The sequence below is a fragment of the Chlorocebus sabaeus genome, chromosome 26 (assembly GCF_047675955.1).
Source record: "Chlorocebus sabaeus isolate Y175 chromosome 26, mChlSab1.0.hap1, whole genome shotgun sequence".
Classification (NCBI taxonomy): domain Eukaryota; kingdom Metazoa; phylum Chordata; class Mammalia; order Primates; family Cercopithecidae; genus Chlorocebus; species Chlorocebus sabaeus.
The window spans coordinates 6,712,016-6,773,137 of record NC_132929.1 but is presented as its reverse complement, the minus strand read 5'-3'; the positions used below and the strand labels follow the sequence as shown (position 1 = coordinate 6,773,137).

The following is a 61,122-nucleotide window of genomic DNA, read 5'->3' as shown; positions in this document are numbered from 1 at the left end:
GGGCTGGGATCAGAAAAGTGTCCAGTATCCCCTCTGGCTCTGTTCTCTGGAACTTTCAGGCTGGGTCCTGGGGTCCTGCCTGGATGCCCCTTCCTCCAGGGAATGTGTGTCGCCAGCCTGTCTGCCCTTCTGCATCTCCTGGCTCTGATCTGGGTCATCCTGGCCCCCCAGGAAGGTTTCCTGTGCTGTATCTTGGAAAGGAGACGTTGCCGTCTTAGTCCTTCCCTCCCAGGCGGCCCGCCCTCCTGTGAACACTGACTCACCTCCAACGCTCTGCTGCCGATCAGACTCACACAGGGGTCCTGGAGGGTGGCGTCGTTCCTGTCACCATCTGGCCCACCAGGATACTTATGGTGCTGACTCGTTCTACGTCCCTGTAACTAGACACGCTCAAGTGCCTGTCTAGACCATATTATACAATAAGAACTTTGCTCTTTCTTCCATATACAGTCCATACTATAGATGCTACCGATAGCCACACCTAATGATCTCTGCGACCTTCCCTCTGTTATCTACACGAAAGAGTCTCTAGGATAAAGAAGGTCAGCACTGCAGCGATTTCCCACCCCTACGTACCTTAACCAAAATGCAGTTGGTGACTGGACGTGGTGGCTCATGCCTGTAATCTAGCACTTCAGAAGGCCGAGGTGGGCAGATCACGCGAGGTCAGGAGTTCCAGACCAGGATGGCCAACATGGTGAAACCTTGTCTCTACTAAAAATACAAAAATTAGCTGGGCATGGTGGCGGGTGCCTGTAGTCCCAGCTACTCCAGGAGGCTGAGACAGGAGAATCGCTTGAGCCTGGGAGGCAGAGGTTGCAGTGAGTCAAGATAGTGCCACTGCAATCCAGCCTGGGGAAAAGAGCTAGACCCTGTCTAAATGAAATAAAATAAAATAAAATGCAGTTGGTAACTTATCTCATGAAAAGAACAAACCTCTGCTCTTCCAGCACACCAGCACCTGCACAGTGTGTCCCTCCTCAAAGGCCCTCCCGGTGGGTAAGGGCTATATTTCAAGCTCCTCCGCAGACAGTCTGGCCTGCTGACTGTTCTGTGTGACTCCCAAGGCCAGGGTCTGGTTTCCATTGTTTACAATTATCCATTTATTTCTACAAAGCCTGGATTTTGAAGAATCTGAGTCTTGAGATCAGCCAAATAAATCAATGGTATTTACTTTTCAGGAAGATACTGGCTTCTATGGTTGTCAAAGGCATTTCCATGCTCTTTGTGTCTTCCAAAATAAAGCAGTGGGTCTTGGAAAAACCTATTAGAGTGTGATCTGGTTAGTGATTTTTGCATTGACTTAAATCCTGAAGGCAAGAAAATCAGACTGCCACAGCGGGATTTAGATTTCCTCCTCACACACCCTGGACCTGGGGGGTTTTCTAGGCCAACTTCGTCACCTAAACCCAGGAGGAAACTGTACCGTGGAGGCCCCAGCTGATTTACCTGCGTCCCCCCCAGCTAGTGCCTTAGCTGGGACAGGAATGTAGGTCTCCTGGCTCTTGGTTCAGGCCACTTTCGACTCCACGAGGATAAAATGAGCAGTCAGCAGGAGGAGCCTATGAGCTCGAAATTCACAGGCCCAACAAGGCCTGTGCCAAGCAGTAACTTTACGAAAGGGAAGTTATTCTGCCATCCCCAGAGAGAGAGGACATGTCTTTATTAATTAAGCACATTTGTACAGTCAGCCAAAGAATGAAGGAAAAATTAGTATTCCGTCATTTGGAAGTTTTGTAAAGGAACATCTTGTTCAGCCTATAAAACAATGCATTAATCTTCTGTCCTATATTGGAAAGGCATATGTTATTTTAAAAAAGTAAGTTAGGGTGTGAGGAATTGACAAGTTTCCAACTCCACTTGGTAACACTTTGCAGGAAATCTGGCCTGGTCCAGGAGCTCCTCTAGGCTGAATGGTATTGGCATTAAGCCTGCAATTCATGTATGCTGTCACTAAGTGGTGGTAGGGATCACAGCCACGTGGTCCAAACATACAGTCACAGAGCTTCCTTGTTCTTCTTTTTCCCCCTAAAACAACAGACAAAAGATTTTAGAGATCTTTTACCCTCCAAAGGGTTAAAAACTAGGGTTATGAATGATAATTGCATTTTTTTCCTCAGGGATAGATAATACCATATACTTCAAAAACGAAAAGGTGTTGTGCGTGGTGGCTCACGCCTGTAATCCCAACACTTTGGGAGGCCGAGGCGGGCGGATCACGAGGTCAGGAGATCAAGACTATTCTGGCTAATGGGGTGAAACCCCGTCTCTACTAAAAATACAAAAAATTAGATGGGTATGGTGGCGGGTGCCTGTAGTCCCAGTTACTTGGGAGGCTGAGGCAGGAGAATGGCATGAACCCGGAAGGCAGAGCTTTCAACGAGCCGAGATTGCACAACTGCTCTCCAGCCTGGGTGACAGAGAGAGACTCTGTCTCAACAAAAAAAAAAAAAAAAGGAAAAGGAAAATCACTGAAAAGTTTTCTTGTCACCCCCGCTCCAGACACTACTTTCTTTCCCAAGGGTGATGAACATTTTTCATTTTCCTGTGATCCTTCCAGAAAGGCTTTATGATTGTATATGAGCATTTATAGGCTCACTCTTTTTTCCTTCTTCCTTTTTTTACTCACATGGTGGCATACTACACACATCTTCTGCCCTGTGTTCTTTCATGTAGCAATTATCTTGGAGAACTTCCGGTGTTCATTTATTATGCGTTTCTTCCTTCTTTTATGGCTGCATACCATTTCAGTGTTGGGAAGTGCCCTCATGCATTGAACAGTCCCCTTTTCATGGATATCAAGATTGTCTGCAGTCATTTACTACAGAAACACAGCACCATGAACGATTCTACTCATGCCTATTTTGCACGTGTGATATACAAGTCGAAAAATTCCTAGAAGTAGAATTCTTAGGTCAAAGGGCTTGTGCATTTGTAATTCTGATAGACATCATCTGATTTTCCTATGTAGAAGTTGTACTGATTGGACCGGGCGCAGTGGCTCAAGTCTGTAATCCCAGCACTTTGGGAGGCTGAGGCGGGCAGATCACGAGGCCAGGAGATCGAGACCATCATGGCTAACGTGGTGAAACCCCGTCTCCACTAAAAATACAAAAAATTAGCTGGGCGTGGTGGCAGGCGCCTGTAGTCCCAGCTACTTGGGAAGCTGAGGCAGGAGAATGGCGTGAACCCGGGAGGCGGGGAGGTGGAGATCGAGATCGACTCACTGTACTCCAGCCTGGGGACAGAGCGAGACTCCGTCTCAAAAAAAAAAAAAAAAGAAGTTGTACTGATTTATACTCCCACGGGCAGTGTGGGAATCTGCTGGTTTCCTCTTGCTTTCTGGAATATATTGTGTTACTGAACTCCTGGGTCTCTGATTGGTGAACACAATGGCATCTCAGCGTAGTTTTACTTTGCATTTCTTTTTCTTTTTATGAGATAGAGTCTCGATCTCTTGCCCAGGTTCAAGTGCAGTGTTGCAATCTCGGCTCACTGTAACCACTGCCTTCCAGGTTCAACCGATTCTGCTGCCTCAGCCTCCTGAGTAGCTGGGATTACCGGTGCTCACCACCACGCCCGACTAATTTTTGTATTTCTAGTAGAGACGGGGTTTCACTATGTTGGCCAGGCTTGTCTTGAACCCCTGACCTCAAGTGATCCACCTGCCTTGGCCTCCCAAAGTGTTGGGATTACAGGTGTGAGCCACCCCGCCTAGCTTAATTTGCATTTCTTATTATGAATAAGGGAGGACAGCTTTTCAGATGTTTACAAGTCATTTATATTTCCTTCCCTGTGAATTGTTGCTTCTTACCCTTTACCTGTTTGTTTTGTCTTTTATGTTAAGAGATAGTGTCATCCTGCTGCCCAGGCTTAGTGCCTTGGGATGATCATAGTTCACTGCAGCCTGGAACTCCTGGGCTTAAGTGAACATCCTGTCTCAGCCTCCTGAGTAGCTGGGATTACAGGTGTGAGCCACGGTGGGGCCTGGTGATGATCTGCGATGCCTTCTTTTGATTTTTTTTTCTTACCAATTTCTTGATGCTATCTAGGTATTAGGGAAATTAACTGCTTGTGATATGAATTGCAAATAATTTTTCCCCCTTTGTTGTTGACTTTGCTTATGGTAGTGATTGCCATGCTAGAGTTTCTTTGAAGTCAAACTTAGCTGTCTTTTGTTACCACTTTTTGATTTTGTTGCATACTTAGAAAGGCCTTTCCCATTCCAAGATACTTTTTTTTCATTTAAAATTTTAAGTGCCCGGATACAAGTACAGAACGTGTAGTTTTGTTATATGGGTGTATGTGGGCCATGGTGGTTTGCTGCACCTGTCAACCTGTCGTCTAGATTTTAAGCCCCACATGCACTAGCTATTTGTCCTAATGATTCTTCAAAAATTCTCTGAATACTGGCGGTTGGCTCAAGCTCGCCAGATTTGGGCGTCCTGAGTGAGGCTGGGGGCAGGCCTTTACCTGTATTTTTAAATTTATTTAATTTATTTTACTTTTTAAAGCGATAGGGTCTTGCTCTGTCACCAAGGCTGGAGTGCAGTGGCACGACCATAACTCACGGCAGACTCGAACTCCTGGGCTCAAGCGAGCCTCCTGCTTCAGTTTCCCAAAGTACCGGGATTATAGGTGGGAGTCACTGTTCTTGGCCCTAGGCCTGTACCTTTCATCTTGTGGACTGTGGACATCAGCCATTATCACTCCTGGGTGCTGCGATGGGATTTAATTTCCAGTGACTGGCCCAGAGCCTGCTCATGGGAAGATCTCAGGGGAGGCTGTTGAAGGAACAGCATGCAACTGGCCGGCCCACACACATTCACACTGATGGGGGTGGGGGTTTGAGGAGGTGGGGGGTGTTGTGTGGATCAGCTTCAGGCACAGGTGTTTGGTTGCCTATGGGATGTGACCACATAACAGTAAGGCAAGAAGATGACTGCATTTATCTTCTGGGAATCACTTCTTCCTAATTGTTGCTCCCCACTATTGGCATTGGAGAAAGGCTGGCCCACAGGAGGCTGGATGAACTTTGTGTTAGCCAGGTAAGCAGAATGTCTACACAGGTGGAAAGTAGGCAGTGAAGGTGTGCTCATCTGAGTGGGGAGGGCATAGGTCCGGAACCTTGCTGGCCTACCCTGGCCTTTGCCCCTTTGGCCCTGTGGCTACAAAGCTGCTCTACCAGGAGCAGCCCCCACTGGCGACTCTGGCCCTGGGGGCCTGTGAATGTTTGGTGGGGGCAGGGTGTGGAGAGGCCAAGTCCACACTGTATCTAACCCTAGACCATCTCAGGATTCAGCTTCCCTCAGCCCCTTCTCCTCAGGGTCTCAGCTCTGGCCCTCAGGGCAGCAGGAGGATGCGCTCTCCTCACCCCCCAGTCCCCCTGCCCTTCTGTGCCCCCCCCAACTTCAGAACTTTCCATGCCACAGCTTCGCCTAGTCCAGCCACAGGAGAAAAGAAAACGAGGGCAAATCACCACGATTTGGGGGTGGGAGGCACCTGAGCCCTCGTTCTGCCCAGACAAGGCATCCTGTGCGTCTCCCACGGCTTATCACATCTGCCTGGGACTCAGTGAAAGAGCCAGAGGTCCGAAGGTGCCACTGGAGTCTCCAGCATGACCTTCGGGGGCCTCCAGGGGATTTCTCAAGCAGTAGGTGGCGGACACCCCTGGGGATGCAGGTGAGTGTCTGGGAGTGTGGGCTCCCCAGGGTCCCGCGGAGGTCAGGGTCCTCTCCATTTAGGACAGCAAGGAGAGAAAGGCCTGGAGTGAGGCCCTGGGACTGGGGGCTAAAGCAGCACAGAGTATCAGAAACGGGGTGCTGGGATGGTTACCGGGGACCGCCAGGGAAGACTTGGAGTCCAGCATGCGCCTAAGGGAGCTGCGGTGAGAGGCAGCAGGGGGCCTCCCCTGCCGGATGGGGCTTTCGGAAGAACCGAGGGTTCTTCGCTCTAGGGTCCCCTATTACAGCCGCGCGGCGCGGCGCGGCGGCCCGGGCAGGGTGCGGAGCCTCGCGTTCACCGGCTGTACCTGCCGGACCAGACCCCTGCAGCTCCCCAGCCAGCAGGGCCAGGGCACGCCCGGGAATCTGTGTGCTCCCTAGGACCCGGGGCGTTCGGGGCGCCGCGCCTTCCAGCGCCTGGCTTCCAGCCCCGGTCCCGGACACCGGCCCAGCGGGACCCAGGTTCCGAGTGCGCCCTCCTGCCCTGCGGATTGCCCCAGCGCCGGGGCCAGGGGGCGCAGGGCCCCGCGCACGCCCGGCACGGACGCATCTTTGTCTTCCCTCTCTTCCCGGCGCGCGATCTAGCCGGGAATCGTTTTCCGGCCCCGGTGTGCCCGGCGGGGGTGAGGCGGAAGCGGCCGGGGCGGGGGCGCGGGCCCGGCAGCCGCAGGCCGGTGCGGGATGCGCCCCGCAGCCGCGCCGCGTGCGCCCGGCAGAGGCGGCCCTGCGTGCCGTACGCTGCGTCCGGGGCGCGCCCGCCGCTATTCGGGAAGCTATTCAGCTTCCCGGGCTCATTAGCAGTCGCGGTGTGCGGCTCGGCGCGGGCTCACAAAGAGCTCGGCCTCGCGGACGGAGCCGGCGGCGGCGGGGCGGGGACGGCGGCGTACCGGGGCAGCCCAGCGCCCTGGCCAGGTAAGCTGGGGAACCTGGGCTGCCTGACTCGCCGGCGGCGGCAGCCTGGGGCCGCCCGGGGCGCCGCGAGAACCCGGACGCGTGGGGGGCGGCGCGGAGGTTGCGGCCCGAGCGCTCCCGAGCGCTGCCCTCCGGGCTCGGCGTGGCTGCGGGGCGGCCGCCGCTGGGATCTGGGGGTACAGCCCGGCGGCCCCACTCCTCTCTGACCGGCCCCTTCCCCCTCCCACGACGGGTGGGCGGGCGGGCGGGGCGGGGAACAGGCGGCGGCTCTCGCATCCCTGGCAGGGGGGCACCGCGGCAAGGGGCCACCCGGCGCGGGCAAGAGGCACGGTGTGGCGGTGCTGTCCGCTCAGGTTCTGCCGGGCTGGCCGGGCCGCTTGGCACCGGCATCAAGTCCCCGTGCCGGGCGGCAACTACTGAGTTTGGGGTCGCCTCTGGGTTCGCTGCCTTCGGAGAACCCAAGCCCAGATCTTCGCCCCCTTCCCTTTCCCTTTATAATAAGGCCCAGAGGGAAAAACTTATAAATTAAAAACCCCACACCCCGTTGCCCCTGGGCTGCAGGTGCCCGGTTGGGGGCACGGCACGGACCTGCCCCTTGGCCTGGCCCCTTCCCCATGGCAGGCACTGCCTGGCAAGGCTGCTGGCGGGAGATCTGGCTCAGATGGTGAAGGAGAACATCGAGGCTCCCGGTTCCCAAGCAGGGCTCCATGGGCCCGGCGGCGGGCCTCGGTGTGCCCAGGCGGGGAGGGGGCGAACTTCCTTTCGCCAACGCCTGCCAAGGACCCCTGTGGAGCGCAGAGCTTAGAGGAGCTTGCTGATCTTAACTTCGTATTTACTGGCAGAAGGAAGGCTTCATTTTTCAAATCTATTCAGATAGGACCTGGCAGGCACCAGACGAAAATCTGTGGTTGAGTGCAGTCAGCTCCTAAATGGGCATGTGGAGGGTGAGGCACCCCAAACTCGACATCTTGCGTCTGGCACTGTTTTTGGGCTAAACTGCCTCTGGCCTCTTCAACCTCCTGTGCCTCTTTCTGTGTGTGTTTGTTTCTGTTTTCCTTCCTCTTTGAGAAAGGACAGTGGTTTTAGAAATAATGACCGGAGAGCTTTGCAGATTGAAGTGGGACAAGTTTTCCTGAGGTGCATGTTGGCAGGTGCCAGGAGCCTGCAGGCGGCATTTTCTCAGGCCTCTGGGTCAGGGTCCCTCCAGTGAGGTGAGGCAGGGGTTTCTCCCTTCCCAGAGGTGTGGCCACTATGCCGAGGACAGGATCTCGGTTTCCGAGTCTGGGGCATCCAGGATGCCCTGCCCTCTGCACTGATTCCTGGGTAACCATGGGAGCTGCTCCCCTCTGCAGCCTGGGCTGGAGGGAGTCTCCTGAGCTTAGGATTTGCAGGACAGGAGGGCCAGGGTGACACGGACCTGGAACGCTGGGATGCCGGGCGGTGTCCAGGGCGTGAGTGGATGAAGCTGGAGCTTGCGGCTGTGTGCTGGCAGCCCTCCCTCGGTGGGCTCTAGCAGCATTGGCAGGGTGCCCTTGGAGTGGGCTCCATGGCTGGGCTGGGGGGTGATGGCACTAGCGATGGGGCACCGAGTCTTCCCTCTCATTTGTTAGAAAGTGCGGTTTGTGCTCCTCCCCACTCTCTCCTGGGCTCATGGGATTTGAGAAGCTGCAGGCTGAGTCCCGCGGGGTGTGAGTGTGTGTGAGCAGGAGAGTTGGGCAGGCGCTGGAAGGAGGTGAAACTGATGACCGTCAGCTCCTCATTCTCTTCCGCCTTGCATGTTTTCTCTGACACCCCAGACCCAAGCTGTGGCCAGCTAGTTAACCTGTTTACATAACCTTCTTAAGTAGTTCTAACCTTTTTTTTTCCCCCCAACAAAATGTTAGTTTTACAGGCATAATTGGTGGGGATGGATTGTGAAATGGAGGTGCATAAATACCTAGTTTGCCAACTGAGCTAAGAAATACTGGATAAAAATAAGAGATAATTGTAAAAGACACTGATCACACCCCTGGAAACCGAGAGGGGTGATAAGACACCTTGATTTTTGTAGACAAAACTGAGGAAGTCAGAGGAAAAACAGTTGATGGTGAGGTTGGCATCAGTCTGGGCTTTGTTTGGATCGGGCCATGGTGGCTGCGGTGAGGGCTGTTGTTGGGGAGAGTGGGGGCTGGGCCTGGCTGCAGAGGTCCCCTCCAGGCCTCAGCTCCTCTCCGGCGCTCCTTGCTGTCCTCTGCCACGCATACCTGCCCCGGTGACTCAACAGGTGTGGGCCTCAGGTGACACCATGGTCTGAAGTCTTGGAGAAACCTTTTCTGTCCAGGGGAGAAGAGGACTGGCGATCGGTGGGCATCGAGACCCTGCACACTTCACTGGGTGGCTTGACTGGCTTCGGCAGAGATCACATGCCCTGCCTTGCAGCCTGGTCCTTAGAGAAACAGAGATTGAGTGGAGAGAGTTCTGGAATGGGCAGCAGCCCTGGCTGTACCATTCACAGGCTGTGTGCCCTCCCTGCACAGTCTCAGTTCCTCACCCTTGCCAGGTGGCCGTGAGAACTGGGGACGTGGAGGCACAGGTAGGGTGTAAGGTAGCCACTAACGACCAGGCAGGTCTCCCCAGTGTAGGTGAAGTTTGAGACGGTTGCTCACCCGGAGGCAGCCTGTGTGCCCCGCGGGGGTTGGAGGTGCTCATTGTGTGCCCCGCGGGGGTTGGAGGTGCTCATTGTGTGCCCTGTGGGGGTTGGAGGTGCTCATTGTTCCCTTGGATGGTGGTTGGGTCCAGCGCCCACAGGGAGGCTTCTCTGGCTCCTTCCTTTCCCAGAGCTCCTCCCCACCCCCCTGCCGCCCACCGCCTGGGTTGGGTCCAGCTCGTGTCTCAGAGCAGCCTGCTGGTACAGGCTGAGTCAGCTGTCGTGGGCACCATCTTTTCTCGCCTCTCCTGAAGCCAATCCTCCCCTCTCTCCCTGTCCAGACACTCAAGGGAGCCCCAGGAGGTTGGTGACCTCAAGATCATGCAGCCAGGCTCTCTCTGTGGAACCCTACGTACTGGTGGGGTGCGATTGCTGTGTGCATTATGATTTCTGTGCTGGCTGTGAGGTTTCCCAGGTTAGGCTGTGGTGTACCCCTGACTCTGCAAGTTGGCCCTGGCCAGGTGTGTCACCGTTGTCCAGGCCTCCAGTATCTTTCCAATGCTTCCTCCACATCCATGTTACTTGGCTGGATTTTCTCAAGTTCCCCTGCTTGCTCCCAAGAATGGCCCCTCCAGGCTACCCTGGCTTCAGGCAGACAGGCTCAGTGCCCAGATCTGCCCTGGGTTGTCCCCACCCCATCCCCACCTGTCATCTTGGCCCATGTCCATCCTGGAGATCCCAACTGAATATGGGCTCTTTCCCTCTTATCCCTTGGTCCTCAGATTTGCCAGGCCACTCTTGACTCCAGGCCTTTGCACTTGCTGTTCCCACCCCTTTTGCATGAGCCACCCCCAGATGCCCACCTGGCTGGCTCCCTCACTTACTGCCCGCTCCCTGACATCCCTACATAAATTAGTGTTACTTTCCCTTCTCTTGTTAACTTTACTTTGTGTTTCTCCTTGGTACTCACCAGTCAGTGTGTTATTTATATTCTTGTTTGTTTATTGTCAGTCTCTTACCACTCAAATGTAAAAGACTTTGTTCACCTCTGGATCCCCAGTAGCTAGAGAAGTGCCTGGCACACAGAGCCTTAGCGCTATCCTTGGATGAGTGAGTGAATGAGACATGGGAGCATTACTGTCCTTGCAACACATGTCCTGCCCTCTGCGCCTCCTTTCCCCGAGCCCCAGAGCTGGAACCTAGCTGTGTTCACGTTTGGATCCCCCTAGAATGTAGCACAGACCCTCACTCCGTGGGCAGTCAGGAAAGAGCTGCAGAATTGTGCAGTGCAACGTCGGTTTCACATAGGCCAGAGGAGAACGTGGTTGGGAAGGTAACCAGCCCAAAGAGTGAGCTTTCTGATTCTGCACCAAGATTCGTTTTTGGATTTTCAGTTGTTTGGGTTCTCTGCACCCAGGCGGTCCCTGCTGCCAGAGTCAGCTCTGCATCTCCCTGCAGTCACCTCGGATGTGGATGCACTTTGGAAGGAGGCACCCCCACGCCCAGATTCCCTTTCGGCTCCATCTGGATCTTTCCAAACTTGTCTTATATCTAATGTCAGACTCTGTCCCAGGGCTCTCAGCCACTCTACTTTCCCTTCCAGAAGCCTCCGCCTGCCTGACTGTCTCCTGCCTGTGTCCTGGCCTGGTTGGAGGAGATGCTTTAGTTTGATGAGAAAGGGACTGGGAGGTTGGAAAAGAGGATGGGATTTGGAGTAACAAGAGCTCAGTTCCAGCCTGGCCCTGCCACTAATCCCTGGGGCCCAGGGCCTGTCACCTGGCTTGAGAGTCTTCCTCAGCATCTGTAATACACGCATGAGGCCTCTTGCCTGCGGTTGTTTTCAGGTACAAACACGATGTGATATTCAGCTGTTGCAAGATATTTTACGACAGCAAGGGCTCTGTGGTGTGGCCATGTAGCTTCGGACCTGTGCGGCTTCTCTTACTGTCCTGAGTGTTTTAAGGGTCAGGTTTGTGGGTTACTGCTACTGCGTAGTGAGAGAATGCAGAGGAGGCACGTCCTAAACTCTAAGGGCTGTTTTAATGTAAGGTGCTACGTCTGTTGCTTTGTGTTTCAAGGATCAAAATTAAGAGAAAAAAAAATGGGGTTGAACTTCCTGCATTGAGTGACTGTGAAAATATTTTCATCTCTAGTTTTCTGGAAACGGAAGCACCCCAACATTTGAAGATGGTTTTGATGGCAAAACTCCTGGAGTGAAACACACATCATCAGGTAATTCTGTGTGTTGAGTTCCATCCCTCTTTGTTTGTCATTTTAAATAATTTTCCAACAAATCCGAAAGGCGCTTCTTATCTTAACTTCGAAACGAGGAGGCTGGGGACAGGTAGCTGAGCTGTGGGTCACCTAAGAGCACTCTGCTGTGACGGGGCAGTGCTGGCCATTGAGCCTGAGCTGGAGACAGTGTGAGGCCCATGTTTTCTCCCTGTCTCCTGCTGGGGCCCATTTTGTATCAGATTTGTTTTTAACAGGGTGGGTATGACTGGACTTATGACCACTGGTGGGCACGTACAGGGCTAATTTTTAACACATGCTGAGAGACTGATGGCTGGCACCGGAGAGTCATGGAAATGCCACAGATGATGTGGGCCCTTCATAGGGATGCCCTTCACAGGGATGGGCAGAGGGTCTGGGAGCTTGCCCCCCAGGAAGATGGCTGACATGGTTGGTGGGACACTAAGGTGTTCTCCATTTTGCATTTGAAGCCAATATGGATTCTTAGCACTTCTTGTCCCTAGAATCAACTGTGCAGAGAGACACTTGGTTCTGAAATTCTCAGGCAAAGACAGTTCTGAGCAAACTCTTATCAGTAAATAGTGAGTCGGAGAACACTATTGACATTTAGAATTTTCAGTTGAGATGTATATGTACAGTCATGCATCCCATGACAATGTTTTGGTTAACGATAGCATATATGACAGAGGTCCCATAAGATTATCATGGAGCTGAAAAATTCCTATTGCCTAGTGACATTGTCGTATAGTTGTAGTGCAGTTACTTTATTTAAAAAAAATTTAATGTAGCATAAGTGTACAATATTTATGAAATCTACGCTAGTGTACAGATGGACTCACCCAGAGAAATTTCCAGTCCTGCAAGCTCCATTCGTGGTAAGTGGCCTAGATGGGGTACTGCGTTTTATCATTTTTTTTTTTTTTTTTGATACGGAGTCTTGCTCTGTCACCCAGGCTGGAGTGCAGTGGCGCGATCTCCGCTCACTGCAAGCTCCGCCTCCCGGGTTCACGCCATTCTCCTGCCTCTGTCTCCGGAGTAGCTGGGACTACAGGCGCCGCCACCACGCCCGGCTAATTTTTTGTATTTTTAGTAGAGATGGGGTTTCACCGTGTTAGCCAGGATGGTCTCGACCTTCTGACCTCATGATCCACCCACCTTGGCCTCCCGAAGTGTTGGGATTACAGGCCTGAGCCACTGTGCCCAGCCCCTGTGTTTTATCTTTTATACTCTATTTTTACTGTGCCTTTTGTATGTTTAGATACATACTTACCATTGGGTTACAGTTGCCCACAGTACTCAGCGTGATAACATGGTGCCCAGGTGTGTAGCCTATAGCCAAGGTGTGGAGTAGGTTTGTATGAAGTATGCTCTGTGATGTTTGCACAGTGATGAAATTTCCTAATGACAGATTTCTCAGAACACATCCCTGTCATTAAGCAATGCATAACTGTGGGTATGTGTGTGTGTGTGTGTGTATGTATATATGTGTGTGTATATATATAATTTTTTTTTATTTGGTTGGTTTCACATTCCTGGAATTCACTCTCCAGCAGGGTAGCTCTAAATATGAATTTCCTCTGAACTGTTGCGTTGTTAATTTAATAATAAATGTACAGTTTATGGTTTCCCACAGTTGGTTTGATTGTCACCTGTCTTGGAAAAATCCATTGTTTCAAAAACAGGAAAACCACTAATTGAGTAAACTCGTGCATTTAGGGATGATGGATTTCTCAGGTCTCTCTGGAAGCAAGTGTGTGCATTGTGCAAATAAAACACAGTTTCTGTTTCTCAGTCTTTTGGTGTAGTAAGTGAGCCATGTGCTCTAGCGTCTGTCTGTATTATCTGGAGCTGGTGGAGCTGTCCCGGGTGTGGTGCAGTGGGGCCAGGCATGTGTTAGGGACTGGAAGCTCTGGGAAGCCAGGCTCTGCCTCCACGCGTGAGCCAGCTGTGCAGCGTCGCTGCTCGGAGTTTATCTTGACTCATCCCAGGAAGGCACGTGGAGATCTGTGTCCCATTCCTCACCAGCCACTGAGTTACTGTGGATGGAGGAGATGAGATGTGTGCAACTGTTCTGCTACAGTAAAGCACTTAGTCAGTGCAGTCACCAGGGTTAGGGTGTGTGTGTGTTTTACCAACTTGCCTGCTGGGTGTCAGACACCTGGCACTACCTCCAGCCTCTAACTGATTCTGGCTAGTACGCGTGAAAGCTGTCAGCTGAGTGATGAAGGGACCGATTTTGGCCACAGGTCCCTTCTCTTCCCACCTGGCCTGACTGCTAGATTCTGAGCCCCTGAGGCAGGACTGAGTGGGTCGCATTGATGGCTGATTCTCTTGGGAATGGCATTGGGTGAAGTCGAGGTTTTCCTGATCCACAGCCCCTACTAGAAGTGCTTTTCTTTCGTGCGTGTATTGTGAAGATTCTGCCGTGAACCTTCTCTACCCTTGGAGTCCTAAGGTTCGGGTACCTGGAGAGGAGCATGTCATCGTTTTGGAGGTTGGATGTGCGGTTGTTGGGGAAGACATCTTTGTGCTATCTTGGGTTGGAAGCTTTGAGAGCAGAAGCCCCTCCAGACCAAGAACTCCTGATTGTGTCTTTCCCTTGGGCTTTCACAGATTTCAGCTTCTAAATTAATTGCATTTTATTAAGTAATGGTTTTCTTCTTGATCACAGGCGAGCCTGTGCTTAATCAGCACTGAGGACTGGTGCTAATTCAGTTGATTTGATGCACCCAGAGGCAGCCTCACCTCCAACTTGTCTTGACTTTGGGGAGCTGCCATGGGGGACCCCTGGACTGGCAGCATTCCCACCCCTCACTTTGGCAACCCTGGCCTAACTCCTTATATGTGTTGCTCCTTTTATCCATCACATAGGATGGCTTAATCTAATAGTGGAAACAAAGGGGTGCGGAACACTAATGTGGTAGGTCTCACCTTGTCCACCTTTCACTCTCAGTCCTTTGACACTCAGGGACTCTGCAGTGGTAGAACAGGGGACAGGTACCCTTCACTTTTTTTGCCCCTGGGTCCCTTTGCCTGGAGCTCTGTCCATCCATCCGCCCATCCACTCAGTAGGTGTTTTCCATGTACTGTATTCCAGCTTTCTTGTTCCCAGTGTAGAGCTTGGTGGGATCAGCAGAGAAGGCATGGCAGGGGCCGCTGGAGAGTGTGCAGTGGTGTCGGACCCCCATTCTGGCCCTGGGTCCAAGGCCCTCCTAGAGAGGCACAGTCTGGCAGATGTGAGAGCCCCACGGTAAGTTGGGGTAGATCACGGACCCCATCCTATAAAAGTGGGTGGGTTTGTCCCTTCAGAGCCCAGGCCCGAAGATCCCTCCAGGCAGAAGGGCGAGCCTGGAGTGGGGCATCCTGGGCACAGGGAGGACCAAGTTTTTGGCAGGCGGACTGTGTGGTTTGTGTAGGTCAGAGCTGGAGATGGGGGTTGGAGGGCAGTTCGTGACGATTAGGAGCTTGGTGACCCTAGAGAATCCTCGCTGTGGGTTGGGAGCGAAGCAGATGGGCCAGTAACAATGCATAGTTTACCAAGCGAACTCTAGGAGAGTGATTTCTGCAGCTGGCTTCCCTAGTGGACAGGTCAGAGCGTGGGAGAATGACATGGTCAGGGGCGTGTTCAGGGGTGCATCTAGGGGTGAGAGGAGGGTGCAGGGAGGTGCGGGTGGAGGATGTGCGGCATGGGGTGGGGAGGGACTCAGTGAGGATGCAGGAGGGTGGCGGGGGCATGTGTCTGGCCCAGGCAGCTCCTGCGTCATTGGGGGGCTCGGGAGCCCGCTCCCTACTGTGTTCTGTAGGAGGCAGCGGCTGCTGCCAAGTCCCAGCCTTACGAGTGCGGACGTTTAATTTTACCCTTTAGAGATTTATAGGATTTCTAGATTAACTTGCCCCTGTTCTTCTGCAAGAATGACAAAATCCACGACAACCCATTCATCACATTATTAATTTGCTCACCCAGCCTTAACCTGTGCAGCTCCGCCGACTTACCCTGGGCGCACAGGGAGGCCTGGGTCCCGCAGGCAGCTCCAGTGTGAAGGGGTGCGGGGTGGCAGTGCAGGTGCGGCCTCCCTGCTGCTGGACCCCTGTGGGTGGCCTCAGCCGGCTGGGCACGCAGGCTGTCCTTAAGGGCCTCCGGTGGCTTTCTGACCCTGTGTCAGGAGAGGGGACTGCAGAGGGCTTGGGAAAGGGAGCAGGAGCGGCAGCGCTGCAGTATGATGGGCTCTAGCGGCCTATGCAGCAGGGGCAGTCTGGGGAGACATTTGGTGCCTCCTGTCCATGGCCTGGATATGCCAGGGTGCCTGCAGGTTGGGCCCTCTTCCCCTTTTGGGTGGAGGGAGCTGTTCATCCTCTGGGGGCTGCTGGGCCAGAAATATCTCTTACCTGGTAATGTCAAGCGCCAGAAGTCCCTGTTTCATGGGTCAGTTGCTGTATGTTTTGGAGCTGCAGTCAGTCTGGTTTTCTCACTGGCGTGGCGCGGAGGTGGGGGGCAGTATTCCCTCCTGTGAGGCCCATGTCTGCCTCATTATCCCTGTCTGCTGGGGCTGCGCTGGACACTGGCTGGGGCTGCCTTTGTTACTCCATGCGCCGTAACTGGAAAGGCCTGCTACTTGTTAGGCTCCTTAGAAATCTGATTTGAAGGCTGGGCGTGGTGGTTCATGAGGTAATCCCAGCAGTTTGGGAGGCCGAGGAGGGAGGCTCACTTAAGCCCAGGAGTTTGAGACCAGCCTGGGTAACATAAGGAGACCCCATCTCTACAAACAATAGAAAAGTTAGCTGGATGTGGTGGCTCACGCGTGTGGTCCTAGCTACTCAGGAGGCTGAGGTGGGAGGATCGCCTAAGCCCAGGAGGTTGAGGCTGCAGTGAGCTGTGATTGCGCCACTCTACTCCAACCTGGGTGACAGTGAGAACCTGTCTCAAAAAAAAAAAAAAATCCGATTTGAAGGAGAGAGCTCGATTTGATGCGGGGGTTGGGGGTGGAGAGCACCTCTGTGAGTAGACCTTTCTATCATCTTGATGGTTTTAATGAGATATTTAATATTATGCTAGTAGTTCACGTCAACCGATGTTCCAAACCTACCTACCTACCTACCTACCTACCTTCTTTCCTTCCTTCCTTCCTTCCTTCCTTCCTTCCTTCCTTCCTTCCTTCCTTCCTTCCTTCCTTCCTTCCTCCTTTCCTTTCCTTTCCTTTCCTTTCCTTTCCTTTCCTTTCCTTTCCTTTCCTTTCCTTTTCCTTTTCCTTTTCCTTTCCTTTCCTTTCCTTTCCTTTTTCTTTTCCTTTCTTTTCTTTTCTTTCTTTTTTTCTTGATGGAGTCTTGCTCTGTCACCCAGGCTGGAGTGCAGTGGCATGATCTCGGCTCACTGCAAGCTCTGCCTCCTGGGTTCACGCCATTCTCCTGCCTCGGCCTCCCCAGCAGCTGGGACTACAGGCACCCACCACCCCCCCCACCCTGGCTAATTTTTTGTATTTTTAGTAGAGACGGGGTTTCACTATGTTAGCCAGGATGGTCTCGATCTCCTGACCTTGTGATCTGCCTGCCTTGGCCTCCCAAAGTCCTGGGATTACAGGCGTGAACCACCATGCCCAGCCTCTTTCTTTATTGTGATGTAGAGAAACCAAACTCTGGTGTATTTAATACATTGTATTTCACAGCAGGGATCACTGCCTCGCTCGCCTATCATGGTGTGGGGGCAGTGCCTGATTCTGGAGATGGCTGTCATTGTGCTGGGTGGATCAGCAGTGGCTGCCCCCGAAAAATCCGATAAAACCCACCTGTATTTGTAGAAATCCAGATAGAGTTTACTTTCCAGTGGCCACCCTTTTAAGTACAATTAGATTTAGTTTCAAGGAAGTAACTGGAGATCTAATACATTAATTTGGGACTGATTTTTGTCCCACCCATCCAGTCCCTGACAGTGGTCCCCAAACTCTCCATCATGTTCCTTATTGAAACCTTCCAGGCTGACATAGGCTTAGAGTCCGTTATGGGGTGTTCAAGGTCCAGAATTCATGTCACCTGATTGCTTGGACACAACTGGACCTCACGTCTCCAGCCCTGACACCAGAAACTAGGCCTCCATCTGCCAATGTCTCAGTGGAATCTATTTTAACAAATGACTCATCCTAAAATAATGCACTACGTAATCAACAAGAAAAGAAGAGAACACCCAGTAGGAAAACGGCAAAAGACACGTCACGTGCACACGCACACACACACACGTCCACTAAAGAGATGAAAAAGTACTCCACTCCATTAGTCATCAGGGAGATGCAAAATGAATTGTAAATGGGACACCATTCCACACCCACCAGAATGGCTAACATCAAAAGAGCAGAAAAAGCCAGGTGCGGTGGCTCATGCTTGTAATCCCAGCACTTTGGGAGCTGAGGTGGCTGGATCACCTGAGGTCAGGAGTTTGAGACCAGCCTGACCAACATGGTGAAACCCTTTCTCTACTAAAAATACAAAAAAAATTAGCTGGGCATGGTGGCAGGTGCCTGTAATCCCAGCTACTTGGGAGGCTGACGTGGGAGAATTACCTGAACCCAGGAGGCGGAGTTTGCAGTGAGCCGAGATCGCGCCACTGCACTCCAGCCTGGGCGACAGAGCGAGACTCCGTCTCAAAAAAAAAAAAAAAAAAAAAAAAAAAGGCAGAAAATAGCAGGTGTTGGTGCGGATGTGAGACAAATGGACCTCTGATTGCTGGTCAGAGGAGACATCCGTACAACTGCTTTGGGAAGCTTTTTTGTAGAATTAAGTAAAGCTAAGCTTACAAATACTCTGTGACCAGCAGTCTCAATCCAAATGAAATGGAGTAAAATGGGCATATGGGCATTAGTGGCCTTCAAATGACATCAGGTTCTAATCCCTGAAACCTGTGAATGTTACTTTATATGATAGTGGTTTTGCAGATGTGTTTAAGGATTTTGAAATGAAGAGATTGTCTTGAATTATCTGGGTGGGCCCTAAATACCATCCTCAAGGATCGTATAAGAGAGAGGCAGACAGAGATGTGGCCAAGGAGGCAGAAATTGGAGTGATGCGGCCACAGCTCAGGGCACGCCAGCAGCTAGGAGAAACTAGACAGGGCCAAGGAAAGGATTCTCCCCTAGTGCCTCTGGAGGGAATGTGGCTCTGCCAACAGCTTGATTTCAGCCCAGTGAAACTGCTTGCAGACTTCTAGCCTCCAGAACTGTGAGAGAAGAAGTGTGTTTTCAGCCACCCAGTTTTGTGGTCATTTGTCACAGCAGCCGTTGGAAACGGATACAGCCATCAAGAGACACACGAAAGTGTCCATAGCGGTGCGATGGTGACTGCCAAAGTGCAGATAAACCAGATGGCCATCTGCAGCAGAATGGATCAGTAACCCGAGTGTCTTCTCACAGGGCGCACCGTACGGCAGGCCGAGAATGAGCACTCTGCGAGTGTGTGCCGGCTGTGTGGATGGGGCTGGCCGCGTGACGTGGAGCCAAAAACCCCAGATGCTAGAGTGCATACTGCGTGATTCTGTGTCTAGGAAGGGCAACAGGCAACCGCCATGGGTGGAAGTCAGGTTGCCCTTGGGAGATGGTACTTAGAGGAGGCCCAGGGGGAGGAAAGCGCAGCTTTTGGAGGTGCTGATAATGTCCCCTTTCTCTATCTTGGTTTGCATGGGAAAGTTCCGTTTATGCTATGGAACTTTTGTGTGTATATATATTGTGTGTATGTGTGTGTGTGTGTGTGTATATATATGTATATTTCAAGAAAAGTATACAAACAGAGCAGTTCATCATCTTGGAGTTTTCAAGGTGAAATTTGAATGGAGTGAGTCATGGCTTCTTTTACTGCCAGAACAATACTATCAAAATCGAGATTATACTTAATGTGAGATAATTAGATTTTGCCATTACAACAAATGCTTCTAAATATTTAGATGCACACTACGTTTTCTAAGTGAGATCAGGGTGTGTAAACCCGCGTAGGACACTAAGATCTATATAGATTTCATTGGTGTGGATAAGTTATCTGCAGGAAATGTATTTTTATTTCTGCATATAAAAGAAGCTGTGCTTTTAAAGAAAACTAGACCCAAGTAACCCAAATGTTTAAGTATCAAACGTTATGTGGTTGCGGTTGAGTGGGAAACCAAAGAGCTTTAAGAAGAGCAGTTGGGGGGAGATGCTACACGTGGAAAACTCCTCGGGGCAGCTCCATGTCCTCACAGCCCAGAAGTCGTGGGTGGAGGTTCTGTGGCACCACCTGGCCACCTGCCTCCCCAGGCAAGGGCCCAACCCCTCAGGTCCCCAGAGGTGCCCTTTCTCCCTTGCCCACATCTCTCCCTGGCCTGCCTTCCCTGCCTCTTCCACCTCTGGACTTCTCATCTCTCTGGACTCTACTTTGCTCCTTCCCGGTTGCCCCCAGAGCTCTCATTCTGGCTGTGAGCCCACCAGGATAGGGCCACGTCGCTGAATTCAGAGGAGAGAGACTCTGTCTGACAACTGTGGACCTCGTAACCGCTCAGCTTCATGGACCACAGTGTGGATGAGTGAGCACAGCCGTGGTGTGGCTTCACCTAAGGCTTCCTGGAAGCCATTTTGCATTGCGGCCGGTTGGAGGCCTCCACATGCTCTGGGCGTCGTGTGTGCCTGGCCTTGCTCTGTACAGCTCATCTGTGCATGTGAGTTCACTTCCTCCTCAGCCTCCTACCGAGGCACTGGGAGACTTTGGGCTGGACACGCGTGCAGGCCTGGTCACGGCATTCCTGCAATTGTGCTGTCTGCGGACTGTTTCCGATTCATAGGTCTAAGGGTGTAGAAATGCAGAATAAGCCTGTAGAGACCTTCGTGGTTGCCTCTGTGTGTTGGATCGGATAATAAAGTGAGGAATGTCTTTAAAAAAAATTTGTTTAGGTAGTAATTCAGTTTTATTTTATTTTGCAAAAGTAGAGATCTGTAATATACTGGGAAAAAACCAGTCTTTCCCCCAGATGGTTTGCGACACAGTGGTGTGAAGTGTGGGATAGTGTCGGGAGAGGCGAGGAGGAGGCAGGGCAGGGGTGGAGGGTCAGAGAGCGGGAGGTGAGGGACCCCCGGGGAGAGGACCTCAGCGTTGTGTCAGTTCCTTTAGAAAGGCCCACTGCCCTGCCCCTGGCTGGGGCTGAGCCCTGGATCCCAGCACCTGGCACAGCACCTGGAACTCGGTAGCTACTCCAGGTGAGGAGTTGGAGCCCCACACAGGAGGACTGGGCTGTGGTCACGGGTGGCAGAAGCAGAGCCTTTGTTTGCACCAGACCTTGACATTGTGCCCTGTAGGTCCTCCCAACCCTCCTTCCCGGCCTCTCCCTGCCGGACCCAGGCTTCTTCGGGCTCATCAGACCTGAACAGCCTGGCAGTGTGGCTGCGTGGGAATGGGTGGCAGATGCTGTTCTCCCCAGTGCTAATCACTAATGCTGGGCACCGTGCATCAGCGTTGTGGTGACGACAGCATTGGGTGGATCTTCAGGGAATGTCCCTTGTGCCCTCTCAGGGGCTCTGAGGGTCCCACATGACAGAGACCAGCATCCACTGCCCTGGCCACTCATTCAGGTCACTTTATGGTTGGTGACACGTTGTCGTTGCTCAAACTGAAGCCTCCCTGTGGCTTTGTCATCTTCTTTCCAGCCAAGGGAGCTGTCCTGACAGACTCTCCCTGTCACCTTGGCATTTTACTACTGCGGTACATTTGGTGACATTTGTAAATGTGATTTTTTTTTTTTTTTTTGCTGTGCCCTTTGTTGCTGTGGCTGCTTCTACAAATGTGAGGATGAGCCGTCGGGGGCTGCTTCCCGGCGTTTTGAGCCCTTTAGCCTGGGCAGTGCCCCTGTGTGTCCTGTTTCCCTGTCAGGATGTCCTGTCCCATCTGCAGCCTGTTCACCCTGCAAGGACTTCTCTTGTGTGTCTCTGTCCTGGGGCTGACTGGCTGCCTGGCAGAGAGGCAGACACTCACTCATTTGTACATCCCCTCACCCAGGTCCTCCTTGTAATATGTATTGTAAATTGTATATTTACAACTTACCCTTGCCCACATACATGCGGCCCACTGCCCTGCCTCTGGCTGGGGCTGACCCCTGGATCACAGCACCTGGCACAGCACCTGGAACTGAGTAGCTACTCCAGGAAAGTGGTCAAATGGTTTCAACAGCTCCACACCTCATCCCATGTCAGAGAGACTGGAGTACCAAGCGCAGCGATACTCCGGTGGCCATTCCCAGGGATGTGCATGAAGCAAGCTGGTGTCGTGTGATGCGGTCACTGGAGGACCTCAGAGAGATTTTGTGTCTCCAGCCATACTGCAGGCACACTTGACTCTGTCCTAGTGCTTAGGTAGCACAATGGCTTCATCAGCCATCACCGTGGCCTGAGGATCTGAAAGGGTGTCCGAGGAGTGGGCCTGGTGGTACTGCCCCCACCTCCAGCCCCCCGCCCAGCTCTGGGATTTGGGGTTGTCTGAGCCGTGCCCCACCCTCCCAGATCCAGTGGGAGCCAGCCTGGCATGACGCGGCCCTGTGTCTTGGGCCAGGCTCTCTCTGTGGTCTCCTGGCTGGCATTTGCACTATGGAAAGCCCCTCTTCCTATGGGCCTGTCCTTGCCTTCAGCACAGCTGGGATTTGGGGTGGGTTTTCTGTATGTGTGTGTGGTTCAGAAGCACAGACGCATGACTTCCCTGTGTCCTGGACGCTTTCCAGCTGCATCTCCCGCATTTGTGGTTGGGGGGTGGCATTGTTTATTATACCTGGGGAAGGGTTGAGTGGTCCTGGATGCAGCCCCTTCTCATCTCCCTGTGCCGTGGCCACGCCCCTGACTGTTTTTGCTCTGGGTGATTGATGTGGGAGCTGGCCTGTGGCCAGAGAGTCTCCCTGCCCATGCTGGCCTGTGGACTGCTGCCTGGCCACCCTGCGGGGTTGGGGACGTCTCAGGAGTGAGCGTTCCAGTGTTTGCAGTGCCGAGGGCATCATGCTGGGTTCTGGCACACACACAAACCAGCGTCGGGAAGCCTGGACCCTGCCCTTGGGAGCTTTTGGTGTGTGTGTGTCTGTGTGTGTGTGTGTGTGTGTGTGTGGTGGGGGTCTGTGGTGGGGGAGGGGAAGAATAAAGGGCCAGATGGGGCTCCAGCAACATGTGGCAACAGGAGGGAAGATTCAGACCTGAGTGAAGTGGGCATCAGAGATGGGGGGTCATACAAACCCAAGGGTAAAGGGGGGTGCACTTCCATCCTCACTCCTCCAATGTGGGCTGCACCCAGTGACCTCCGTCCACAGAGCCCAGTACAGAAAGGAGAAGCAGAAACCCAACACACACTGCCTCAGCCTGGGGCCACGGTTGGCGCCAACAGCAAGTCATGTGGGTGGCACGTGCCCTGGGTGACGCTGGGGAGAAGGGCACTTTCCCTCTGTACCCATCCTCCCCCAAATCCATTACCACTACATCATTAGGAGGAAAACTCCAGACAAATTCCGGTTGAGGGGCATTCTACAAAATACTATGCCAGTGCTCTTCAAAATATCAAGTCCGTCAAAACTAAGGACACTCTGAGATGCTGTCACAGCCAAGAGCAGGGCCCTCTTCCCTTTCAGGTGGAGGGAGCCTGAGGAGATGCAGCAGCTGAGCGTGATGTGCTGTCCTGCAGGGGGTCCTGGAGCAGAAAGAGGGCGCTAGGGAGAAACTGTGGAAATCCCAGGGAAGTATGGACTTGAGTTAATAATAGTGCATCGAGATTCATTAATTCTGATTAATATGCTGTGCTGATGTATGCCGATGTTAATAATCGTGGAAGATGGCTGTAGGTATATGAGAACTCTGTGGAGCCTGCTCAGTTTTTCTCTAAGTCTAGAACTGTTCTAAAAATGAAGTCTATAAAAGATTGTTGGAAGGCAGATTGTGTCCCTCCACCATGTCCCCGGTGGTGGGGCCTTGGCTCCGAACCTCACTGTTCTCCCCTCTGTCTCAGGACCCTCAGCTTTGTCATCCTTTTTGGTCCATCTTTACTGTTCCCATGAAAACTGGGGGGCAAGCTCATGTTAGTATTTAGAATATGTGTGTTTTAGTGACCCAAGTTTCTGGGTGCTTGAAAATGACTGGTTTCCCAAACGCAGCCTGCCTGGGTGCTGGGGGCCATCCCTGGGAGAGAGAGAAGCCCAGTGACTTGAGCATGGAAGATTTTGAAAACAAAACATCAAAGCCTGGTTTGCTGACGTCCTATGGCCCAGCTCACTTTCTGGGGTGCCGGCCAGGTTCTATGGTCTGATGACACCGGCAGCAGTGTCCCTGGCCTCTGGCTTTCTGTTATGTTCACTAGAAAAGACGAATGTGTCCTGTGATGCTCGATCCCCTGGTCAGCCCCTTGGGCTCACTTACAGTCAGTGACAGGGACCATGTTTTTTGGTGGGGGTGACATTGGTCACAATAGACGATAGTGACCAAAACTGTTGTAAGTGCTGTTGACCGTCCAGTGAGGAGGCAAAAGACAGCCAACATCTTCATGAACTGGGCTGGCACCTGAGCATTTATGGCCATGGTATAGCTGAGTAACTGGTCGATCCACTTTGTTCCTGCTGAAAGGGGGGCCTGCTGGGGACACAGAAAACCAGCCCTGGCCGCTGAAATGGCCATTTCAGCTTCAACTTACATGAGGGTCAGTGCCTGTATTTGTGGTGGAGGCCCGGGATGAAATGAAAGAGAGTCCAGGGAGGGCAGAGCTGCTGTCCCGTAAATGGGCGGGGACCCCGTGGTCTCGTGGAGTCAGCAGGGACAGCTGCGGTTCAGTGGAGAGTCAGAGGGGCCTTCCTGGGACCCCACTGGCTCCCTGCAGTCTGGTTTGCTGCTGGCAATGACATCCACTTTGCAAGATGACGTGAGTCATGACAGAGCCAGGACCTGGCACAGGGGAGGTGCTGGGTGAGGGACAGGCAGTGCTGTGTGGTGGGCCGGTGGTGGGAAGGACCCTTCTGGAAGGCGGAAGACCTACACTGCCGAGGCCCTGGGCAAGTCACAGCCTCCTCACTTGTCCCTGCGAAGGGACAAGGACAAGTCAAAGGAAGTGATTCCTATGGGTCTTACCACTCATCCGGATTTTGTGACAAAATTAGGTTGAACCATATGAAACTGTTATTTCTGTATGTCAAAAAGTGATCCAATATAGGCAACTTCATATGCCTCAACTCAGCAGTTTAGCATTACAGCGACTTTTGGCAAGAAAGAACACTTTTATTTAAAAAACATTATTTTTAGTTATCACATATGAATTCATTCATTGTATTGGAAAATAGAGATAGCAGAAAGCAAAAGGAAGAAGCTTTGAGATAGCCGACTCCACCTGCCAGGGGCCCTCCTGTTATTCGCCCACGATTCTTCCCTGTGCCTGGGCACCCAGGCTGCCGGCGTGCCTTCTCCTGGACGGTATATGAGGAGCTCTTTGCACAATCATGGACGGTTTCTTCCACACCCAGCCATACGAGTTTGTACTTTCTGGAGCTGGACTCCAGGGTTGGACATTGAATTTGTTTAGAATGTTTTTCTGCTGTGAATGAATGCTGTAATACACATCCTTGTAGTTGTGTTTTTTGTTTTTTATTGGCAGATAGTCATGATCCCTTACGATAAATGTACAGGAGTAGAATGGCTGAGCAAAACGTTAAGGCTTTTTTGATTGACATCCGGAAAAGTTTTATTGCCCACTGACAGTGAGAGGGAGGGGTTGCCCTCCCCTCTTCCTTCCTTTTCCCTCTTCCCTTCCTCCTCACACCCATTTGATGGTACACCATTGAGCAGCATCCAGCACACAGTGTTGGCGGCCCCCCTTGGCATCTGCAGCACGCAGACTGTGTGTCCAGCAAACAGCGTTGCAACACCCCTCAGTGTCTGCAGCATGCAGACTCCCTGTGACCCAGCTTCCTAGGCTGGCTGATGGTGTTTGGAGAGGAAATCAAGAACGTGTGGGGAAGCCGGTGGAGAATCTCAGAGACTTCCCATGACACACAAGGCAGTGGGAGTGGGGCTGGAGAGAGACTGTTAGTTATTCCAGGGAGAGAGGCCTTTTCTGATCATCCCGCTCACCAGCACACTGAGGGGCTTGGCCATTGGCCTGATGGGCTGGGGCCCAGAGCCCTGGCTCATGTGCAGTTATTTCTTTCAAACATATCTTATTTCGCTGGTGATCTGGCAAGTAGGTTGAAACCAAGCCCTCCCCCAGTTGCTCAACCGCCTGGGACTGCACAGGTGCCTGGGAGTCCGATGGCTGGCAGGCTGCCTTTTGAAGCTTGGCCTGGTGTCCCGGAGCTGTTGGTTGCCCTAGGAATCCAAGGAAAAGCTGCCGAATTCTGCGGCCCCGGGAGGATCTTTGTCCTCCTTTTGCAGAAGCAATAGGTGGATTTGCTCTGTTGAGCTGGGAGGAGGAATTTTTAGATTTTCTCTGGCTGGAGAAGTTAAAATGGAACCATCTACATCAATACCCCAAAATTGGACTTTAAAGCAAGTTTTCGGAAAAACGGACTAGACTATTTTCTCTGCGTAGAAGCAAATCCCTTGGGAACTTCTGGTGAATTGTAAAGTGCTTGTCTATTTTGTTTCATTCTCCAATACTGAGAAGTGTTTAATAGCTAGAGGCTGCCTGGGTAGGTCAAGGTCTGAGGGGCAGCACTGCCCAGCAGAGCTAATCATTAAAACAAATAGATCTGCCATCGGTAGTTTTTGTTTTGTGTTTTGAGGTGGAGGTCTTGCTATGTTGTCTCTAGGCTGGACTTGAACTCCTGGGCTCAGGCAATCCTCCCGCCTCAGTCTCCTGAGTAGCTGGGACTACAGGTACAAGCCACTGCACCTGGCTTGATATCTCTGTTTTAAAAATCCTGTCTTCTAGCAATTATCTTGTATATCTGGAGGAGAAAGGTGCCATTTTTCTGGCAGTGGAATTTGGGGTTGAGAAGGACTCTGGCTCCTTCAGTGGGGGCTGGTGTCTAACATGCTAGATCTTAAGATCCTTTAAATATTTTTTCTGATAATGAAGTTAAAATGTACTACTTATAAGGACTTGAACTTTACAGAAATGCATCATGTAGAATAGAAAATGAAAGCTTCCCCCCAAGTTTTACCACTGCCCTGTTCAGCGCCCACAAGGATAATCATTATTACAGTTTGGTGGAGATTCGTCCCATTTTTTTTCTGTCTGTGGAAATATTTTACTCGTCTTTTGCACAAATACATATTTTAAAAGTATTTTTCAACAAAATGAGATCCTATTGTAAATAAGATTTGCAGTTCGATCCTCCAGCTGTGTGTCTTAGCCATGGTGCCTTGTCTGTTGTGCATAGCAGTATCATTCTTTTTTAAAAAACTTTAAGTTCTGGGATACACGTGCAGATCGTATGATAGACTGGATAAAGAAAGCGTGGCACATACACATCATGGAATACTATGCAGCCATAAGAAAGAATGAGTTCATGTCCTCTGGAGGGACTTGGATGAAGCTGGAAGCAGCATTAATCTCTCTGACACTTGCCATTGACTTATTGAATTTTAGGGTTGTTCCATTTTTCACACTCATGGAGAATGCTCCCATGTGGAGTCTCGTACATTAAACCCTTGCGTCTGCGTGGGGTTGTTTTCGTAGCATAGGTTCCTAGAGGTGGACTTGCTGGGCTGAATGGTTTGGGCATTCAGAGTGTCAACAGATATTGCCAAGTTGCTCTCTGGACAGGTGGTGACCATTTTAAATGATGCTGGCGTGTGGGGCAGCGGTGTCCCCGCTGACACTCTCTGGACATCGACACTCTGAACATGATCAATCTTTGTGGTTTCATTCAGTCATGTGGGTATCAAGTGATAGCTTATTTCATTTTGTATTTGTAAAAATTGTAAATGACAACACGCTGCTTCTTGTGTGCTTAATACTGATTTGAATTTCTCCTTCTAATTCTCTTTTTCATCCTTGCCTGTTTTCCTCTTGACTTTTGAAGGTTTTATTTTTTTGTTGATTTATAGGTGTTCTTGGTACATAGCGTTGTTCCTCATTTGCTGTATACATTGCAGATATTTTTTCTCAGATGCCATTTGTCCTATGATTTTGTTTAAAGACATATTTGGCAATGCAAAAATTTGGAGTTCTTACACTGTTAAATCTATCAAGGTTGCTTTTTTAATTACCCTGAATTTTGTATTTTACTTAGAGAAGGGGTTTCTCTACCCTAATATATGTAACACCCTCCTGCATGTTGTGCTAATACTTGATAGTCCAGATTTTTTTACATTTACATCTCTTATTCAATCTAAAATGTATTTTAGATATGGTGTGAGTTGGGGATGTAGATTTCTTTGTAGGAGTATTCAGTTTTCCAACTTAATTTCCTAGTCAGCCACTTTGACCTCTCTGTTTTGGCAGGTTTGTCATGGGTTAAGTTGCTGCTGTGTTCTGAGTGTTTCTCCTGTGTTTCTGGATTCTCCATTCTAATTTACCGCTTTATTCTTGTGCCGCTATCCACCGTGCAAGTTACTGTGGGTTTTGGTGACTTTGTTATCTTAAAGGGCCATTACCTCTTCATTCCTCTTCTTTTTTCATTTCCCCCTAACCTTTTTCTATTATCCTTTGACTAGAATCCTCCTTTCAGCAGGAGCCAGGCAGAGCAGCTGTCCGTGGGCTCCGCTGTTGGCCGGGGATGTTGACCAGGATGTGGGAGGAATCAGGCGGGAGCCCCTGGCGGGATGGTCATTGTGGTGTCTCTGCACCTAAGTGATTTGTTTTCGCAGACATCAATGCTCAGGATTGATCAGTCTCAGGATCAATGCTCGGGAAGGGTAGCGCTTGTGTCCCATCACAGACATGACCCCGTATCTATGCCTCTCTGTAAGGCTGGCTCATAAAATGAATGGGCACCTGAGCCACTCCGTGTGGGGCTGAAAACCAGGAGCACTCAGGTGACCCTTTCAGCCGTAAAGTCTGCCTTTCCCCAGGGGAGTGGCCGCCGATGGTGTGTTTTCTATTTGAACCAACTCTAAAGGGGCCTTCCCAAGTATCAGAAAGAAACTCAGGTTCTTGACATAGGCAGGGGGAACCCTTTCATTTCTAAAATCTGTTTAAAAACCTTAATGTTATTTAAAAGTCCACTTTACCTTTGGTGAAAATATCCTCTTATGCATTTGCAGTGACACCTCTGTCCTCTCTGAAGTACCCTGTGAGTGCAGGCCTGTGCCTGTGACCTGGCTGGACCCCGGGGTTTTCCTGAGCCAGCCGTTGGCCCTGAGCTGCTTGTGCTGTAGACAGGGCAGTCCTCTGGGCCTGGGTAAGAGGTTTTGCATGCTCCTCACAGTTCACAGCAAGCGTGGGCCATCTTCCGTGACTCCTGCCTTGTCCTCCGATAGTAAGTCATGCCCCTGTCAGTCCCTGATGGAATCACTCCTCTGAAGTTATTTTATTTATTTATTTATTTATTTATTTATTTATTTATCAGACGGAGTCTCGCTCTGTCCCCCAGGCTGGAGTGCAGTGGTGCGATCTTGGCTCACTGCAAGCTCTGCCTCCCGGGTTCATGCCATTCTCCTGCCTCAGCCTCCCAAGTAGCTGGAACTACAGGCTCCCGCCACCACGCCTGGATAACTTTTTGTATTTTTGGTAGAGGTGGGGTTTCACCATGTTAGTCAGGATGGTCTCGAACTCCTGACCTCGTGATCTGCCCACCTCAGCCTCCCAAAGTGCTGGGATTACAGGCGTGAGCCACCGTGCCTGGCCCACTGAGATTAATGTTGATTTTACACTGGGCTCCTGGTTACCTGATGGAGGAAACATTCTGGGAGAATTGGCTGGTGAGATGCCTGACCTCGCTCTCCTGGCATCTGACATCAAAGATATCTTAATATTTTCAGTTTTTAAAAATTGCGATAAATACATATGACATTTACCATCTGAAATATTTTTCAGTGTATGATTCTGTGGCATTAAATACACTCAGTGTTGTGCAACCATCACCACCATCCATCTCCAGAACCTTCTTCATCTTGCAGTGTGAAACTCTGTGTCCATTAAACACTTCCGCCTCTCCCGGCCCTGCTTCCGCCTCTCCCGGCCCCGCTTCCCCCTCTCCCGGCCCCCAGCAGCCACCATTCTACTTTCTGTCCCTGTGAATTTGATGACTCCAGGTGCCACATCTGAGTGGAATCATACAATCATTTGTCTTTTTGCAACTGGCTTCTTTCACTTCGCGTGATGTCCTCAAGGCCCACCTGTGTTGTGGCGTGCGTCAGAACTTACTTCCTTCTTAGGGCTGTGTACTGCCCACGTTGTATGGATAGACCATGTTTTGTTTGCGGTTCATCCCTCGGACATCGAGAATATCTCACACAGTAGAAAGAATCCAGGATGCCAATGAGGACTTCATCTTGGTCGCCTCTGCAAGGGTTGGGTGGACAGGCCAAAGCTACCTGCGCATCCTGCATTGAGCTGGGTGCTGGCACAGGTGCTGGGCACACAGGATGCAAACTGGAGCAGGAGCCAGTTCCTGCCCCCAAAGTGCAGCAGCGACATGCCACGTTACTACCAGCCTATCTCGGGCTTTATAAAGTTAAGAAAAGAGCCGGCCGGGCGCGGTGGCTCATGCCTGTAATCCCAGCACTTTGGGAGGCCGAGGCAGGCAGATCACGAGGTCAGGAGATCAAGACAATCCTGGCTAACATGGTGAAACCCCGTCTCTACTAAAAATGAAAAAAATTAGCTGGGCGTGTTGGCAGGCACCTGTAGTCTCAGCTACTCGGGAGGCTGAGGCAGGAGAATGGCGTGAACCTGGGAGGCAGAGCTTGCAGCGAGCCAAGATTATGCCACTGCACTCCAGCCTGGGCGACAGAGCAAGGCTCCGTCTTCTAAAAAAAGAAAAGAAAAGAGCCTGTATCCATCCTGAAGGCTGTGTGACCACAGGGCTTCTAAAGGATGCTTCTGTGTTCCCAGAATTAGGTGGGAGCTCCTGGAAGGCTCTCTTTTATCCCAGTGCTCTTGCTAAATGGAAATCCCCTTTGCATGACTGCAGTAGCTGGTGCGATCCTCTGGTCACTTGCACCAGGGCCTGGGAGGTCGTGGCTTGCAAAGCTCACCTCTCATGATGGGATGCCAATACATATTATCCGAAGTTGATATACCCGGAAAGAGAGTTTAACATTATTTAGAGAGGTGAAAAATAGCCACCAGTAGAATTAAAATCAGAAATAATGACAAGGATGGCCAGCAGAGTGGGGAAGTCCAGATTGGGGAATGTGATGTTTCATTATAAGCCCTTTCAGCATTTGCTTACTTTGGTCTGAGCGAAAGAATTGTCTCCTTTTTTTAGGGCCATGTACAGCAAAGGACTGACCATCTGTCAGACACACTGGTCAGTTCTGGCAAAGCAGGATTGGAGGTTTCTGTCCTCAGGTGGGTGGGCAGGGACGGCAGCTTGCCGAAGGTATCCGACAGCACCAGGGGCAGGAAATGAGAAGTGCTCAGTGATTGGTGGGATAATGGTATCCAGCACAATGATTCCTGCCAAAATCTGAATGGTGTGCAATAAATGAAAATGCTGCCCCAGTCAGATGGGACTAGCATTTTTCAGCAACCTTCAAGGTCTTGTGTCACAGGAATGAAGATCCGAGTATTTCCCACCCATGGGGGCGTTGGTGAAGGAGTTTTCAACCCCGGGCACCCTGGGTGGTGCTGAAAGCCTGTGCATCACCCCGCCTGCAGTAGTTGGGAAAGAGAGCTCCCACCATTCTCTTTTAACCCTTGTCCTTTTGTACCACAGCAATTACTTTCCTGGAGATCAGAACCATGGCTGGGTTGAACATCATCTTTGGAAATCCTAAAAGGCAATGAAGCAATTTTTCTCTTTTCATTTTTTTTTATAGCTGTGTCAGTTTGAAATTTTATTTTCATGTCAGTTCTAATAGTATGTCTGCTTGACATAGTTTCTATTAAATGGGCTTGATGAGAAGCTATTTAAAAATTCAGATATTTAGAGTTTCAGGGCCTGTCGTCTTGATTTTTGGGGCAGTACCTCAATTTCGTATGGGGTTGTTCTTTTCCAGAAAGATGGGTCACTGAATAATTTACATTTTGTGGTTATTTTCTGAGGAACCATTTCCGGGTATAAATGGTAAACATCTTCTAGGTTTTGCAGTAAGAAATAATTGATTATGTTAGAAAAAAAGAACCATAAGATGTGATTTGAATTTTGAGTTCCTGTAAGTACCTTCTGGAGCAGAAGGTTTTGTCTTCATGGATTCTGCGTCTTGGATTTGGGTACTGTGTTGCACTGAGCTGTGCTCTGTAGGGAGGAGCCTGTGGTCAGAACATTTTGGGTTCTGCTGGCTGCCTCTCACTCTATTCAGGGAGGCTGGGTCCCAGAGAAAGATGACAGCAGTTAGGTCTTGCTGGGAAGAAAACTCGGCTACCAACCCTGGACCATTTTGTTTCCCCTGAACAAATAAGATAGTCATTTGCCTGCTTTGGGGACGGTGCCTGTGGTTTGCACAGGACGAGGTGGCAGCTGGCTTGCCTGCTGGCCTGCTTCATGGAGATAAGATGTTCAGACCTACCAGTGCTATTCAGGGGTCGTGGAGGGAATTAATGCACTTCCTTCTGTCCCCCAATCTCGTTTACATGTCTCTGGAGCTGAGCATGTATTCTTTTTTTTTTCTTCATCTCAATAGAGCATTTAAATTACATAGATGTTGCTTTAGCCATTCAGAAATGTTTCACATTTAAAAAAACAAAAGGTAGCTGCTGCCATGATTCCTTTGCCCACCCCTACACCAGGGCCTTGTGGGACAGTCCCCCCTTGGCTGTGCTGAGCCCATCTGGAAGTGTTTCTGATTCTAATCAGAAGTGGAACAGTTTCAGTGCAGATTATAGGTTTATGTTAGCCTTAGTGATGGAGGGATGGAAATAGATGCTTCCTCGCTATTACCATTCCAAGTAAAATAATGAGGCTGCATATTTGCAGTGAGCTGCTGAAGCCAGACGTCACTAGAGTAATTTGGATTAGTGGGAAGTTGGAACATATTGTTTTAAAAGCGATTTCAAGAGCATCATCTTTGGAAATCCTGTATAGCAATGAAGTGATTTTTTTTTTCACTTTTTCATTTTATTTACGTTGCTGTATGCTTGAATTTTTAGTTTCCTATCAGTTCCCTCTAATAGTGTATGTGCTTGAGATATTTTGACTTCTATTAAATGGGCTTAATATGAAATTCTATTCAATAATTTTTATTGCTATTGGGAAGACCTGGAAGTGTTTCCAGTTTTCATATTTTGGGTCATGGAGATGCTACTTCCCATCCATTTGGTGACATGTAAGAGTCAGGCCATTTCCAGGAAAGGCCGGAGGAGAGACTGTGTTTCTGAGAATATACTACGGATTACGACATGTGGGTTATTCAAAGATCTGTCCTTTTGTGCTTTGAAATCTGAAATGTAGAAACTGTGGCCTCACTGAGGAGGCGTTTTAGAATATGCAGCGGGGGATGATCAGGACTGGATCTTGTATTTGGGCACCACGTCCAGTCCCAGACAGCATTGCTAAGGCAAGGAGCCCATAACAGCCCTGAGCTCTAGCTGTCGCTGCTTACCGCCTGGAGCAGCAGGGTGAAGGGGCTCAGGCTGGAGAGTCCTGATGGCTGCCTGGTTGTTACAGGATGTTACCGCTTAGGCCTGGGGACACAGCCGAGCACCTCCCAGAAGTTGTCTCTGTTCTTTACTCTTCAGGTTCCCTGGAGGCAGGAGAGGAGCTGGCCTCATTTCTGGCAGGCACCCCGCTACATTATTGAGCAATCCTTCAGGCTGCAGAAATGTCAGAGGAGGGCCCTCATGTATCCTGATTTTGATTCTTTTATTCTTTTTCCCTAGGCCTTTTACTTGCAGGTATCTTGAGAACCTGTGTGTGTGTTTACTTTGAAAGCACACATTTAAATGTTTATAAGGAAAAGGTTCTAAAGACATCCATTGATCCATTCGTTCTTCATTCAGCAAATACCTGTTGAATACCTACTGTGTGCCAGGCACCGCGTGGCCGAGCCAGAGGGCTTTATTGCTCCAATGAGCTTGCATTCTAGTATTCTAGTTGTTTTCACGCATCTGCGCTATCTCGACAGGCACCATTGCGTTTTGTTATATATGAAGCAGCATGTGTCTGCACTACAGTTTGTGTGTACCGTAGATGGGCAAGGATCAAGTGCAAAAACTTCTGGGTCAACAGGGGTTGGCTTGGGTCAGGCTGCTCAGTAGCTGGGGTGAAAGCGTGTGCCACCCCTCCTGACAGAGGGATCCTCGATGATTGTGACACCAGAGCCTCCACATCTGTCAGCTGGGTTTGTCCTCATAATAGCTCGAGGAGCAGGCGGGGCAGCATCTGGAGGCTTGGTGCCCTTTCACACCTTGCTGGGACCACCAGGCTGCTCAGCAGTGGCCCATGCCCACCACTGCACCTGTCGCCTTGTTCCATCTCTGGGACCTGTCAGGTCACCGTACTACCTCCTGTCCCTTCTCCCAGGATCCTAGGGGCTCTGGCTTCAATCCCCTGTGCCCAGGTTTGCAAATCACTCCCTGGGAAGCTGTCCTGGGATCTGTGTCTGTCTACTTCCTGTAGTCCGCCACCGGGAGGTAGAAAGGGGCAGTCTGCTGACCTCCAGTCTTTACATAGCAGTGTCTGAATGGATTCAGGAAATCCTTGTGGAGCCCCGGTATGTGCTGCTGCTGGCTTAGGGGTTGGAGCCACAGCAGCCCATGAGACAAGGAAGCCCCCATTTGTGGGTCTCACCCTCTTTAGAACTTTAGCACTTATTTAAATTTAAAAAAATTCTACTAGTTGTAGCTTAAAGTCACCGAGTTTCTTTCATTGTGTTTGGTGACTTTGAAGCCAGTTTGGTAGATTCTATTTCATGAATAGTCCTTGCTGTGGTCTGACATCTGGGTCAGTGAGTAGCTTCGGCCCCTCCCTAGGGCCTCCTGTCCTGGGCTGCAGTGACAGGCTGCGGGCCGGTGGGGTACACTCACACACACCCCTCTAGGAACACTGGGGTCCTGGATAATTATGCCAACGGTAGGCTATTTCTCCCTCCATGTGGAAGTCCTTGAGGTGAAACATTGGGTTTTTAAAAAATATTTTAGTCTTCTGTTGTGTCTAGTCTGAAAATTACTTACTTGCTTTTTAATTCTGTGAGCGTGTTTCCTAATGGAAGGGTCAGAAACGTTCTCCTTGCACTTTCCATCGGTGCCGCAGTTGAGAGAGGGAAGGGGAGCGGTCAGGCTCCCCCTCCTTGTCCCAGGGGCCCTCACGGGGGCTACTTTGAGGTGTAGACCCTGGGGAGGCAGCTCACCCCCGAGCCTGGTGTGTGAGAGCGTAATGGTATTAGGTGACTTTTGAAGGGAAAGCAGGTTTTGGAAGGTCTGTATATATAAAAATACTGTATATTTGACCTTCATCGATGAAGGATTCAGAATTGCAGCAGAAATTTGAAGGATGCCTGGGGGTTTGGGGCCATCCTGCACGTGGCTTCCTTTTGGAGTGCCTTTGTTCTTCTGTGACACCCACGGGGCCTGAGGGTGCGGCTGGATATTCCACCCGGATTGCAGCTGGGTGGCTGTGCTATAAGCTGCTCCTCCTCCCGTGCGGCGCACTTCCCGGGTCCTGCCGCCTCGCTCAGCTGCATGGCCCATAAGGGACTGGTCCTGCCCACGCACTCCGGACCTCCCCTTCCCGAGAAAAGTTACAGAAAATATCTTCCCCAGGATTCCTGGGCTGCACGACCCCGATCAGCCCCTTTGTGAGAGCTGCTTTGGGTAGAAACGGGGACACAGCTCGTTCTTTCCTCCTGGTCTCTTAGTGCATTCAGGGTTCTGAGCTGATGGGGGCCTGGCCACTCCCCACCTGAGCCTGGCTTCCGCTGAGCTGGTCATCAATGTGTGTCCCGGGCCACCAGCCTGCCTGTTACCTGCAGTGCACAGGTGTGCATGTGTGTGCATACATACACACACCACACACATACCATACCCACCTCACACACACCACACACATACCCCATACACACCACACACACCATACCCACCTCTCACACACCACACACATACCCCATACACACCACACACACCACACACATACCCCATACACACCACACACATACCATACCCGCCTCACACACACCACACACATACCCCATACACACCACACACATACCATACCCGCCTCACACACACCACACACATACCCCATACACACCACACATCACACACATAGCATACCCGCCCCATACACACCACACACATACCCCATACACACCACACACACCACACACATACCCCATAGACACCACACACCACACACACACCATACCCACCTCTCACACACCACACACATACCCCATACACACCACACACCACACACATACCCCATACACACCACACACACCACACACATACCCCATACACACCACACACATACCATACCCACCTCACACACACCACACACATACCCCATACACACCACACACCACACACATACCCCATACACACCACACACACCACACACATACCATACCCACCTCTCACACACCACACACATACCCCATACACACCACACACCACACACATACCCCATACACACCACACACCACACACATACCATACCCACCTCACACACACCACACACATACCCCATACACACCACACACCACACACATAGCATACCCACCTCACACACACCACACACATACCCCATACACATCACACACACCACACACATACCCCATAGACACCACACACCACACACATACCCCATACACACCACACATACCATACCCGCCTCACACACACCACACACATACCCCATACACACCACACACCACACACATACCCCATACACACCACACACCACACACATACCATACCCACCTCTCACACACCACACACATACCCCATACACACCACACACCACACACATACCCCATACACACCACACACCACACACATACCCCATACACACCACACACCACACACATACCATACCCACCTCATACACACCACACACTTAACCCATATACACCACACACCACACACATCACACCCACCTCACATGTTACCCCATACACACCCCACACTGCAAACATACCGTACTCACCTCACACACACTACACACATCATACCCACCACACACACACCACATACCCTATACACACCACACACCACACACATACCCTATACACACCACACACCACACACATACCATACCCACCTCTCACACACCACACACATACCGTTACACATCACACACCACACACATACCCCATATGCACCACACACCACACACCATGCACATACCCCATACACACCACACACATGCCACACATACCACACGCTACACACCCATCACACACCCCACACACATACCATGCCCACCTCACATACCACACATACACCCTATACACACCACACACATATACACACCACACACACCTCATACATATTACACACACACTACATAATACCATACATACACACCCCATACACACCACACTGCTCCATACATACCACACACCACATGCACCCCATAGACAACATAGACACACCACACCATACTCTATATACATATCACATCACCTATACCACACACCACATTCCACACAGACATCTTATACACACCATACACACTATACACATACCACACAATAGCATACACACACCATGCACAGCCCATACACACCACACGTTTGCATGCAAACTACTCATTGAATGAAACTGAATGATTGTTTTCCCACATTAATACTGCCCACCTGCGCACCCCCGGCTGTCCTGGCCGGCACATTCCCTGGTCCTGCCCTCCCTTGGGTCAGCACCGCCTCCTGTGTTTCGGGTGTCTCTGGCTGTGCCCTGTGGCGTGCTCAGGTCCTGATCGCGTGGGAGGCTGGCTCCTCTGCTCCAGTGGCCGCCTTCCTGGAGGAGACCAGCCTGTTTGCCACCTCTCCTGATGCCCAGAGCAGCAGCCTGTGTGGGAAGTCCTGCTTCCTCCCCTGGCTGTCTGCCTCTCCTCACATGTCATTTTGTCTCAGTGCCGACATCTCCCCAGCTAGAAAAGGAGACCCGCAAAGGCGCACAGGTGGGGTTGATTAAAATGCCGGTGAATATTAAATGTGTTTTGGTGAAACACTCAACCAGTACATACATCTTTAATAAAGTCAAATATCCAGGCCTCCTCTGCTCCCACCTCTCTCCCCGCTCCCCTCCCCAGAGGACATGGCTGACAAGCCTGTGGGGGTTTCCCCTTTCTGTGTGCCTTTGCGCGGTGTATGGGCTGGGCAGTGTGTGTGTTCTCTAGCCATCTTGACGGACCTGTAACTGGGATCTACACACGTGTGCTCGCTGTAGCTCACTTGCCGTTTTCCCTCGAAAACAGGCCTGTAAGATCCCTCACTGTAGTGCGCGTTGCCCTGCCTCTTTAAAAACACCGTCGACTCTTCCAGCACGTGAACTCTGCCGTCGTTTATTTAACATTCTCTTATTTATGGATACTTAGGTTTCTAATTTTTTAAAAGACTGCGGCAATGAAAATCTTCAGACATCCTTTTTTATACATGTGAGTCCTCCTGGAAATGGAGTTTTTGGGCACAAGGATATGCCTGTTTAAAGTCTTGATAGAGAATGCTGAATTGCCTTTCTGAAAGATTTCATTCTAAAGAAATACACTTCTGAAAAAAAGGGAAAGCCAGCAAGAAAGCAGTTCGCTGCCAACAGCTCAATAGAGAGAGGGGGACTCTCTGAGGCCATGAGGTGGGACATGTGGCAGCCTGGGAGAAGCCAGGGACCCGGGCAAAGGGTGACATGGTTACTAAGGTCTCCTTTGCTGTTCCCGTCCTCCCTGCCCTCCCTCCAAACCCCCAGGAAAGCAGTACTGGGGAAAGACGGTACGTAACGAAAATCCTGAGAATTCTCATGAACACTCCTCAATTTGGAGAGAGAGGGACTGTGATGAGGGGGGTTGGGATGGTGCCCAGAGCCTGATGGCCCTCACCAGTGTCAGGAGAAACCCGCTCCCCTCCGGGGCTCCTTCCTAGGGTCTGGTTTGCACTGCATTCTGGGAGAATCCCGTAGCCCCATCTTCCCTTTACCCATTGACCCTTTAATGGTATCCCATTCTCACATTTAGCCCTTTGAGTCAATCAACTATCATATTAACAAATGAATAGACTTATTTTTTTCAGCAGTTTTAGGTTTATGGAGAAATTAAGCAGAAAGTTTAGGGAGTTCTCCTGTACCCCCTCACCCCAATTTCCCCGTTTCCTCATTATTAACATCTTACATTGGTGTGGTACATTCGTTACCTTTGATGAGGCAGTATTATTATTAACTGGAGCCCACAGTTGAAACATATTAGGGTTCACTCTTCATGTTGTATATTCTATGGGTTTTGACAAATGTGGAATGACTCAGCTACCATGTCTTTGTTTTAGTAGATTGGTAGTTGCTTTTTGTCTTACTAGCTGACTGCTGTTTTGAGAAGACCCTCTTGTCACATCCTTTGGCACCCTGGCTTACTGTGGCGTGGGGCAGGGGTACTGGGGGCCAGCTGGTCTCTGGGAGCGGCACTCACTGCACCCTGCCCCTGCCCCGCCCTGCTCCTCTCTGGTCTCAGCAGCCTCCCGTGCTCCTTTCACCTGCCTTACCCCAGCACAGCTACCTGCTGCTTCGATGCCACCATGGGGCAAGGAAGCTGCTCCCAGTCGGTCTCCGAGGATTCTGCCCAGAGAGGGGTAAGAATCACTGCGAGTATTTGCTGGGCGCTTGGGAGGCGCAGCAGGCTGAGGCGGCCTGCTTTGGGTTTTGCAGCATTGCCTGTGGTCTCCGTGGGTGAGGGAAAAGGCACGGGGAGGTTAAGAAGCAGCGTTCCTGGTGCCACGGAGCCGGTCAGTGACACAGCCGGCTCTCAACCCAGGCTGCTGCCCTCGGCAGCCAAGCCCCTTCTTTATTCTGGAAGGGCCACCCGGCCAACTGGCACACAGGGAGAACTCATGAAGGAGGCGTGGCTCACTCCTGAAGGGAGAGGGACACAGGAGCGGCCTTGATGCGCTGCGCCCCCTCCAGGCCCCAGCCCCTGTCCTCGGAGGAAGCAGGACTCCCAGGTGGACGAGGTGAGGCAGATGGCCACCGCCACGGCAAGGAGGAATCCCGGTGCTCCTCTGGCGTCCGCATCGTTGTGGGAGCACTCGGGCGGGATGTATTTTAAAGGAGTGCCTGATGCGTGTGGGTGTAGCGCGGATGGGGATGGGGGTGGGGGTGGTTGCAGCGGGGCCTATGCAGGATCCCGGTTGGAGGGGGCTGCAGAGGCTCCTGCTGGCCCGGGTGTTGCCATGGCAGCTGGAGAGCGGGCGATGGTCGCTTGGCGTCCTCCTTGGGGTTGTTGCCCACATCAGTGAGCGGTTCCCGTCCCACCCGCTCACTGCGACGCTGGGCAAGGCCGCTTGCCAGTTAATTGTGGGGATTTTCTCTTTCTCTCTCCCTTTTTTTTTTTTTTTTTTTTTTTTTGGAGATGGAGTCTCCCTCTGTCACCCAGGCTGGAGTGCAGTGGCTTGATCTGGGCTCACTGCAAGCTCCGCCTTCCGGGTTCACACCATTCTCCTGCCTCAGCCTCCCAAGTAGCTGGGACTACAGGCGCCCGCCACCTCGCCCGGCTAGTTTTTTTGTATTTTTAGTGGAGACGGGGTTTCACCGTGTTAGCCAGGATGGTCTTGATCTCCTCACCTCGTGATCCGCCCGTCTCGGCCTCCCAAAGTGCTGGGATTACAGGTGTGAGCCACCGCCCCCAGCCAATTGTGGGGATTATCTGAGAGTTGCTGGAGTGTTCTGCCCTTCCCTGCGAACCTTTTACCTGGGTGGGCTGGGGGAGAGGCTGAGCCAAGGGAAGGAGGCAGGATGCCACACACGCCCTGCAGGGAGGGTCATCTGCTGGGCACTGTGACACGCAGAAAGCCAGGAGCCTGAGCCCCGCCCACGGTTGTTGAATGGAGGGAGAATGAACAACCGCTGACTCCCGGGTTCCTGGGAGGCTGTACCTCTGTCCCTCTGCTCCGGGTCAAACCGGCTGTATGCTTAGCCTCAGGAACATGCGGCAGGCGGCAGCCCACGGCCCGTGGCAGGTAACGGTGGTTTTGCAGTGTGGCGTGCTGTGGGGGCTGACGGGGCACGGCTGGGCAGGCCAGGCGTTCTCTGGCTCAGGTTGCAGGGCTGGTTCTTCCCAGAGGAGGCAGAGGTCAGGGAGGAACTCTTTCCCTGCGTCTCCTGAACAGCTTCGTCAGCACACCCTGCAGTGTGGACTCAGTGAGTGTCCTGCAGCTCTCTTGTCCCAGACGGGCTGTGTATGTTCGGCCCTCAGGGCAACCTCTGCATTTCCTTTCTGGGGGCTCCCAGATGAGCCCTGCTCCCCCAGGTCATCCTGCTCCATATTGATGTGATAAACCCCTCCTCAGTCCGAAACATCTGCTGGCCCCGTTTGTCCGTGGGATAAGAACGGGCTTGAACATGGCTGTCGGTGCTCTGTGTGGCGTCAGTGGCGTGTTCTGTGCAGCTTCCTTCCTCTGTAGCCCAGTATCTTTGACTCCCAGCCCGATGCTCCCTCTTCATCTACCAGAGGCTCCTCCTCAGCCTTTGCATTTGCTTGCACTTATCTTCCTTCTTTAAGGCTGCATTTGAAGGTTTACGGGCCAAAAGCGTCATGTCCAGTCTGTAAACTGTGTGTCCTCTCAGGGCCAGGTAGGAGCCTGAGAGGAAATGGGAGAAGTGGTCACGAATGATTGTGAGGACTGCAGAAAGAAGACAGGGCTGAGAAGAGTGTGATTACCCCCAGAATTGAGAGATGCCTGCACCAGCTGGGTTTTCAAGAATGAATAGGAGTTTGCCAGGAAGATTCTAGAGGAACAACAGCAACAAAAAGATTTAAACATGGGCACAGAAGAGGTGAGGCACAGATGGCACAGGGATTTGGGGTGTGACAGGGCAAGGCAGCCATGGGCAGGGCGTAGGCCCAGGACCTCAGATGCTTTGCACGCCGTGGCTTGGAGGCCATGGCCTTGTCATGCAGCACTGTGTCTCCATGGGCCCCATTAGAGTCCCTGGCTCTTGGTGTGCCCTTCATGCCCACACCACGGTGGGAGCAGGCAGGTGGGGTTTGGCCTGGGTTTCCCCCGAATGGACAGTACTCCCTCTTGTGCTTCAGTATCAGAGTGGGCCCGTGGGGTGGGAATAAATGTTTGGGTTTAGGAGGCCTCCTGCTCGCAGGCAGGAAACACAGATGAGAGGAGGTAGCAAGTCGGAAGGCAGCAGCCATGGATGTTAAAGCTGGAGGAACCTCTTAAGGAATGGGTGTCAGCTCCCTCGTTTGATGTGGTAGGAGGATGAGGGTGAGAGGGGTTGGGAGCAGGTGCTGGAGCTGGAGCCTGAACCCCCATATCTCAGTGCTGCCATCATCCTTCATGCTAAGGAAACTGAGGCACAGGCAGGTTACATAGTCTTCTCAGGATGTCAGTGGCAGAGCTGGGACGTGAACCAAAGTGTCTGTCTCTGCAGCTCAGTTCTGTGCGAAGTCCAGGCAGATGGTGCTGATCAGTAAGGGTGCTGGCTGAGCACTGATGGCCACCTGCGTCTCAAGGAGCAACAGTGTCACCTGCTAATCTGATGGCTTCTCTGGGCACCGGCACGTGGGCACCATCGCCCTTTCTCTGCAAGGGGTTTGTTTAGTGTGTTTGGAAAAACATCCCCCAGCCTACTAGGTGTGGCATGCACTATTTTAAGATAAATAACCCAAATTCCACAAGCTCTGTATCTCATGCAGCATTTTGTACTTTGAAAAACCAAGTTGGTTTCGGCCGGGCGTGGTGGCTCAAGCCTGTAATCCCAGCACTTTGGGAGGCCGAGAAGGGCGGATCATGAGGTGAGGAGATCGAGACCATCCTGGCTAACACGGTGAAACCCCGTCTCTACTAAAAAAAAAAAAAAAAAAATACAAAAAACTAGCCGGGCGAGGTGGCGGGCGCCTGTAGTCCCAGCTACTCGGGAGGCTGAGGCAGGAGAATGGTGTGAACCCGGGAGGCGGAGCTTGCAGTGAGCTGAGATCCGGCCACTGCCCTCCAGCCTGGGCGACAGAGCGAGACTCTGTCTCAAAAAAAAAAAAAAAAAGAAAAACCAAGTTGGGAACAGAACCCTGATGAATGTGTTTCATTTCCTGTCAGAGCAAATGAAACCTGAAATATTAATGGCACCAGATTTCCCTTATCTTCCTACAGAAGGGCTTGAAAAATGTATTCCCCATAAGCTTAGCACGCAGCTCTGCTACCTGTGGCCCGAAATCATTAGTTGTCTGTACTCACTGACCTTTGGGAATAAACATGAAAGTTCACTTGAAGACTTGGGGGAGAATCACGGTCAACCTGTAACTTGGTTTTTCAGATATTTGGCCGCTCTGGAGAGCCTTGGAGTTCCAGCTACTCTAGAGATTCTGGAGAGGGAGCTGTTAGCCTCCCGTAAGTGCATGGGCCCATCGTTGCCATCCACACCTGCTCCTCTGTGGGTGAATCAGCGGTTTCCTTTCTCAGCCGGTGGATGCTTCATTTGTTTGTGTTCTTTTTCTTTACAGTCTCCTGAATATTTACACATTGCCGAATCTCCTGTGGACAAACCACCAACAGGCCAGGACTGTCCCGTGGACAGACGGGGTGAGCCTCTTCCTGTGTCTGGAGATTCTGAGTGAGTAGAACCCGTCACGATCCCCACTGCACTTAATGTGGCATTCATGCATGAGTCTGGGCTGATGTGCTAATTGGGGGCCGTAAGAAGAGTTGTAGCCACAATGGTCCTCAGCTTTCTCTAACAAAAGCTTAAACACAGCTACACTAGATATTTTTGCTTTCTGCTTTCACAGACTTCACATACACTTACATTTATTTTGAGGTGAAAGGGGAAGAACAGACATTTACAGGGGACCAGTTGCCAGGAGAAGACTGCATTCCCTGTGAACCCGTCCGTCTCACCTCTGAGATCCTGTCTCTGGGACGCCCCAGGTCCCTTTTCCCAGCTGCACTGAGGCCTCCGTCCTCCTGGTGGAGCTGTGCTGCTTCCTTGGGCAGCCTCCCTTCCCCATGGGGTGCAGATGGGCCCGGGGCATCCCGGTGGTCAGTTCTTCCCAGGGACCCAGGAGGAGGGGCCGGCAGGAAGTGGGCAGGTTCTTTTCGCTTGACCTGGCAATAACAATTCCTAAATTGTTCAGCACCCCAGGCTACTTGCCTTGACAACCAGGTGGCCAGTCCTAGGCACTGCCAGTGTGGGCAGGGCCCTCCCCAGGGACGGCAGCAGGGCAGCCCAAGACACTGGTGGTCACACAGTTAGTCCCCACAAGGCGATGGTGCAGGACACATTCTCAAGCTGCCTGCAGGGTCTGGTTGTGGGAGCAGCTCAGCCCCTCCTGCAGAGGCAGGAGCATCTTCAATAGCTGCCAGTTGTCCCGCAGGAGCCCTGTGCCCAGTGGAATATCTCAGTGCAGTGCACAATGGGGCCACAGCTGTGTCACAGCCATGCTCTGTCCTTTAGTGGGCCGTCTGAGCCGTGTTCCACCTGCCTGTTCTGACATACTGGTCTCCCTCGACGACCCTGCTCCCACCGGGTTCCCCATGGTTTCCATCTGTAACCCAGACCCTGTTCCAGGAGCTGGCTCAGCACTGTCCTGCTCCACACCCTCTCTCAGGGGACATTCTAATCTGCCCAGCCTGTCCTGCTCCTGCCTCTCAACCCAGAACACTGCAGGTCCTTCAGGTTAATTAGGTGAGTCCTCAGAAGCAGAATTTATCCCACATGCACCATGCACTGTGCTGAGGAAGCCACGGTCACTCCCCTCATGGTCACTGGGGTGAGGAAGCTGAGGTTGTTGCCCATGTGGTAGAACTGGGATTCAGAGCCTCGGCCACGCCTCAGTCACCACACTACGCCCTGTGCAGGACACTGGGGGAACCAGGCAGCTAGGAGCGGCCTGTGCCTTGGGATGCTTATCCAGACCACCCACCCTCGCCCCCTTTGCACCTCAAAGGCTTGGTCTACTGTTCAGACACAGGTTTTACGTTGTCAGCGTGATACATATACATATTTTAAGACGTCAAAGAGCTTTATAGGTTTTATGAAAAAATAGCAGACCGCTGGCCTCCCAGACCGTCTCCCCACAGCCCCTGCCCTGCCCACGCCCCATAGATTACCACTTCAGCTGTTGTTGCTTCTTCCTCTGGATTTATCTCCACGTTTGTAAAGAATATGGGCACGCTACTATTTCTTAGTCTCCTGTTGTGGTCAAGATGGTTGAACTCATATATTTCCCTCCTGAGAGCTACTCCATCTACCCCTAACCCTAACTCTAATACTTACGGTTATGTCATCATTTAGGTGAACCCTTGTGCAGTGGGTATCAGTCAGCATAGGCCGCCTCATGAGGCAGGAACAAGCATCCCCAGAGCTGAGAGAGTTCCATTTCTCTAGCCTCCTGCCCTGGGGGTGGGTGCTGAGTCTGGGGGAGGTGTGGGGTGGGGATAGGGGCCCCAGGGCTCAGCAGACGGGTGCTCTGTGGTGTCACCATGTTCCCTGCCCTCTTCTCATATGGAACCCGTGGTGTCTTTTTGCCAGGGCATCCCTGCTCAGGGGTCAGGATAGTCCTCCTCGGAGTGGCTGGGGGTCTGACTGCTCCCTATTTAGACCATTGAGAAGCCCCCTGCTTTCTGCCTCACTCCCTTTCTGTGCTGGTGTCCCAGTGCTTGGGCCTTTCGGGGTTTTAGAGGTGGGCTGTGAGGCTGGGCACAAAAAGGCTTCTCCACCTTCCCCTCTCCCTGGGGCTCCTCATCCCTGTGCTGCCTCAGCACTTTGTCTGGCGAGATTTGCAGGTGCCGTTTTCACTTCTCATTCTCCTGGGTTTGAGTGATTTTAAGAGAAGATGCAGAAAGGCTGTGACCCCACCTCTAAAAGCCAGCAGTCAACCTGGCCACTCTGAAGCCCGTTCTAGTGGGCTTCCCACCCCGTCACCCTGCCGTGACAGCGTCCCACGAGGACAGACTCAACACAGGATTCTGTCCTCGCCTTCCCGAGCGCCCAGCAGCCCTGGTGCTGTAGCTTTCCCTCTCCCCTCTTTGTTCTCAACCTCAGGAGGAAAATGTCGTTTCTCACCATGAGATATGACGTCATTTGTAGGTTTTTTTGAAAAAACGTAGGTAAAATTCATGTAACATTAGCCATTAACCATTTGAAAGTGTGTAATTCAGTAACATGTAGTGCATTTGCAGTGTTGGGCACCCACCATCTGTGTCTAGTTCCAACACGGTTTCATCATCCCAGAGGGAAACACTCCATTAAGCCGTCACTCCCCAGCCTCCCTACCCCAGTCTCTGGCAGCCGCAATCTGCTTTCTGTCTCCATGGACTTAAATGTTCTGAATGCTTCCCATAAATTAGAAATCATATACTTTGTGACCTTTTCTTTTCGGCTTCTTTGGCTCAGCACAAAGTTTACGGGGATCATCCCTCTTGCAACACGTGTCAGAACTTCAGTCCTTTTTTTTTTTTTTTTGAGACGGAGTCTCGCTCTGTCGCCCAGGCTGGAGTGTGGTGGCACGATCTTGGCTCACTGCAAGCTCCACCTCCCGGGTTCACGCCATTCTGCTGCCTCAGCCTCCCGAGTAGCTGGGACTACAGGCGCCCGCCACCACGCCCGGCTAGTTTTTTGGTATGTTTAGTAGAGATGGGGTTTCACCGTGTTAGCCAGGATGGTCTCGATCTCCTGACCTCGTGATGCACCTGCCTCAGCCTCCCAAAGTGCTGGGATTACAGGCGTCAGCCACCGCGCCCGGCCCAACTTCGGTCGTTTTTAGGGCCGAACAATATTCCATTCTGCAGATACACCACATTTGTTTGCGCCTTCAATTGGTGGACATTTGGGTGGTTTCCACCTTTTGGCTGTCGGGAATAATGCTGCTGTGAGCGTGTGTGGACAGCGTTAGTTTCGGTGTCTGTTTTCAACTCTTTGGTGTACGTATTTAGGAGTGGAACTGTTGGGTTCTGTGGTAACTCTGTTTCACTTTTCCAGGAACTGCCAAACTGTTTTCCACTGCAGCAGCTGCACCACTTTACATTCCTGCCGGCGGTGAGTGTGGGTGCTCCTTTTTCGCCATCTTGCCAGCTCTTGTTAGCTTCTGTTTTTTGTTGCCTTGTTTCATTATGGCCAGCCTACTGGGTGGGAAGTGGGATCTGACTGTTGATTAGCATTTCCTGAATAGGTTTTTTGGTAGATGTTCTTTGTCAAGCTGAGGATGGTCTCTGCCTCATTTACTGAGTGGTTTTTGATCAGAAATGGGTGTTGGATTTTTGTCAGATGCTTTTTCTGTATCAGTTGATCTGATCATACAATTTTTTCTCTTGAGTCTGTTGATGTGGTAGATGATATCCATCGATTTTTCTAATGTTGAACCAACATTGCCACTTTGGAAAAAGTACCACTTGGTTGTAGTGTATAATTCTTTTTAAATGTTATTAGATTTGATTTGCTGATAATTTGTTGTGGATTTTTCAGTTGTTTGCTCCTGAGAGGTAGTGGTATGTCATTTTCTTATCATTTCTTTGGTTTTGATGTTAGGACAGTTTCAGCTTCATAAAGTGAGGAAGTATTTCTTCTCTTCCAGTTGCTGGAATAGGTTCTAAAGAATTGGTGTAATTTCTCCCTTTGCTGTTTGGTAGAATTCACCAATGAAATCTATCTTCCTGTTACTGGTTTTTAGTTTAATTCCATTGTAGTCCGAGAACATATTTTTATGATTTCTATTTTTAAAATACTTGTTAAGGTGTACTTCATAGCTCAGAATGTGGTCTATCTTTGTGAATGTTCCATGCAAGCTTGAGAAGAATGTGTATTTTGCTGTTGTTGGATGGAATAGTCTATAAATGTCAATTCGATTGAGTTGATGTATGGTGCTATTCAAGTGAACTGTCCTTGTTGATTTTCTGTCTGCTTGTTGTATCAATTACTGACAGGTCTTGAAGTCTCCACTTATAATAGGAGATTTTCCAATTTCTCCTTTAGAATGAAAATTCTATCAGATTTTGCCCCATATATTTTAATTATCTGTTGCTAGGTGCATAGCCTTTGAGGATTGTAACATCCTCTTGGAAAATTGATTTTTTATTACGTAATGTCTCCTCTTTATCCCCGATAATTTTCCTTGGTTGGTAGTCTGCTTTGTCTGAAATTAATAATAGTACTCCAACTTACTTCGATTAGAGTTAGCATGATATACCTTTCTCTGTCCCTTTGCTTTTAACCTACCAGTGTCTCTGCATTTAAAGTAGATATCTTGTAGATAGCATAGAGTTGAGACTTGTGTTTTTTATCCACTCTGAAAATCTCTGTGTTTCAATGGGTGTGTTTTGATCCTTCACATTTAAATGATTATTGAGGTACTTAGATTAATATCAAACTTTTTGGTAACTGTCTTCTGTACTTGCCAGAGACTTGTTTTCCTCTATTCTCTGGTTTCAATGGACCATTTTATGTGATACCATTTTATCTCCTTTCTTAGCGTGTCACTCATACTTCTTTTTAAAAGTTTTACAATATATGTTTACAATATGTATTTCAAAATAATCTAAGCCCACCTTCAAATAACACTATACTTCTTCCCATTAGTACAACTACTTTATAAGAGAATACTCCCAAGTCTTCCTTTCCATCCCTTGTGACATTGCTGTTAATTATTTCAGTTATCCATGTCATAATCATACAGTACATTGTTACTGTTACTGCAGTAGATACATTTATTTTTATATCAAAATAGAACATTTTATTTCACTGTCATTTATTCCTTTTTGAATACCTCTTTTTTTATGTTGAGCCGTTTCTAACCTATATAACTTTTCTTCTGTATGAAGAAAAATCTTCTAACTTTTATTTCAGGGTATATATACCAGTGATGAATTCCGCTGGTTTTGTTTGCCTGAGAAACTATTTCTCCTTCATTTTTGAAGGATACTTTTTCTGGACATAGAATGCTAGGTTGGTAGTTTCTTCTTTCAAAATGTTAAGGATTTCACTCCACTCTCTTTTTTTTTTTTTTTTGAAACAGAGTCTTGCTCTGTTGCCCAGGCTGGAGCTGCAGTGGTGCTGTCTTGGCTCACTGCAGCCTCCACCTCCTGGGTTCAAGCTATTCTCCTGCCTCAGCCTCCTGAGTAGCTGGGATTACAGGTGCCTGCCACCATGCCTGGCTAATTTTTGTATTTTTAGTAGAGATGGGTTTTACCATGTTGGCCATGGCTGGTCTTGAACTCCTGACCTCAAGTCATCTGCCTGCCTCAGCCTCCCCAAGTGCTGGGATTACAGACGTGAGCCACTGTGCCTGGCCTATCCACCCTCTTCTTCCTTTCCTGGTTTCTGATGAGAAGTGGGCTCTAATTCTTACCTTTATCCCTCTCTAGATAAAGTGTTTCCCCACCCTGCTGATCATTTCCCTTGGTCATTTTCTCTTTGACTTTGGTTTTCTATAATTCAAATATGATATACCTAGGTGTAGGGTATTTTGCTTTTTGTTTATTTATTTTATTTTGTTCTTAGTATTTACTCTATTTGGTGTTCTTTGAACTTCCATGATCTGAGGCTTGGATCTGTCATTAATTTTGAAAATATTTTGGCCATCATTACCTCAAATGATTTTCTTCTCCATTGTCTCTTTTGTCCCCTTTTGGTATTCCAATTACACTTGTAACATCTTTGATGTTGTTCCACAGTTCTTGGATTCTTTGTTCCCTCCTACAAAAATATATTCCTTTTTTTGTAGAGATGGGGTTTTGCCATGTTGCCCAGGCTGATCTTCAACTTGTGAGCTCACGTCATCCTCCTGCCTCAGCCTCCCAAAGTGCTGGGATTACAGGCGTGAGCCGCTGTGCCCAGCCTCCCCACCATCCTTTGAGTGCATGTGTGTTTCAGTTTGAGAAGTTCCTGTTGACCTGTGTTCAGGCTGATTATTTTCAGCCATGTTGATGAGCCCGTCAAAGGCATTCTTCATTTCTGTTAATAGGTTCTTTTGGACCAGATGCAGTGGCTCATGCCTGTAATCCCAGCACTTTGGGAGGCTAAGGTGGGCAGATCACCTGAGGTCAGGAGTTCGAGACCAGCCTGACCAACATGGAGAAACCCCTTCTCTATTAAAAATACAAAATTAACTGGGTGTGGTGGCGCATGCCTGGAATCCCAGCTACTCAGGAGGCTGAAGCAGAAGAATTACTTGAACCTGGGAGGCAGAGGTTGCAGTGAGCTGAGATCGCGTCACTGCACTCCAGCCTGGGCAACGGAGTGAGACTCCATCTCAAAAAAAAGAAAAAAGAATATGTTGTCCTTTTTGCCTTCTAGCGTGCCTTGTAATTTTTTTGAAGCTGGATATGATGTATAGGTTGCTAGGAACTGAGGTAAACAGGCCTTTAATGTGAGATTTTCTGTTAATCTGGCTGTGGGCTACGTGTAATGTTTGTTGTAGCTGTGAGTGCCGGAGTGTTCCGATCCCTGCAGTGCCCTTGTTTTTGTCCTCTGGCTCTGGGCTTCCCTAAGTTCCCTTCCTGAGACAGACTGAGTGTCTTGCAGCTGTCCCAGCTTTCACCTGCTGTTGCACGCTGGGGTCCTGTTGGTGTAGTTGTAGGGTGTGGGGAGGGCCAGGGGTCTATAGTCTTCTGATGACACCTCAGTCTTTCTGTCGGCCCATTTCCCTGGGCTGTGACTGTCACACATGTTTCTTCTTATATAGCTTTTCCGGACCCCAAACAGGAGACCAGAGGGGGCTGGACTCAGGAATGCCCTTCCCCCACGGCTCTGCAACAAGCAAGGCTCTGGTCAAGTCTTTCCCTGCGGGAAGCAGGCCTTTGTCATCGAGAAGGCTCTGGCTGCATTTCACCAGGATGACGTTTCTCCTCCCTCTGTCAGAGTCACCAGGAGATGTCTCTTGGGTTTTCATGGTGAGAACCTAGTGGGGATCCTGGAGGAAAAGCCCATGAAAGTTTCGGGGCCCCCTAAGACTGTGGTTTCTAGGAGTTTCTCAGTCATGGGAGTCCACCCTTGGCCTGCAGCAATTTGTCAGAATTACCCAAACTGCTGTGGTGTGGCCCTGGAGGCTCTGTTCCAGGTCAGTGGATCTTTGGATTTGGCTGTGTCTCTAGATTTCCGGGGGGCAGTTTGCAAACTCAGTTCACTGGTGAGTTCAAAGAAAGTCACTGATTTTCAGTTTGTGCATCATTTTCTTGTCATAAGGATGGGAGTGATGACTTCCAAGTTCTGTACATGTTGGAGCGGAAACCCCAGTCCTTCCCCTGCTTTGATTTTCCTGACTCTTACCCCAACCGGGAATCATGTTCGTTATTTGATGGTTTACTCAGTTGTCATCCATCTTCTTAATTAGAACACAAGCTCCGGGGAACTGGAGTGTCAGTGTTCCCTCGCGTCCTTGCCCCTGCAAGACAGCCTGGCACATTCTGAATGAATACACCAAAAGGGATAAATAGCGAGGCCAAGCCACCTGGCTATGGGTGGCTGCTAATCTGTAGGATGTCTCATGCCTTGTGGTTTCAGTGAATTTGAGACACACATGAGTGATACTGCCAATGGGAGGCTCCCAGATGTCCTCAGCAAATAGAGGAGTGACTGCTCAGATCCAAGGGTGCAGCACTTCCCGCCTATCACTGGGAGCAGATGGGCTGTCTTCAGCATGGCACTTTCTATGGTGCTGGCACCCAGGCTTCCCTGGGGCAACAAAGTTGGCCCGGTCGATAGAGAAGAAGAAGGGGGCTTTTCTGTGGTCACTTCTGCGTTGCCAGTTGTTTTGCCCTCTTACCGTGGCTAAACCTTCTGTCTGTACCTGTCCCACATTCCCAGTATTTGGCTTTTGGGATTGCAGTAGTGGGACTTGGGTACACTTCGCAAAAAACCAGTTTGCTCCCAGTCTCCATGTCTTGTCGATGGTCCCACTGTCAGCATCAGTTCTCGTGAACAGATTTCTAAACAATCGCCATCTGTTCTGCTCTTAATTTCAAGTGTAAAAAATATTATTTTCCTAATTCTGTCAAGGGGAGGGAGAATATGTATTCCTAAAGACCACAGTTCTTGTATGAGGAAGTGTGGATCTGCCGCCCACCTACTAAAGAAAAGGTTGCTTCTGCCCATCATCAAAGCTGTTGAGCAGTTATTTACCTAGAGGGTAAAACTGGCCCATTCGCATCTCTATAAAAACAAGGTAGAAAAAGGTGGAAGTCGCTGAGTTGCGGAGGTGGAAGGGGGGCAATGGCTATGTCTCCCGTCCCTCCCTGACACTGCAGCCCCCCAACCCTCCAGTCCCCGCCAATATGGGTGGGAATGGGCTGGCAGGGCTGCGTCGTGGTGGTCCCTGCTGCTGCTGGGGCTGTTTCCAGAAGAAGGCCCAGTTTCAGGCGTGACTTCCCTTCAGAAGTCATAAGGACCATAAGGTCCATCCGGGCGGGTGCTGAGCTCTCCACTATGGGAGCAGGACAGAAATGAGCATCTGTACCCTTGGGGTCCCTCTGAGCCTGCCCTGGGGGTGAGCTCTTTTTCTGCTTAAATGAACATTCCAGGCAGGCCCTGGAACTTTCTGTCATTCTAAGGCAATAAAAGGTTCTTTGGTTACTTTCAGTCCCAGAAACAGCATTGGTCAGTCATGAAAAGAAGTCATTATAGACTCTTTGGAGCTTCTCCCACCCGGCTGGAGCCTGACCCGTCTTGGAGCCGACCGGGGAGGGAGGGCTGTGTGTCCCCTTCTTTCTTCCTTTGCCTCTGTTTTTGCTGGCCAGGGAGCGCTCCGAGGGATGGAGTGTCTGGGGAGTGGGCATTCTCTCCACGAGTGGGCTGGGTGGCACTTCTAGGGTCCAGCAGATGTTTCACTTGGGCTTCCTGTCTCCGGCGACCCTTGGGTGGGTTTCTCAGAGATGACGCTGCTGGGAACTTGCAGCTCATCCCTGCGACCTGGGGAAGGCCTTGCAGGGCTGATGCCCTTGACTGCTCCCCCAATCCTCCCCTATGCCCTGCGGGAGTGCTCCTGGGCTGTTCCTTCAAGGTAGCCCCAGGCTGGCCCCACACTAGTGGGAGCAGGCAGCTCCTCCTTGGACAGCTCCTCCTCTTCCCCTGTGAGGCGGCTCTGGTCATGACCTCCTGCCTCTGGATTCTCAGGAAACTCAGGTGCCACGTCCCCAAACACTGGGGGCTCCGTACAGCTATCCTAGGGGTCTGCTGGGAGCCCTGTTTGGGAATCAAGGTGAAGCCACCTCCCCAGCCCCCTCCATGAGGTACAGCCCTTCACGGAAAGTCCCTCTTCCTCTCCTGGTCCCCTGTAGGCCAGAAACCGTGCTGGGGTTGGGAACTGGGAGCCTCTGTTGATGTGCGATGCAGGCATGCTTGTCACCTCTTCTGGCCCTCAGGGCAGCAGGACAGCTTACATGAACATCTCGTCCCGCCACCAGTGGTCTCTGGTGAGAGACTACTCCAGTGGGTCCCCCTGTAGCTCCTGGATCTTAGCGGGGGCCTGGGAATGGGAGGCTACAAGGAGGTTCCAGAGCTGGCTAAAGCCACTGAGACTCAGAGGGAATCTCACGCCACTGCCTCCTGTACCCCTATCCCCTAGCGAAGTGGAGCTGATGAGGGATGACCTTGCATCCTTGTCCCCTGTTCACTGAGACCTGGTGCTGTTGCCACCATGGGCCCAAACATCTACCGCCTTTTTAGCAAGCCAGTGCTGCTCCGCAGGGTCCGGCCAGGGAAGCATCTGGCTTTGTACAGGTGGAAGATCGTGACCATTTCCAGAGTCTGTTGCCAGGTTCCACGCAGTTCAGGAGCTGTTTCTCCCTCTGAAGGTCCAAAGTGGTTGTTTTCCGGAGTTTGGTAGTACCTAAGGGTTAATTGGGGTTGTTATTGTCTGCATTTGGCTTAGAGATAAGAAAGTTTTATGTTTATTCAGATTATCAGTGATTTAAAATTACAATTTTAGTCTTAATTGTATGTATTTGGAGATCCCATTTAAGTCTTTGGAAATAATTGCAGAGTAATATTTTGGGAAGTTATATTACAATGCACAGACGTTCAAGTGGAGAAAGGTCCCTGCGTGTGAGCCTTGGCCTGGCAGAGGGACATCCGGGACAGCAGCCACGGCACGCAGCCCTCCCCAGTGGGTCTGGGCATGGCTGCAGCTCAGTCTAGCCCTCCTTTCTGTGCTGTTGCGCCCCAGGGAATGCGGCCACACAGGCTGCAGTTGCCTAGACTGACCTGGTGTGAGAATCACTGTCTCTGCTTTGGTAAGATGTCCTTGGGAGGGGAAGGGAGCCAGCCAATGAGATGAGGGGTAAGAGGGATGACAGGGTGGAGCAGACCCTTATGCTGGCAGAAGAGAGGTTCACATTCACCAGGGAGCGGGTTTTTCTGAACCCTGGAAAGCTGAGGGGGACACCTGGAGTGCCTCTGGAGCCCACAGCATGGGGTGCTGGCTTCTGTACCCTAGTGCAAGTGCAGTGCCATGAGGTGCCCATCCCTTGCAGTGGGGTAGGGTTTAAAACCCATAAGGCAGCCCTCCCTGGAACACAGCCCCATGGTGTTTAGAGACTCTCTCCTCTGAGCATGTGCAGGATGTGACAATGCAGATGGGCCTGGTGCTGCAGTCTCAGAGGCACCCGTGGGCTTCCGCCATGCTCTTTATCCACCAGGGCAGTAAAAGTAATGTCCAGGGTGGCTTAGCCTCCTGCAGAGCCTGTGGCAGGACAGCCAGGGTTCCCTGACGGTGGAGATGGTGGACGGCCCCATGGGGGTTGGTCCCATCTCGCCAGCAGAAGTGACCTGTGTGGCCTCAGTGGCCAGTGCTGCCTGTTGCAGTAGTGGATTGTTTAAAGCCAGGTCCCATCGTGGCTCCTGAGGGGAATGAAAATGAGGAGTTCTTTGCTGTGATCTGATGCTTGTGTTCCATCAAATCCATATGTTGGAATTCTCATCCCCAAAGTGATGGTGCCTTTGGAATTCTCATTCCCAAGGAGGTGGGGCCTTAAGGAGGTGTCTTAATCTGTATTCTGCTGCTGAAACAGAATACCACAGACTGGGTAATTTATAATGAACAGAACGTTATTTTTGGCTCAGAGTTCTAGGGGCTGGGAAATCCAAGGTTGAGGGTTGCATGTGCTGAGGGCCTTCTTGCTGCATCCTAACATGGTGGAAGGCATCATATAGCAAGCAAGAGAGGGAAGGGGGCCAAGCTCATTCTTTTTTTTGAGACGGAGTCTCGCTCTGTCGCCCAGGCTGGAGTGCAGTGGGGCAATCTCGGCTCACTGCAAGCTCTGCCTCCTGGGTTCACGCCATTCTCCTGTCTCAGCCTCCTGAGTAGCTGGGACTACAGGTGCCCGCCACCATGCCCGGCTAATTTTTTGTATTTTTAGTAGAGACGAGGTTTCACCATGTTGGCCAGGATGGTCTCGATCTCCTGAGCTCGTGATCCGCCCGCCTTGGTCTCCCAAAGTGCTGGGATTACAGGCGTGAGCCACCGCGCCCAGCCCAAACTCATTCTTTTATTAGGAACCTGCTCCTCAATCGCTAACCCCTTCTGGCGATAATGGCATTAATACATTCATGAGGGTAGAGCTTTCAGGACCCGATCACCTCTTAAAGGTCTCGCTTCTCAATATTGTTGCGTCGGGGATTAGGTTTCCAACACATGAACTTTGGGGGGCACATTCCAGCTATAGCAGTGGGTGCTCAGGTCCTGATCAGGTCCTGGTGGTGGACCCCTCACGATCGTATCAATGCCCTTTCAAAAGAGGCTGCAGAGAGAGCCTCCCACCCTCCACCGTGTGAGGACAGAGTGAGAAGGTGCCATCTCTGAGCCATCACGTGGGCACTCACCAGGCACAGAATCTGCTGGCTCTTTGGTCTTGGACTTCCCAGCCTCCTGAACTGAGACAAGCCAATTTCTGTCATTTATAAGCTACCCAGTTTATGGTATTTTGTGAGAGTACCCTAAATGGAATAAGACTCCCTTCAAACAAATGTCCTGTGCTTTGAAAGAGAGTGTGGGGCTCACAGTCTGCTAGTAAGGACAGTTGTAGGAGCAATGGCAAGCCCGCACTGGCTCAGATTTTCAGACCTTATCATTGAGTTAGGAGCGAAGTCCTCGACCCGAGGTTTTATTGGTCCAAAGTCAGGGCCTGCTGGAGCCCCACAGGTTGCACGCTCGGCCTGTGGAGCCGTTTTCTCCAGAGCACCCATCTCCCTTCTGCCTTGGGCCAGGCCCAGCAGGGACTGAGGGTAGAATAATGACAGGCACAGCTCCTCCCCTCAAGGAGTCCACGATCTGGGGTTTGATGCTGGAGCCCAAGGAGGGGCTGCCCCCATGGGCAGAGCAGAGGGCCTGGGGAAGTTCCAGGAAGAAGTGACTGTGTGCCGTGGCTGCAGGAGTAGAGGCAGCCCAGGAGAAAGGGGGGCATAGGCTGGGGTTGGGGGTGGTTCCAGGCAGAGGGAGCAGCTTGCATACAGGAAAATGAGGCATGGAGTGGGTGGCTCCTTCCTCCCGGTCTCTAAACCTGTGAAGAGGGGGCTGGGGAGGAGAGCAGGACTCACGGGCCGGCCAGCCCTCCACAGCGTTGGGAACAGAGTGAAGAGCTTGGACCGTGTCCTGTGTCCTGGGGTGGGTGCCACTGCCGGGTTTGGAGCCAGGAGGGACTCAGTGGAACTTGCTGTGTGTGATTGGGAGTGTGGGGAACGGTTTGGGGTGGGAGGCAGGACAAGCAGCTGTGGACTCCTGTCTGCAGGTGAGTGCCAGGGCTCAGTGTAGGTCGTGATTGGGCTAAGTAGGTGCCCATCTGCCTGGAGTCCAGCTGTCCTTGTCTGGTCTGTAGACCCTGTTGTCGAGGTCTGGCAGCTAAACGCTGGTCTTTCTGAGATAATGAAGAGGGAAAACTTTAGAGGCAGAATGAAGACCTTGCAGTGACCGGTGACACCCCCACAGGGTCTAGGTGGGCGAGGTCTGTTGGCACCTGTGTGGGAAGGCGGGAAACCTGGGGCTTGCTGCCAGCTACAAATGCCACACTGGGCTCTGCCTAGGCTCTGGGTGCTTTGGTTGCTGGATTTGGTGGTGGCTCAGGGCAGTCACTTGTCAGTCGCAGTGTTTAATCCCCTGGGGCCTCCCCAGAGCCATAGGAGATGGTTCGCCTCTGAAGGACTGCTCCGTGCTGTGCCTGGTAAGCTTGGTTACCCAGGGCTGTCACAGAGATGGGCTGTGGACCACATGGGCTGAGCTCATTTCCGCCCTGCCACCTACGCCTTGCTGGGTGTCCTCTGCTCTGTTGTACTGACCCTCTGCATGCTTATGAAATGAGGGCAGGGGTTCTCAGTGCTCCCATGGCATGGTGAGTATAATCCATGAACGATGCCCACACAGTTCCTGGCATGCTCAGTGTAGCCTTGCTGTTGTAAGAGAAAAAAGCAGGGATTCTCCACTTCCCCACAGAGTGAATTGGAATGAGGAGAGACTGGTATTTCTCCAACACTAGGTTTCTTTGGATTTTTGTGCTGGTTGAAACTCCCTAAATCACAGGTTGCCTTAAAGAGAGCAAGAGCCCCGCATGGTGGCCTGGACCCTTGGGCCCCCCTCCATCCGATGCACCTCGTGGCCCAGTCTTTACCTGCTCACCATGCACAGCACTTCCCATGGGTTTGGAAATGTGTCATCTGCACGGCAAGGATGGGAATGGGGAGTGGGAACCTGCAGTTTAGGGTCCAGGCAGGTGGATTTTAATTTACCCCTGGGGGATTCTAGGGCCAGCAGAACTCAGTGCTGCTGCTCTCTGGGCCTCCGGGCCGTGAGCTGCTGGGGGAGCCCCTCTGGAAATGGACAGTGGCTGTCCAGGGCTTAGGACACTAGGGGGTGAACAGAGGAAGCAGAGGCATCTGGGGCTGAAGTTCAAGGTTGCAGCATGAAGTTCAGGGTGGCAGTGCCCATCCTAGCAGGGTAGGGCTCAATCTGGAGGACTGGCATGAGGAGGTGGAGGAGTCAGCCAAGCCCTCCCCTCAGCCTCTCTCCAGACACTATAGATTGAAGGCCAGGTCTGCATGAGGACAGCCACTTGATCTCGGCTGAGGTTACAGGAAGGGAATCGGGGCAAGGGCCAGTGAGTTTGCTCCTAATTTGGGTCCCCTAATTGTCCAAGAGAAGAAAAGGCTTCATTTCTGTTTCGCTAAGTTTTATACTATTTTAGTTCACGTTCTTTAACAATAGGTTATTCATGCAGAGCTCATCTCTATTAATCAAAATGTATCATTAGGCAGAAAGCCCTGTTCCCACACCAGAGTGGTGAAATGCAGCGCCTGTGTGCTCAGATCAATTTTGGAGGTCTTGATTTTGTTTTGTTGCATATTTATTGGATTGCTTGCAGAAGAATGAAGTTTTCTGGCCCTCTGGAAATTTTTTTTTCTCCTGAGAGGTTTTCCAATCTAGTGGAAATAGACGCAGAGTTTGGCTTGCAGTGATGGCGGTGTTAGAAGCGGCCCTGTACATTTCAATGTAGAAGACATGATGGTTTTGTGTGTGCTCCTCCAGTTGTGCCCCATGGCTCTCTTTCTGCCAGCACTCTTGCACATTTAGTTCTTGAGCGAGATGTTCTAAATAGAAGCCATGGTCCGTTCGGTCCTCAGCCTGCTGTCCTTCTGTGACCCGTCAGCCAGCTTTGCTTAGGGAGCTGTGAGCCTCTCCCACTAGGCTACAAGGTCATGGGCAGGAAAACCATCTGTGCACAGCCAGGAGCGGAGCACCCAGGCCCAGGTCTGTCCCAGAGCCTGCGTGGACCTGGTGAATGGCTGTTCAGGTCAGAAGGGGGTTTGGATACACCAGTTCTGTATCTCGGAGGCCAGAGTACCCCCAGTGTATTTCGCAGAAGTGATAGCAGTTCCTATCCCAAGGCAGTAGTGCTAGCTTGTTAGGCACGTGCTAGGTGCCTACTTCAGCATCTCCTTTGTTCCTCTCTATCACCTGCTGTCCCCTGCAGAGGGGAGCAAGGAGGCAGAGAGTTGGCTGGTAAGAGCCATTGTCCACAGAGCCCCAGGGCTCCCTGACTGGGCTGTGCCACCGGGGACAGGCAGATAGACCCCAAGTAAAGTTAAAGGGAAGCACAGTGGGGCCTGCATAGGATGTGAGTTAGAGGCTCTGGTGACAGTGATACCTGGTGGGGGATGGGAGGCAGGGGCCTTGCTGGGACAGACAGGAGACCAGGGGCCAGTGGCAGAAATGGTCCCGGACCCATCCTCACGCAGATGGTGGCCTCCACCGGGAGCCCTGTGTGGCTCTGAACCTTAGTCTCCCTCCCTCCAGTCTGCGAAATAGGCATGATAGAAATGGTGCATCTCACCAATAAATCTGTGTAGAAAGAGAAAGCAGTTCACAACTGCAGAGCACGATTCAGATCTTCCTGGCTTTACCTCCAGGATCGTATGCCTCCGCTGTCTCAGGAGACACAGGCCTCCCGTGCGCCCAGTGCTGGTCTCTAGGTCATCTGAGCCATTGTCCACCCCTCTATACCAGGGACAGTGTGCTGCCAGGAGGGGCACCAGAAGAGGTGTCCTACAGTGGCAGGGCTAGGATTCGAGGCACTTCCTGCCTCTTCCAGTTCCTCGTGGGCCAGGGGTGCTTTGCTCAATGGTGCTGGGGAGGAAGGGCAGTATCTAAGGATGTATTGAGAGGGTCACGTTCAGGTGTGCCACCTTCTGAGGGCCAGAACCCTCTCACGACAGTTTTGCCGTGACTGAGTTCCCTCGTCGCAGAGTGCGCTTGGGGTGTGGCTCTGAACATTGCTGGCAGGTCAGGTGGAGCCTGGCTGCTCTGGGGAGCTGTGCCCAGGTTCCCTTGGTTCCTGAGGCTCAGAGGTTGCAGGAGAGAGGGCCTCCTGTTGGCCGCTTACTCTGCCCCGCTGTTAAGTGCCTGGTCAGTAGAGTTAGGCCCCTCACCCGCCCTGCGCCTCAGGGATCCCACTGAGGATGGAGGGTGTTGGATTAGTTTCGAAACTAGAGTCTTGCTGTGTCACCCAGCCTATAGTGCAGTGGTGCAATCTCGGCTCACTGCAAGCTCCACCTCCTGGGTTCACACCATTCTCCTGCCTGTAGCCTCCCAAGTAGCTGGGACTACAGGCGCCCACCACCACGCCCGGCTAATTGTTTTGTACTTTTAGTAGAGATGGGGTTTCACCACGTTAGCCAGGATGGTCTCGATCTCCTGACCTCGTGATCCACCCACCTCGGCCTCCCAAAGTGCTGGGATTACAGGCATGAGCCACTGCGCCCGGCCTATTGGACTTAGTTTCTTTAGCTCCAGCCAGTCCTGTGGCCTCTCTGCCACTGTGTGAATGTCCCCAACCCCCCACCTGATAAGCAGGTGTCCTGAAGTCATCAGGGATTTGGACCTAGTTATTAAAAAGCAACCAGCGCCCGGGTGCCATGGCTCACGCCTGTAATCCCAGCACTTTGGGAGGCCAAGGCGGGTGGATCACGAGATCAGGAGATCGAGACCATCCTGGCTAACACGGTGAAACCCCATCTCTACTAAAAATACAAAAAATTAGCCGGGCGTGGTGGCGGGCACCTGTAGTCCCAGCTACTCGGGAGACTGAGGCAGGAGAATGGTGTGAACCCAGGAGGCAGAGTTTGCAGTGAGCCGAGATCCGGCCACTGCACTCCAGCCTGGGCGACAGAGTGAGACTCTGTCTCAAAAAATAAAAAGCAACCAACTCCCTTAGGAGCCTCCAGAGCAGAGGTTGCCAAACTTTCTCAGATCACAGCACCTGGATCTCAGCAATTTCATGATGTTTCTAGACCAAAACACACAGCTAACAACTCTACTTTTTAAGTAACTAGGTCCAAACCACATGGTGTTTATGTCCCAATAACTTGGGAGGCGCATGAGAAATAATACTCATAAATTGAAACAAATGTATTTCATCCTGAACCACAATTATAAACGGAAGTGTGTCCTGCTGAATGAGATTGGCGCCATTCTCATTTCCTGTTTGATGCTGACTTCTGTGTGGGACTTGCTGTTTAAAATTTTATTTTCATTTTTAATCTGTGTACACATATCATAGTCATACATATTATGGGGGTACGTGTGATTTTTTTTCTTGAGACAGTATGACAGAGTCTTGCTCTGTAGCCCAGGCTGGAGGGCAGTGGTGCGATCTCGGCTCACTGCACCCTCCACCTCCCGGATTCAAGTGATTCTCACGTCTCAACCTCTTAAGTAGCTGGGACTACAGAGGTGTGCCACTTGCCTGGCTAATTTTTGTATTTTTAGTAGAGATGGGGTTTCACCACGTTGTCCAGGCTGGTCTGAAACTCCTGGCCTCAGGTGATCTGCCTGCCTGGGCCTCCCAAAGTGCTGGGATTACAGGCATGAGCCACCGTGCCTGGCCTACATGTGGTATTTTAATACAAGCCTATACATTTTTAATTGTGGCAAAGTAACATAAAATACCATCGTAATCATTTTAAGTGTATGGTTCAGTGGAATTAAGTACATCAACG

General features: G+C 51.2%; 1 protein-coding gene across 1 annotated transcript; it reads left to right on the top strand.

Moving 5' to 3' along the window:
* Positions 1-5,617: 5,617 nt before the first annotated feature.
* Positions 5,618-43,263, top strand: LOC140710362 (uncharacterized). The gene is made up of 4 exons (XM_073011943.1): positions 5,618-5,682; positions 5,895-6,635; positions 11,415-11,493; positions 43,157-43,263. The coding sequence occupies exons 1-3, from the start codon at positions 5,618-5,620 to the stop codon at positions 11,476-11,478; spliced, it is 870 nt and encodes a 289-aa protein (XP_072868044.1). The 3' UTR covers positions 11,479-11,493; positions 43,157-43,263.
* The last annotated feature ends 17,859 nt before the right edge of the window (positions 43,264-61,122 follow it).

Excerpts from the sequence above, each read along its gene's own strand:
- LOC140710362 (XM_073011943.1), top strand. The coding sequence starts at position 5,618 with ATGACCTTCGGGGGCCTCCAGGGGATTTCTCAAGCAGTAGGTGGCGGA. Across the intron at positions 5,683-5,894 it reads GGACACCCCTGGGGATGCAG|GCAGCAGGGGGCCTCCCCTG; the intron begins GTGAGTGTCTGG and ends CTGCGGTGAGAG. Across the intron at positions 6,636-11,414 it reads CAGCCCAGCGCCCTGGCCAG|TTTTCTGGAAACGGAAGCAC; the intron begins GTAAGCTGGGGA and ends TTTCATCTCTAG.